Below are 72089 nucleotides of genomic sequence, written 5' to 3'. Positions count from 1 at the left end.
TGACTTGCTTAATGGCCATACCCAGTCTAGAAGGGTATTCTTGGGTCCATGACAGAGCATTGGTTGCTGTGCCATGCTGCAGTTACACCTTCATTGTCTCAAGCTGGCCAGTGATAGCAGAGGCTCACATGTATGATGGTGAAGGCAACTGAGCAGGTAGTTGCTGTTTTATGGGTCATTGCATGTTCTAGCAAATATTTTCCATATTTTTACTGGTGAAGTTTATTGAAGTTGAGCTGCCTGGATTCACTAGTGTTCATGACTGACTTAGATTTGGGAAGAGAAACTTGGTGGCTGGCAAGAAAATTTAAGTCTGGCAAGAACTTTCAGAAATGTGGATGGAAGGGTGACAGGACCAGGTGGCTGGATTGTCTTATTTGACGTAAGAACCAATGTGTTCTTTGTCTCGGGTTGCGTTCCCAGAGAAAACATTGGGAATCTGAGATTTGCACATAGGAAGTTTATGGTGAGGGTGCGGTGGGGCTGCTGTTAGTGTGAGTGAGGGAGACAGAGATAAGCAGAAGGGAAAAATAAACTGCTATCCAGTCACAACAAAGAACACACTCTTCACTGAAGGAGCCCTGGTCCTATATATTGTCCCAATTGAGACAAGGGCAACTTCATTCCCATCCTCCTCCCAGCTCATCTTCAGATGAGGGCTACCTCCAGGACAGTGACCTTGGTGTTTTAGCTGAGAACATTCACTACTCCCAGTAGCTAGAGAATCAAAGGTTGTATTCCTGAGAAGATAGTGCTGGGGGAAGGGAGAGATGGATCTTGCATCACATAACCACATCCAACGCTGTTTTCTATATTGGAACTAACAGATAGGAGATGTTTATTAAAGGTTTATAAAAATAGGCAATCCAGGAGACAAAGGAGACCTCTAGGCAGTTGATGTACTGACCACACGTGAAACCTAACATCATACAGAATCAACAATAATCGTGTTGTCCAGTAAGCTTGCAGCCACCTCAGAAGCAGACCCAGTGCTCCTACTCTTGTGACTCCAACATAATTGCAATTTAGATTTCTTTTTGTACGTGTCTCCCTCTACTAAGCCTCCGTATCAACTGTTTGCTCTTCATCTCTTCGGACTGCTCTTCCTTTTGCATTCATGTCTTCTTCCTAAGAGAGAATCTATTTGGGTCCATGAGTTGCCCTCCAAAATAGATTGCCCCAGGAGGATTGATTTAGGGGCAGGGCTGCCTCAACCTATAAACTGGTTGCCTTTGGTCAAAAAACCAATTTTTGCTTTATTTCAGCTGTGGCCAAATAACTAAGCAAGTCAAGATATATATTCAAGGACCCTCCTAGGGTCAGTCTGCTCAGAAGAAACCAGGACCCTGACAGGTATGACTGCTCAGACTCTGTGACAACAGGGCCACCAACTTCTCTCCTTGAGGGCAAGTTCAAGACAGCAAAGTAGAGACAGGTACATCCTTGCACAAAATTAAGGTGTTGAATTAATAAATGCATTTTAAAGATATTTGTAAAGATTATTAATACAAAATAGGGACTAGATATGGATAAGATACAATGGAAACACTGGAAATATTATTGTGTAACAATAACTACCCCCAAAATCATTTTAAAAGCAATGGACTCTTTTGAAAGGTAGCAGAAGTAGCAAAAGGCTTAACGGTTTAGAATAGCATAGAAATGATCTACCCCTTAAGGAAAACAATAGGACTCTATTCCCGCCTCACTGCTCTTCATTCTATGCTTGTAATCTCTTAGCTGTTAATTTTGTTTGTTACAGATCATAATGCTGTTTCTTCATTTATAGATTTTAGACATCACCTGATTTTTATTATGGTATATGGAGATTGAGTTCTCTTAGCTCTTCATTTGATTGGGGAATTATATTAAATTCAACCATCCGTAAAGAGTTTTGAATTTTAACTTACTATTATCCTTTAACACTTTAATATGAATAAACCCTTCAAATTTTTCCATGTTTGACAGCTAACTAACTGAGAACATTTTGAAAAAAAATTGGTATCTTCACAGAAAAATAAGCCTGGCAGAGAGACACACAGTGAAAAGAGACATGAGAGGAAAATGTGGTGATTTCTACTCCAGCTGATTGTCTTGGTGTTTACCTACCAATCTAAATAATCTGTTATAATCATGCACATAGTTATGAGATCATAACTACCTCTAATGGGGGGCAGGAAATACAGCCTTTTAGCAGGTACCTTGTCACTGTGAATAAAGTATTTGTTCTATTAGAATGAAAGGAGAGAATGTATATTGGATAGTCACTTCCATGTCCATTTAATTAATTTTTTTTTCTATTTTAAAAAATGATGGCACCTGATTTTCTAAAGAAAAATAATGGAAAATATTAAAGAGATTGGGAATGAATAAGATGCTGTTCTGATAAAAAAAAAAAAAAAAGCTCTATTTTTTTGTTAAGAAAAATTTTTTTAGACATTTTTATTGATTTCAAAAAGGAAGGAAGAGAGAGAGACATTGATAGAGAGAGAAAAACATCAATGATGAAAAAGAATCATTGATCAACTGCCTCTTGCACCACCAACACCCCCCCACCACCACCACCACCTGGGGATCAAGCCCGCAACCTGCCAGGAATCAAATCCTGACCTCCTAGTTCAGTGGTTCTCAACCTTCTGGCCCTTTAAATACAGTTCCTCATGTTGTGACCCAACTATAAAATTATTTTCGTTGCTACTTCATAACTGTAATGTTGCTACTGTTATGAATCGTAATGTAAATATCTGATATGCAGGATGGTCTTAGGCAACCCTTGTGAAAGGGTCATTCGACCGCCAAAGGGGTCGCGACCCACAGGTTGAGAACCGCTGTACCTAGTTCATAGACTGACACTCAACCACTGAGCCACACCGACCTGGCAAGAAAAAATTTTTATGTATGCAGAATACTACTTCTAGTAATATACACAACGGTGCTAGAGAACATGACATAAATTGATGGCCCTGAGAGTCCTTCGAGTTAGACAGAGATTGTAGTCTTTATTACAAAGATCATGAAACCAAGGCATGGAAAGACTAAGTGTCTTCCCCAAGGTCATATGGCTATGAGTTCTAATTTATTTTCTAGTTTTCTTACTTCGGCATCGTATGGGAGCCTCGTGGGAAGGAGAATCTTCCATGAAGGGCCTTGATAGTGTTGGAAGAAGTTGGTGTGTGCAAACATGGCACCAATGTCAAAGTCATTTAGCTTCTCCTCAAGCTGTTCTTCCTCTGAACCACTGCACATTTGTCAAATAAGGCTGGAACCTACTATTTGGGACCCCCATTCACTGTAGTGTAACAAAAAATCTTGGCATCAAATCCTGTTGTACAGGTACTGTGTGGATTTTGGATCCTCCATAAGGCACAATATTAATGTGGTAGTTATGCGCATTTGACTATATAGTTAGTAATGCAAAGGTGAGTGGCCTGGCCTCTGTATTTTTATACATAAAGAGAGATCAACAAGATCCGATTATTTAGATTGCAGATTGTCTAATCAATAATAGACATAGTGAATATAAGAGTAAGTAGTTACAGAGTTTATTTTAGAGAAACTGAAAATACTGCGTGCATTTTACATATTCTGGTGTCATGCAATTCCTTCTTTCATTTAGTTATTCATTTGAGTTGTGCTTTTATTAAAGACTTTGTGAGAGGTCTAAAAGAATGGAAAAAATTAGTCATAGTATTGTGCCTTAAGAAAAGTGGGTTATTATAGAACGTTAATTTTAAACTGAAAAATAGTTGACTGTTTTCCTGAGGTAATTATATCATTATAACTATTTAAAAGTAATCATATAGTCAAGCACCCAATTGAAGTTGTATTGTACTAGGTATTGAAAGCACTTTCAGAACACTAAAATGAATGGCAATATTTCAAATATAAGATATCTGTAAATTCACACTGTATATAAAATTGCACGTCAGTAATTTAAAGAAATTCAAATTTCTCTTTCAAACATCAAATACCTGACTTCCTACCACAATAGTAATTTGTGTACACTCTCTCAATGTCTAATACCCATAAAGATACACCAAATACATAGTACCAGAGGTATTGCTGGTGGTCTCTTCTTCCATATTACAGAGGGGTTTTTTGGGGGGAGGGGAGAGCTTGATCTTTATTTTTATGTTTCTTATTTTGGAAAATTTCAAACACCTATGAAAATAGAATAACAATGAGCTCTTGGGTACCCGTCATCTAGATCTAGCAATGATAAATTTATGGCTTATCCTGTTTATCCCTTCCTCACCCCAATTATTTTGAAGTAAATCCTAGACATCATACCACTCATCTGTAAATACGTTTGTATGTGCCTCTGCAAGGTAAAGCATATCCTTTCAAAAACATAACCACTGTGGTAGATTACATATAATCAACCCCACCTTTTTACCCCTCCTTCCATTAATAGGTGCAGCCTAATTCCCTTCACCTTGAACTCAGCCAGAGTGACTTGTTTGACCAGGAGAATGTGGCAGAAGTATCATTCTGGCATCTCCAAGGTTAGGTCCTATGAAGCCTTGAAGCTTCCATCTGGGTCTCTTGAGACACATTCTCTGAGAGCCCTGAGCTGCCAAGTAAAGTCTGACAATCCTAACACAGCCACACTGAAGAGACCACATGTAAGTGCTTTGGTCAAAAGTCTCAACTGAGCCCAGTCTTTCTTTCTTCTCTCCAAAGCAGGAGACATCTTGACCCTCTAGATTTGCCCAACTGCCAACTGTATACCACTGAGTTATCTTAGATGGTGCCACACAGAACAGAAGAATCATACAACTGAGCCTTGCTCAAAATCCTGACCCACAAGATTTTAAGTTTGCCATGTTAAGCCACTAACCTTGGGTTATTTACTATGCTGCAATAGAAAATAAATGAAACGATCACAAAACCATCATCACTCCAAAAATAATTAGCAATAATTCCCTAAAATATCAGAGAGCCAGTGTTTAAATTATAAATAATCTTTATTGTCTCATAATCTCTTTAACATTTTGCTTTGATCTGGATCTATGTCAGGCCCATACATAGCAACTGATTTTTGTATCTCTAAAAATCTTTCAGTCTATGGATTCCTCTTTGGTTCTTGCTTTTTCTCAAATTATTTTAGAAAACTGGATTATTTGTTCTCAGAGTTTCCTACAATCTGGATTTTAGTATTGTTTAATATGTTCAGCTGTCACCTGTGATTTCTGGGAATCTCTAGAGGCTCAATCAGTGTCAGGTTTGATTTGAGGCAACACTACTTAAAGTTTCCGGTATTTATACCTTTTGAGCTTCTTTGTCTGCAGGTTTTACAAAGGGCTCTGTGTGAGTGATTGTTACAGACAGTTTGTAATCTTGGATACATAAAGAACAAACATTTGGCATAAGAATATGGGAATTATTATCAGTATTAGTCCATTACGTTAGATGGCTAGATTGCAAGGTCAGACAGTTACGTTTTTATCTTTTTCTATTATTCAAACTAAAGCAGTTATTCTACAGACTAAGAGACTGTCTAAAAATGACAGAGTTTACAGAACAAGGGACTATCTACACTAATAAAAGAGAAACATGGTAATTGGCGTACGACCGCTACCCTTCCCATTGGCTAATTAGCGAGATATGCAAATTAATCACCAGCCAAGATGGCGGTTAACTGTCAACAAAGATGGCGGTTAATTTGCATATGTAGGCACAATGCAGGGAGGCAAAATGGAAAGCACAGAAGAAGCCCCCTGGCACTGACAGTGATTGGAAACCCAGGGGGGAGCTAAGAGAATCCTGAATCGGAGAATCCTGATCGGAGAATCCTGGCCTTTGCCGCTCTGGCCAGTGATAGCAGGAAGTAGGGGTGGAGCCAGCAATGGGAGCTGGGCAGAGGTGGAGCCAGGGATCTCGGGGTGGCTGCAGCCGCTGCCCGGAGCCCACGATCAGGGAGCGGTTGCAGCTGGGTGGGGGGGCGGCTGCAGCTGGGGGTCCCCGCTGCCCTAATGCCTTGGCCAGAGGCATTAGGCACGGGCAGGGGCGGAGCCCATCAGGGGGCGGCTGCAGCTTGGGGGATCCTCTGCCCGGGCCTAACGACTCCGCCAGAGGCAAAAGGCCCCGGAGGGGCGGCTGCAGCTGGGGTCCCCACTGCCCGGGCCTCATGCCTCAGCCAGAGGCGTAAGGCCTGGGCAGGGGCAGAGCCCACGATCGGGGGGCGGCTGCAGCTGCGGGGGATCCCCTGCCCAGCCTAAAGCCTCGGCCAGAGGAGTTAGTGAGGTGTTAGGCTGGGCAGGGGCAGCTGCAGCTGGGGGTCCCCACTGCCGGGGCCTCACGCCTCAGCCAAAGGAGTAAGGCCCAGGCAGGGGTGGAGCCCACATCACAGGCGGCTGCAACTGGGGGGGTCCCTTGCCCAGGCCTAACGCCTCGGCCAGAGGAGGTGTTAGGCCGGGGCAGGGGCAGCTGCAGCTGGGGGTCCCCGCTGCCCGGGCCCAACGCCTCTGCCAGAAGCGTAAGGCCCGGGTAGGGGTGGAGCCCATGATCTTGGGAGGCTGCAGCTGCGGGGGTCCCCTGCCCAGGCCTAATGCCTTGGCCAGAGGCATTAGGCCTGGGCAGGAGCAGTGCCAGCGATCATGGGGAGCAGGGTCACAGTCGCTGATGGTGGGAGCTTGGGGTCCCCTGCCCAGGCCTAATGCCTTGGCCACAGGCATTAGGCCTGGGAAGGGGTGGAGCAGGAGGTCCCTTGGAGAGCTGTGGGTCCCCTGCCCAGGCCTAATGCCTGGGCGAGAGGCATTAGGGCGGAGCAGTCAATTGCAGGGAGCAGGGGCCGAGTTGATGATGGTGGGGAGCTGGGAGTCTCTTGCCCAGGCCTAATGCCTTGGCCAGAGGTGTTAGGCGTGAGCATGGGCAGAGCCAGCGATCGCAAACAGGGGCGGCGTGGGCGATCGTAGGGAGCTGGGGTTCCCCTGCCCACCCTGATCTGGGACACCCTTCAGGGCAAACCAGCTGGCTCCCACCTGTGCACCAGGCTTCTATCCTATATAATAAAAGGGTAATGTGCACATGCAATTTTTTTCCCCAAATATATTTTATTGATTTTTTACAGAGAGGAAGGGAGAGGGATAGAGAGTTAGAAACATCGATGAGAGCGAAACTTCGATCAGCTGCCTCCTGCACACCCCCTACTGGGGATGTGTACGCAACCAGAGTACATGCCCTTGATGAGAATCGAACCTGAGACCCTTCAGTCCGCAGGCCAATGCTCTATCCACTGAGCCAAACCCGTTAGGGCGGTAATGTGCAAATTGACCCTAACAGCAGAACGACTGGGAATGACTGGTCACTATGACACACACTGACCACCAGGGGGCAGAAGCTCAATGCAGGAGCTGCCCCCTGGTAGTCAGTGCACTCCAACAGGGGGAGCTCTGCTCAGCCACAAGCCAGGCTGAAGGCATCACATTGGCGATGGTGGGAGCCTCTCCTGCCTCCTCAGCAGCTCTGTGGATGTTCAACTGCAGCTTTGGCCCGTTGGCAAGTGGACATCCCCCAAGGGATGTATTACTGCCAGCTTAGGCACAATCCCCCGGTGAGCAGGCCTAAGCCAGCAGGTGGACATCCCCGGAGGGGTCCCAGACTGCGAGAGGGCACAGGATGGGCTGAGGGACCCCCGAGTGCACAAATTTTTGTGCACGGGGCCTCTAGTCTAACAATAACAGAGAATTTCAAACAGCAGTTTTTATACAAGATGAAGGTTACTATGCTTCACCATCACTTGCACCTCACCTTAAAATCAAGAGGTGCCAAAGTAGTTCTGCCTCTAGCAGCAGGCAGGTGAAGAGTTAGGCTCCAGGTTAGAGCCCTGAAGGACGGCTCACAGGCAATGTAAGGCTTTGCCTGGCAGACCTCATGGGGAGGAGCTGTCCTTCCCATGCCAGGCTTAGTACCAGGTGCAACACAGTCTCTGGAGCTACGGTTGAGGACTCATACCCTCCCTGCTCGGACCAGCCATGCTCTTCCACATGTCCTCCTTCCTAGCCTAGGTGCCTCTATTAACAGTCCTCTTTATTGGGGACCTCAGCTGGGGTACTTCCCAGGCACATCCTCTGAGTTCTCTTTCTTGGGGGCCTTGGTTGAGGCATTTTTCTCCACTTGAACTCGGTATTTTTGCACTCTGAGCCTTTCCATTGAGCCTTTTGCTCAGAGTTCCTCTGAAGGGAGATGATTATCCTGTCTGCAGTGCATCTACCTCACCCTTGCCCAGCATTGTTCCATGGGGGGAAATGGAACACTGCAGAGCTGGCCGCCTTCTCTTTTGCCTTTTGCCACATTGTTGCCTTAAGTGAATAAGGCTTAAGTGTTCCTTTCAATTTGACCTCCTTGACACCTGGCAGCTCAGCAGGAGGGCATTGCACATTACATAGAAAAGTGTGTGGTTACTAAAAGGAGCAAAGAACTGGGTCAATAACACAATCTATCAGAGTGGTATTTCATTATTATTCTTTATTAATTAGTATACTTCTATGAAGAGAAATATGCTAGTCTTTCAAAATATTAGATTCTTAGCATTTAGAAATTTTAAGAGATTTTTAAAATTAATTTATGGAGTGCAAACATACTTGGTATTTCAAAATTTATTGCAACTACTATTCTGACTTTGCTCAATCTGTCCCATTTTTTGCTATAGGAGCTCTGTGAAGTTGCTCTGAATCCTTTGACATGAACAAGTAGTCTCCGATAGCTTTCTTTCCTCTGGTGTGACAGGATGCTCCCGACCTGAAACTGGGCATTCAACACTTAATTTTATCACATATATACATACAGATCCAGTGATGGAGTGTCAATGTGATTTTTAACATATCTGAGGTTTATTTTTAGTTGTTGAAAGACTAATTAATTTTGTTAAGAAGAAAACTTAGGTATGAAATATGATTCAAAATTTCAAATTGCTTAATATGGTGTTGTGATAGTTTTCACTGTATTTCTGAAGAAAAGGCAAGCCACAGTGAGGGAGGGCCGACTTCAGAGAGAATAAGGGAGGAAGATCACCACCATGTGTCATGTCAGCCTCATCCCCTCTTCAGTCTGGAACCCGAAGCAACATGACATCTTCTATCGAGAACTGGAATCACCTTTGGCCGTGTCCAAGCCTTAAAGACAGCTGCTACATCTCTCCTGTAGTCAACTATATTTAATTCATCGCTCAGTTTAATTCAATAAGTACTAATTGAGCACTAGCATTATGTAAAAGCAACCAGCTGGGTGCTGTGGGAAATACAGAAGAATAAATGAGAAAAATAAAATATATTCCCTGATCTCTCCTGTAGTCAACTATATTTAATTCATCGCTCAGTTTAATTCAATAAGTACTAATTGAGCACTAGCATTGTGTAAAAGCAACCAGCTGGGTGCTGTGGGAAATACAGAAGAATACAAGAGAAAAATAAAATATATTCCCTGATTATACAGTCAAGCTGGAGAGTCAAGGTTAATGCAGGAAAAACTAGATTATGACCCAGGACAATATGTAATTATGTGTTCAAACAAGTGGTATTAATACTTATTGCTACAGGATTTCAGAGGAAAGAGAGACTAGCTTAGCCTAATGGATTTATGGAGTTGTTTTTGGATCCAAACCCTGAACAATAAGTGTTAGTTCCAGGGGCTGAGAAAGAAGCAGGTGGAGCAGCTACAAAGGTGAGAGTAGAAATGCCACAAAGGACAGTGGGGAAGGTAGCCACCTGCATGGAGGGCTCAGGCTTGAGTGTTGAGCAGATACATTTGGGGCACATGGGCCAGAATCAGTCCCTTGGCAAGTTTGAATGTTTGGCTGAAGAGCTTAGATTTTAGAAATGCACCTGTGCCCTTCACCTCAGCTGCCAGGGTTATTGCTGTTAACCAGTTGCTAGCATTTTGCTTCTGGAAAAAATCCAGACATACAATTTAATTAGGAAAAGAACTATCAGAAATTGAAGTGGTAAAAAAATGCAGAGGCTTAGGTGAATGGCAAGAAAATAAGGTAGTAGCCCTAGATGGTTTGGCTCAGTGGATAGAGCATCGGCCTTTGGACTGAAGGGTCCCAGGTTCGATTTGGATCAAGGGCATGTGCCGGGGTTGTGGGCTTGAGCTCCAGTCGGGGGGAGGGCGGGAGTGCAGGAAGCAGCCAATCAATGATTCTCTCTCATCATTGATGTTTCTATATCTCTCTCCCTCTCCCTTCCTCTCTGAAATCAATAAAAATATATTTTTTAAAAAGGTAGTAAAGTCAAAGGGGGGAGTCTGCCTGTTTATTTAACAAATATTTATTGGATACATATATGTGCCCATCATGTGCCAGGCACTGAGGACAGAGAAAAACATTGTTCATTAAGAACGTATTAATGGCCTGAATAATTGAAGAAGAATCAATACCTTAATGTAGATAATTTAGTAATTTAATCATTAAGAATAGCATTTCAGACCATGTAGTAGTTCTTTGGGGAAGGTATTTTTGTCCCAGATGCCTTTCCTGTCGTCTCCGATGATCCCATGTGTTTGCACACCTACTCTACCAACAATGTGCAATGCAAACCTGGCAAGTGACTGGATCTCCTTTGAACTGTTGATCTCTTTCTCTACCCTCTCATATCCCTAGCCTTTAAGAGCTCCCAGGAGGACAAGGGAGCAGTAAAAGCAAGACATCTGAAAAGCTGAGGAAAATGGCTCTGACTCCATTAGTGCAGGCCAGCCACGCTGGAGCACGCGGCTTCTTTAAGAAAATGTGTCAGGGAGAATCTGTCATGCATTCATTCCATCAATAAGTAGTAATTTCGTCCCTTCTATGCTTTACACCCGGATCTAGATCAGCGATTTTCAACCTTTGTCATCTCATGGCACACATAAACTACTAAAATTCTGCAGCACACACAAATATATATTTTTTGCCAATCTGACCAAAAAATAGGTGTAGTTTTGATTCATTCACACTGGATGGCTATTATTGTGTTGGCTGTTGTCGTTTTTTAATTCAACAATCTAAGGCTGTGGTTCTCAACCTTCCTAATGCCGCGACCCTTTAATACAGTTCCTCATGTTGTGGTGACCCCCAATTTCATTGTTACAAATTGAACATAATTAAAGCATAGTGATTAATCACAAAACAATATGTAATTATATATGTGTTTTCTGATGGTCTTAGGCGACCCCTGTGAAAGGGTCGTTCGACCCCCAAAGGGGTCGCGACCCATAGGTTGAGAACCACTGATCTAAGGCAAAAGAGGTCAGTGCCCCTCACTATATAATCAGGTATTGCATGTTTTAAAAATTCTTGTGGCACATCTGTTGAAAATCACTAATCTAGATGCTGGGATGAAGCAGCAAACAAGACAGAAAAAGTTCCTGAGTTTATGAGGTTGATATTCTGCTGAAAAACAAACAAATAAATATACTGTACTTTTAGTTAGTGGTAAGTGCTATGAAAAAGTTTATAGTCAAGTAGGAGAATAAAAAGTAGTAAGAGTGCGTGTGTATATGGGGTGGTGAATGGTAGGCCCATTTACTGAGATGGTTAAAGGATGGGAGAGGAGGAGGTTTGGCACTCATTAAGTATTCATTAAATGATCCAGTGAATCAAATAATCAATGATGCTGTAAACTTGGGGTGATGGGGATGATAAGTAGTTGACTTATTGGATATTAAGAGATGATTCTAGCCTTAGCCAGTTTGGCTCACTGGATAGAGCGTTGGCCTGGGGACTGAAGAGTCCTGGGTTCGATTTCAGTCAAGGGCATGTACCTTGGTTGCAGGCACATCTCCAGTAGGGGGTGTGCAGGAGGCAGCTGATCAATGCTTCTCTCTCATCGATATTTCTAACTCTCTATCCCACTCCCTTCCTCTCTGTAAAAAATCAATAAAACATATTTAAAAAAAGAGAGATGATTCTATATAATAAAAGGCCAATAATGCAAATTGACCGAATAGTGGAATGACCAGTCACTATAACATGCACTGACCACCAGAGGGCAGACACTCAATGCAGGAGCTGTTCCCTGGTGGTCAGTGCACTCCCACAGGGGGAGTGCCACTCAGCCAGAAACCCTGAGCTGGGCTCACGGCTGGCAAGCGTAGCAGGGGTGGTGGGAGCCTCTCCCGCCTCCATAGCAGTGCTAAGGATGTCTGACTGACAGCTTAGGCCCGCTCCCTAAGCTGGCAGTCGGACATCCCCCAAGGGCTCCTGGACTGTGAGAGGGCACAGGCCGGGCTGAGGGACCCCCCCCCTAAAGTGCATGAATTTCATGCACCCAGCCTCTAATAAGAATATATAATGGTTTGAAATTACTCTAGCTCATGATAGAGTTTATAGAATTTCAGATGTTGTGGGTATAGAGACCTTTGAGTATTTTGAAGTGCCATAGCAGAAAAATTAAACTAGTTGTCTAAAATAATTAGTACTGGGCTGGAGTTCAGAATATTTTCAGGGCTTGAGATGGGACAAAAAAGAATTAGGCATTTCCTCTAAGACAGCGGTTCTCAACCTGTGGGTGGAGACCCCTTTGGCGGTCGAACAACCCTTTCACAGGGGTCGCCTAAGGCCATCCTGCATATCAGATATTTACATTATGATTCATAACAGTAGCGACATTACAGTTATGAAGTAGCAACGAAAATAATTTTATGGTTGGGTCACAACATGAGGAACTGTATTTAAAGGGCCAGAAGGTTGAGAACCACTGCTCTAAGACCTCTGACTTTCACCTTGACCTACCAGTTTAGAAGTTCAAGGGAAAATGGCAAAGTAACATTTTTCTTAACAGTGTAGGAATAAGCAATTGGACACTGTCTCTTCAGCTGAAAAAAAAGTTAGAAAATCTCTCCATTCAAGTTTTATAAGCTTCTATCCAACTGTAGCTTTGGCATGTGTTGCCTAGTAAGAAACACACAACACTTCCTTAGTTGGCTTAATCCATCTCACACATGAACCTTGCTGTAGCCACATAAGTAAGTCATATTTATAGCAGGTGGCAAACATATAATTTTTATTCCAGGAAATGATCTTTCACTTTTGTTTGCTGTATGCATTTAAGCAACTGCCAAGCCAAACTTAATTTTCTGTAAAATATTTTCTCTCAATATATAATTTTAAATCTTTTTCTTTGAAAAATTTAGTTATAGAACAATTGGCAAGAATAGTACAATACCCCCTTTCTCTGGATTCTCTAATAGTTAGCATTCTGTCATATTTGCTTTATTACCCTCTCTTTATAGCTATATATACATAATGCACAAGACACACATATTATTATTAATGCTATTTATGTTATTGAACCATTTACGAGTAAGTTGCAGATACTATAAGTCTTTAGTCTTTCCTGATGTATCTCCTATGAATAGTAACACTGTCTTGCATCACCACAGAATAATGACCAAGTTCAATAAATCTAACGTTGGTACCGTATTGCCATTTAATGTACCGTCTATAGTCAAATTGCACCAGTTGTTCCAATAATAGTCTATATAGTGTTTTCCCTTCTGAACCATTGTGTTGTGTTTAGTTGCCATCTTAAAACATATTTGATGCTCCCCTCTCTTCCTATCTCTACAGTCAGAGCTTTTATATTAAGATATGAGTCTTGACCTTTTCTTAAGCCACTAAATACCAATTATTTAGCACCTGTTAAACGGTTAGCATTATATTTGGTCAGGAGAAGACAAAAAAAGTAGAGATAAAATATCCTACTGAGTCATCTCTTGGGATGACAATGTTTCCATTTGTGAAATGATTAGACTATAAGAAAGGTAGAGAAGGAGGCAGGAAGAGAAGCAGGAAGAGAGGGAGGGAGGCAGGAAGAGAGGGAGGAAGGAAGGAAGGAAGGAAGGAAGGAAGGAAGGAAGGAAGGGAGGAAGGAAAAAAGAAAAGGGGAAACAGAGGAGAGAGTGAAGGAGGGAGGAAAGGGAGAGGGAGCACTAATGAGCACACTGCAGGGTCAGGGTTAGCCTACAACTCTCTGTGTTGGGCCTGTTTCTCCACTGCCTACAAAGTAGGAGTGCAACCTGGTCACCAAAAGTTTTAAAAACTCCCCATGTCATTGCCCTGCTGGTAATCCATTGGTTGGAGCATTGTCCATGCACCAAAATGGTTTCGGATTGGATTCTGGGTCAGGGCACATACCCAGGTGCGGGTTAGATCCCCTGTCAGAGTACATTCGGGATGCATACGGGAGACAGCCAATCAATGTTTCTCTCTCATATCAGTGTTTCTCTCTCCTGTCCTCTCTCTAAAATCAATAAAAGTATATCTTCTGGTGACAATTAAAAATACAAAAAATACTCCCCATGTGAGTCTACATTGGTCTCTAGGTTGATAATCATTGTACTAGAATCTGAAAACATCACAATAAGCAAAACCAGTTGGCTGGACCTACTACTGTTTGCAACTTTGAGCTGTCTAAATTGACCTAAAATACTTCATTCCAAGTTAGGGTTCCCAGAAGATGGAATCCTCCAAGGAGGATTCAGTTTACTATTCAGCAAATCTAGGAGTAACATATTTCCATTCATTAGACTGTGTTATCGCAACCTCGGGACTATTGACATTTGGGCTGGTACTGCTGTTGACACTATTGACATTCTTTGTTAGGGGGCTGTCCTGGGTATTAAAGGTGTTTAGCAGCATCCCTTGCTTCTACTCGCTAGAAACCAGTAGCACCCCCACCCTTGCTACAACCAAAAAAAGTCTCCAGATGTTGCCAAATGTCCTTTTGGGGGAGGGGGTGGGGAGCAGTTAAAATCAGGTCATTCAGAACCACCGCAGCAGACTGAGCTCCTCAGAGATAGGGCCCATTTCTGATTTATCTATTACTGTGTGGCAAGCAGCATACGTGGCACAGAGCAGGTCTGTGATAAAAAGCAAGCTAATGAATCAAAGCCCTAGATTTTTGCTCATGTGCTCTGTGTCCCTATTATGTTCATATGGAATCGTCTCACAGATAGTCCCAGGAATGGAACAAGAAAGGGTTGTGTTGGCTCCACGTAATCTTTATGATGAAACAACATTTCAATCAAAGGTCAAGGCCCTACCCAGGATAAAACACAGACAGATTACTCCAGCACGGTATGCAATTAGTTTTTTTAAAAGTTATTTTTTCATTTATTTAAGGAAAAGGATCATTGGCAGTTTAAGTCTGGCAGGGAAGGTGGTGGGATGAAGGCACCTGACACATCTCACTGAATAGAAAAGGCTTACTGGAATATGGGGAGGGGCTGGGGTATGATCAGCTTGGTCTGTGAGGAACATTGAAGGGTCAGTCACGCTGAACTACGAGAGACTCCCTCTTCACTACAGTGAATGTACATTGGGAAAAACCATCTTTTAATTGCTTTAATTTTGTTAGGCAAGAGCGGCATGGAAAAAGTGTGTGTGTGTAAAATCACATTTAAAATGCTGTCTTCTGGTGTGGGATGTTGGTAGAGGGGGAGGCTGTGGGTGGGGAGCAGGGAATATATGGGAACTCTGTACTTCATCTCAATTTTGCTACGAACCTAAAACTGCTGTTGAAAAAAAAGATACTATTTTAACTTTTGCTAAAACGTTAATGCTAAGCGTAGTGGACTCTAACCATATTTTCAGAATTTCCTATTTCATGTGTCCTTTTCATACTTAATGACCTCAAAACTCGTAGTGGTTCAGTGATAACAGCTGCTCCAAGGAAACATTAATGAGGCAAACTCCCTGGCGGGGGAGAAGCTGAAGTCGAGGTCATTCTGAGACGAGGACTTCCAGAGAGCTTTGTCTGCGTGGTCTTCTCACCAAATTTCTGATTTTGAAGGTCCCTAATTTGTACCTTAATTGAACTGCAGTTCAAATCTATTGTGAGCACAATATAGGGGACTTTGGAAGATGAAGCAGCACTTTAGGTATTTTTAATTTCTCAAGGCACTGCTTTTTAAAATCTACCCTAACAATATCCACAAACGCATTAGCTCACTGCTGAAATATATATATTTTTAGGAGGCAAATCAAGAATGTTTTTAAAAGGATTTATATTCCTCTACTTACCCCAAGGCAGTTTTGGGTTACTAAACCCTAACAGTAGTTGATTTTTTTTTTAATCCTCACCTGAGGATATTTTTCCATTGATTTTTAGAGAGAGTGGAAGAGAGAGGGAAAGAGAGAGAGAGACACATCGATTGGTTGCCTCCCACACTTGCCCCAACCAGGGCTGGGAATCAAGCCTGCAACGGAGGTACATGCTCTTGACCACAGTTGAACCTAGGGCCCTTTAGTCTGCAGACTGATGCTCTATCCGTGGAGCCAAACTGGCTAGGGCTGTATTTCTTGTTTGGTTCCCACATTTCTAAATGCTCAACCAGTTTTATTCATCCAACGTATGTGTGCATGTTCTGAGTACTCTTTTAGGCATGAAAGATATGCAGATGGTCTTCGCTTTAGGGATGATATTTAATACTCTCCCTGTCAATACCACATCCAATTTATCAGCAAGTTCTAGTCTCAAAATCTATCTCAGATCTGTACCTTTCTTTGCATTTTTATGACTCCTTATCAAATCCAAGACATTGTTCTCTCTCTTAGGGTTCCCACAATAGCCTTCTAATTACTCCTTTTCTTCCTTATCCACCCTTCTATTCATTCTTCATATGGCAGTTTGAGTAATTAAAAAAAATTCACCCAGAATATTGTTACTTCCTTGTTTAAAATGGGTCAAAAGCTTTCCATTGCACCAAGAAGGAAATTCAAACTTTTTGCCAAGATGCTCAGGACTCTGCATCTTGTCTGCTGCCTACCTCTCCACTCCTATCTAGTACTTCTTGCCCACCAAGGCTTTAGCCACACCTGGTCTTCTATTTTAAAGCCACCAGTTATTTCCTCCATTGGGCCGCTCTCCCCACAGATGTTTACATTACTGGCTCAATCTCAGTCTTCAGAACAAAAGTCACCTCCTTAGAGAGGCCTCCTCTAACAGATCCATTGAAAACCGGCCTCTCCTAGTTACTATCACATCTCCATGTTTATTTCTCTTAGAGTATTTATCACAATCTGTATTTACTCATTTGTGTATTTGCTTATTTATTGTCTATTCCCCCCTCTAGAAAATAAGGTCCAAAATATAAGGGTTTTGTTTTGTTTATTGCTATATCTCAATACTTGAAGTTAAGGTCATTCTAAGATGGTCCAGTGTTGGTCAGGGCATGTGCAGGAGGCAACCATTTGATATGTCTCCCTCACATTCATGTTTCTCTCTGTCTCTCCCCCACGGCCTCCCTCCCTTCCATGCTCTTTGAAAATCAATGGAAAAAAAAATCCTTGGGTGAGGATTAATAACAACAAAAAAGATGGTCCAGTGTCTTGAAGGGAATATGGAATGTACTAGACAATCAATATTTGCAGAGTCAATAAATTCCCCCACATTGTCTAGCTCTGGTTATACAAAAGAGCATCAATAAATACTTTTTGATCAATTGACATAGAAGGGCCCTTGCTAGGAATCAATGCCTTTGCAGACTTATAATATGTTTTGAGTTATAGTTCTATAACATTTTGTTCTTCAGAGTCACTAGGATTACAGTGTTATAAACTTATGGTGTAAAATATATAGAATAGTAATATAGATATTATAAAGTGTTGCAATACAGGTTGCAAATAGTAAAATGTATATATTACTATTTGCAACCTGTATTGCAACACTTTCTAAAGGATGCCCTAGGCCTCCATCACCCTATTGTCTGTGTCCATGGGTTATGCCTATATGCATATAAGTTCTTTGGTTGATCTCTTCTAAACCACCCACCCACCCCTGCCTTCCCTCTGAGATCCCATAGTCTCTTCCATGCTTCCATGTCTCTGGATCTATTATGTTCAACAGCTTATTTTGTTCATTAGATTCCACACATGAGTGAGATCATGTGATATTTGTCTTTCTCTGACTGGCTTATTTCCCTTAGCATAATATTCTCCAGGTCCCTCCATGCTATCTCAAAGGGTAAGAGATCCTTCTTTTTAATGCTAAACAATAATTTATGGTGTAATTATATCACAGCTTTTTTATCCACTCATCTACTGATGGGCACTTGGACTGTTTCCAGATCTTCGCCATTGTAAATTATGCTGCTATGAACATAGGGGTGCATACATTCTTTCTGATTCATGTTTCGTGTTTTTTAGGATATATTCCTAGAAGTGGGATCACTGGGTCAAATGGCAGTTCCATTTTTAATTTTTTGAGGAAACACCATACTGTTTTCCATAATGGCTGCACCAGTCTGCATTCCCACCAGCAGTGTACTAGGGTTCCCCTTTCTCCACATCTTCGACAGCACTTGTCATTTGTTGATTTGTTGATGACAGCCATTCTGACAGATGTGAGATGGTACCTCATTGTCATTTTAATTTGCATGTCCTTTATGATCAGTGACTTTGAGCATTTTTTCATATGTCTCCTGGCCATCTGTATTGTCTCCTTTGGAGAAGTATCTATTTAGGTCCTTTGCCCATTTTTAAATTAGATTGTTAAATTGTATAAGTTCCTTATATATTTTATTAACCCTTTATCAGATGTATCATTGCCAAATATGTTCTCTCATACAGTGGTCTCCTTTTTCACTTTGTTGATGGTTTCTTTTGCTGTGCAGAAGCTTTTTATTTTGATGTAGTCCCATTTGTTATTTTCTCCTAAGTATCTTTTCCCTAGGAGATGTATCAGCAAACATATTGCTATGAGAGATGTCTAATATTTTACTGCCTATGGTTTCTTCTAGGATTTTTATGTTTTCACAACTTACATTTAAGTCTTTTATCCATTTTAATATTATTTTTGTGTATGGTATAAGTTGGTGGTCTAGTTTCATTTTTTTTGCATGTATCTGTCCAATTTTTCCAACACCATTTATTGAAGAGACTGTCTTGACTCCATTGTATGCTCTTGCCTCCTTTGTCAAATATTACTTGAGCATAATGGCTTAGGTCAATTTTTGGAGTCTCTGTTCTGTTCCATTGATCTTTATACCTATTCTTGTGCAAGTACCAGGCTATTTTTATTACAGTGGCTTTGTAGTATAACTTGATAGCTGGTGTTGTGATCCCTCCAACTTTGTTCTTCTTTCTCCAGATATTTGTGGCTACCCAGTGTCTTTTTTTGTTTCCATATAAATTTTTGGAGTATTTGTTCTAGGTCTGCGAAATATGCCATTGGTAATTTAATAAGGATTGCATTGAATCTATAGATTGCTTTGGGTAGTATGGACATTTTAATGATGCTGATTCTACCAATCCACTGCCTAGCGTCACCTGGTAGGAGTTACAGAGAGATCTGCAGATGGCTGCTATTTGTATAGGGCTTAGAAGTGCCCCAGTGAGGCAGACTGGTGCTAGTACAGGGTTTTTGGGCCTCTTATTGATAGGTATGGGGCACTCTGAAGTCAGCTGCTGCTTGTTTAAAAGATTTTAGGAAAGTCTGAAGCCTGAACCAGGACAGGCCATTCATATGGAAAAGCTGTTACAAACAGCTTTGGTGGGACTGCAAATTGGATGGGGTGGGGCTTCAGGGAATCACCAGGGCGAGTGAACAGTGTGAGCCACGCTTACGGGAACTCAGATGTGGCTGCCAGTCAGCTCTGGGACAGGGGAGGTCTCAGCATAGGAACAATGACACCTGCAAGCACCTATCTGGGAGAAAGCCACCCCCAAGGGTTCTTGCTCTAATGCCAGACAATCAGTTCCTCCCCTAATGTCCCAGGTTCCTTTCAAGCCATCACCACAGAGTTGGAGTTCAGAGGGATCAAGTCCGAGTAAATCCACGCAATGGCCCTTTTAGGGGAACTCCCTGCGATTACAGCAGCTTCTGTGCCACTCAGCCACAATCTGCTGGTTTTTATAGCCCGAAGTTATAGGGACTTCTCTTCCTAGCTCTGGAACCCTGGGCTGGGGGGTCTGGTGTGGGGTGGGTCCCTTTGCTCCCCACAGGAGGCCCCTAGAGCCACATAACCCTCCTGATGAAAACAAAACAAAACACCACACATTGGTGTCAGGCCATCCCATCCATGCCTCTCCTCCATCCATGCTTCTGCCCCTCCTACTAGTCTCCATGTGCTTTCTTCTTTACTTCTCTAGTTGCAGGACTTCCATTCAGGGTATTATCATTTGCATTATTTATAAACATAACAGTAACAGCATATTTATAGATGGGGAATTGAGGCAAAGTAGAGAATAATAATCTTCAAGGTTACATTAACAAATTATGGTCAGATTAAAAATTAGAACCTAGTGCTCCTGTTAGATACTGGGAGTTATTCATTATGCTATTACTAGAGGCCTGGTGCACAGATTCGTGCACCAGTGGGGTCCGTTGGCCTGGCCTGCGCCCTCTCGCAATCCGGGACCCCTCGGGGGATGTTGGATAGCTGGTTTTTGCCTGATCCCTGCAGGCCCGATCCAGACAGGAGGGAGCCTGATCCTGTGTGTTGAGCGTCTGTCCCCTGGTGGTCAGTCCGTGTCATAGCAATCAGTCAACCGGTTGTTTGTTCACTTAGGCTTTTACATATAGAGATTTTTTCAGTTTACATATCATGAATGTAACAAAATAATTTAAACATATTATGAGCCTGACACTTTAAAGACAGTTAATGAAAGAAAGAATAAAAGATGCTGAAATAATTTGATTAATGTCATACAAACAAATTTTCCCTAACTAGTAATTCAAGTAGATGGTTAAGATTTTTCTATTTTACATGATAGATTTCTGAACGATTATAGATACTTCATGCTGATAATTTATTGGATGAACACAAAAAGTCCATTGGTATGGTTTTGTCATTTGAATATGTATTCAATTTCAGAAAACCAAGGTTTAAAAGGTGACTACAGATGTAAGCAAATTTAATTTCTTCCCATCATCTGATAAAGATGTTACAAAAGTTAAGTTACAGAACCTTTTTGTCTCGTTTTTGTTTTCTAAATATAAATCAGTATGCTGGCCAAACCTTATTTCTTGTGGGATAGTCAAAAGATGGTTAAAAAAAAAAAAACTATAGTTAATTACTATCATTTGTGGAGTTCTTACTACAGGCCACGAATTATCTAAGCCTTTCACATTTGTACACATGTAATCCTGATATATGTGTATATATGTGTATGTGTGTGTATATATATATATATATATATAGTGCCTGATATATATGTAATATATATACACACACATACACATATATACACATATATATGTACATATATATTTATATTTATCAGGATTATATATATATCAGGTACTATCATTATGCCCACTTCTCAAATGAGGAAACTGAGGGCCAGGGAGGTGAAGCTGCACAGCCTCTAACTCCAACAGCTGGGACCCAGTTTACACACTAAAGGTTCCAGAAAGCAAAGATCCTCCCAAGCCACTTTGCTTTCAGGAAGGTCGAGAGTTCCGGGCGGAACTTTGTAAAACTATTGACAGCTCTTGCCCTAGTCCGGGTTCAAGGGGCAGCTCGGTCACTCCCCCGGCCCTACGCTCCGCCCAGCCACCCACGCCCGACCGGTCCCCTCTCTCCTTCCACCGCGCCCCGCACCCCGTCTTCCTGACTCTGCTCCTCCTGGGCGTCCCCGCCCGCGTCTACGCGCCCCGCAGTAACCCGCGCCCCTCCGGCAGCGCCCGCCGGCAGCGCCCCGCTCAGCGCTGCGTATCACGTGGGACACACCCCCTAGTCTGCCGCCGCCTCGCCGTGACGTAATCACGCGCCCACGCCGTGGGGCGGGGCGGGGGCGGGGCCGCCTGGGACCGACCGGCTGGGGGTGGGGTCGGCACAGGGTCCAGCTCGGGGCTCCGCGGCCATCGCTGCCTGCGTGGTCCCCTCGCCTCGCCGCTCCGCGCCCTCCCGGGCCCGTGGAGCTGGGCGGCGTCGGCAGCCTCGCTCGGAGGGCACCGCGGCTTCAGGGGCTGGGCCTCCGGCCGGCGCAATGCCGGGCGCCGCGACCGCTCCGTGAGTCTGAGGCCGTGGCCGTGGCGCTGGGCGGCGGCAGGGCCGGGCCGGTCCGCTCATGGTGCCGCCACGACGCCTCCGCTGGGCAGGAAGGCCAGGTAGGCAGGCTGGGCCCCACGACTGCGCCCTGGGCGGCGGCCGATGCGCCGTTAACGGTCCGCCGGGCGGCCCGGGGGGAAGGCTGGCGGGCGGGCGGCGGGCGCGACTCCGGCCGCCGAGGGAGCTGCTCGAGCGCCGCCGCCGAGGGACGTGGACGCTCCCCGGGAGGCGTCACTGCCCCACACTTGTTCCTCCGAAAAAGGAGGCGTGTTCCCCGCAACAGCTGTTTCCTCTCTGCTCCTGTGCGTTGCCATTTCGGTTTAAATGTCTAGATAGAGTGACGGGGTGGCGCAGGAGCCTTTGCCTTTACCACGTGAGCGCCTGGAAACGCGCCCCGGACCCACCACAAACGACTCCCTTTCGCCCGAACCCCGCTCGCGGTCGGGGGGCAGCGACGCCGCGCAGAAGCCGCGCGTGCGGGGCCCTGTCCCGGGGTGGATCCCCGCAGAGGGGACGGGCTCTGTCGGTGCGGTTCACCGACGCCGTTTCCCGGGAGCTCGCTGCTGTGGTCTGTGCGCTGTGCGGAAGGTCGCTTTTTCGTTTTTTTTCTGTGCTCTGTGCCGTGTAATTCTCTGATTACAGTTTGAAGTCTGGAGGGGAGTGTCAGTTAGGTTGGCCACACGTGGGCATTTTCTTTCGTTTGCGCTCATTTAAGGACGGGCACAAAAGGTGCGATGACTCTGACTCTGAGCGCTTCGCCTCCCATCAGGTGCGTTGAGTTCCTCGCCGCCGTTTAGACTCAGGTCTGCCAGGTTTGCAGGCGCCGCTCTGGAGGACCTCGGGAAGGCCTGGAAGAGAAGGTAAACCGAGCCCTGTTAGTGACTGTGTGACGTTCAGACTGCAGAGCGGAACACGTGTCCGCTGTGTCTGCCCTACGAATTTTCTCATTTTTTTTTTAAAGAATCCTCTCTGTTTTCTAAACAGACTGCAAATGGTGTGTGTGTTTATCATGAACCGAATGAGCGCCCAGAGCAGTGGCTTCACGCAGCGCCGGCGAATGGCCCTGGGCATCGTCATTCTCCTCCTCGTGGATGTGATCTGGGTCGCATCCTCAGAACTCACTTCGGTACGTGGCGCTGGCCTTGGAACGATGCTCCATTGTAATGAAGCATCCCTCTTCCTCTGTCGGATCTCTAATCATTACTATCTCTCATGTTCACTGAAAGCAGCGTTTTGAATATGGTTGAATTATTTATGTTTTCTTTGATACTGAATTAGAGTGAAGTTGAAGCTGAAAGAATACTCTTCATTGTTTCATACAAGTTTCTTGTGTCTTTTAGGGGTTGTTTAGAAAGCGAGTATATGCATATTTTCTTAATATTTGAAGGTGTTTCTGTGTGTGTGTGTGTGTGTGTGTGTTTTTCTAAGTTCAATTTATTTCTCTGTAAATGCTACTTTTAGGGGAACAACCATCTAGGATGCAAAGCGATTTGTCACCATTTAGTAGAATGTAAGAATGCTTTTGGATGAATGAGTGAAAGTGATCAGAGTTGTAATGTACAGCTCACGGTTGTGCACATGCATGATTGTTGCATGTACATTTTTATCTGCTGATTTCGTTTAATTTTTTAAAAATATATTTTTATTGATTTTAGGGAGGAAGGGAGAGGGAGAGCTAGAAACATCACTGATGAGAGAGAATCATTGATTAGCTGCCTCCTCCATGCCCCCTACTGGGGATGGAGCCTGCAACCTGGGCCCTTGACTGGAATCCAACCAGGGACCCTTCAGTCCATAGGCCGATGGATGCTCTATCCAGGAGCCAAACCAGCTATGGCTGTATTTTTTTTTTTTGATGACCTATTGGCAGTATCATGGTATTTTGAATTCACAAGCTAGTTTTTCTCTCTACTTGTGTAGTTACTTTGTTCTGTTTGGTTAGTGATCCCTATAAAAAGACAAGCAATTTTATTTTCAGAAATTACTTTATTTAAACTTGCATGTTGCAGTCATAAGGCTAATATACAAAAATAAACTAGCATTTATAAAATGGCCTGAAATGTCAGAAGAAGCCATTTGATACTGCTGGTCATCTCACATCATAGCTAAGTAAATAGTTGCCATTGACAGTGTATCTAATGAATAAATCAACTTTTAGTCTTTTTGGAATTAGGCTCTGGAGTAAAACAGGCCATTTATTTTTAACTCTTCTATACCCCTCACTCTTCTATAACCTTTTTTTAAGATTAATATTGTTTTAAATAAAAAAAAAAACCTCTTTAATGTTGACAGAGAAATAAGCCTATCTTTAACACGTTAAGCGCCAGTCACCAGTGACTGACACTATACTTTCTGTCCGGAAGACAAAACAGGCTGGGCGCTTAACCCAGCTGGGTGTTAAACTTTTATTTTAGTTTTAAGTAGTTTGGTTTCTTTTTTATCAGGCAAGAAAATTTACAGCAAAAGAGCACCTGATTAAATTATAATTTAGCAGTCCATATCTAAGCAAAGTAAAAAACAAACACAAAAAACTTGTCCCTATTTTTTTTTGTGTGTGTCCCTATTTTTTAAAAAGTAAAATCTGTTACTAAGAGGATATTTTATAATTTCATTATCCAAGAGCATATGTAATGTGTCTAATTCTTCGGTACAAATATGCTTATCAAACTTTTGAAATTAAAAATCTTATATGTAAAAAAAGAATCAGCCTGGCTGGTGTGACTCAGTTCAGTGGTTGAGCGTTGACCTATGAACCAGGAGGTCACGGTTCTATTCCCGGTCAGGACACATGCCTGGGTTGTGGCTCGAACCCCAGTGAGGGGCATGCAGGGAGCAGCTGATCAATGATTCTCTCTCATCGTTGATGTTTCTAACTCTCTCTCCTTCTCCCTTCCTCTCTGAAATCAATAAAAAAATATTTTTTAAAAAGAAAATCAATCTTTTTATTATGGAAAACATCTAATATATACAGAGTAGAGAGAAGTATAATGAATTTTCATGTGCCCATCATTTACTTTTAACAATTGTCAAATTTTGCCAATCTTATTAACTTTGATTTCATGTAAAAATTCTTTTATATTCATCTCAAACTGAAAATGACTTAATTTTTAAAAATATAATCACCATGCTATTAACATACCTAACAAAATTAATTACAATTCTTTAAATATGGATATCCAGTCCATATTTAAATTTCTTTGGTTATGTCAAGGACATCTTTTTAGTTTAAGATCTAAACAAAAGATCACACATTTCATTTGTTATAATTCTTAAGTCATTTTTATTCTTTTTCTGTATTCCCTTGCCCCCCTCCCTTTATCATGCCATTGATTTGTTGGAGAAACTGTATCATTTTTCCTGTAGGATGGATTACACTGTCAGTCTGTTTGGGGTGCTTTGGCAGAACCACCATAGGCTGTGTGGCTCAAGCAACAAACGTTTATTTCTCACAGTTATGGAGGCTCAAAAGACCATGGTCAAGATGCAGGCAGATTCTGCCTGGTGTGGAGCTGCTTCCTCATTCTTGGTGGCAGTCTTCTCACTGTGTCCTCACAGGGCAGAGCTCTCTAGATTCTTTTTATGTGGAACTAATCTCATTCATCAGGGCTCTACCCACAGGCCCCACCTCCTAATATCACTATATTGGAGGTTAGTTAGGATTTTAACATGAATTTTGGGGGGACCCAAGCATTTAGTTCATAAATTCTGGATTTGACTGATTGCTTCCTTGGGGTGTCATTTAACTTGCTCCTCTTTTTTATCCTATATAATAAAATCCTAATACGCTAAATGTCCGACTGTTTGTTCAACCAGTCTCTATGACGCGCACTGTCCACCAGGGGGCAAACACTCCGACCCGTAGGTTAGCTTGCTGCTGGGGTCCAGCCAATCAGGACTGGGCAAGACAGGCCGGACTTGCCCTGGAGCCCTCCCACGATCCCTCTCCAGCCCTGATCATGCACTGGTGGGGTCCCTTGGCCTGGACTACGCCCTCTTGCAATTCGGGACCCCTCAGGGATGTCGGAGAGCTGGTTTCAGCCTGATCCCCGCAGGCCAGGCTGAGGGACCCCACCGGTGCACGAATCCATGCACTGGCCCTCTAGTTTCCTATAAAATGGTAGATAGGTGTACAGTCTTGATTTGATTCAGTTTCAGTATTTAGGAAAAAATACCTTGGTGGTAACTGGGCACTTCCTTGCATATCACAACATGAGGCACATAATGGCTGCAAGTCTTAACCATGGGTAATGCCAGTATGAGAACTATAAAGCTCCTTATCAACCTGTAAGTAATAGTTGAATATCCTTATGATTATTGCCCAGATAGGGTATTTCATTAGAAGTGGTAAAGTGATTTTTCTAAGGGTCATTTCTTCTGCATTTATTAGCTGGAATTCTGTATGGAAAACTTTTTCACAACTACTGTTTGGTTATCCTGAAACATGGTTTATAGAAAAAATGTTGGATAAATCTTGATTTTTTTCCTTTATCCATTTTAAAATAATGTTGCCTAGCAACTTCCAGTGGTAACCATTGAGGGTTTTTTGAGTATCTTTATACATTCATGGATTTTTGTATACTTGATGTTTCAAACAGTTGTAGTTACTTCTTTGGACACTTAAAGTTTCCTATCTTTGACCACTAGGAGCCCCTTCATGTTGTCTCTAATACCCTTTTAACATGATCTCTTTAATCTTTAACATCCTATCTGCTTTCTGGCACAAGATACCCCAGGCTCATCTGGTACATTTCCTGCCCTATACATGGATGTAGTCATTTCTTCAATGACACATGGTTCAGATCACTATCTGTATTCTAGAGGTGCCCATTCCTCCAGGGTTTTCATTTTTTCTGGGTCTTTCAGTGCAGATAACTAAAACTTTTTTTAGGAAAGGAAACATCATGAGTCCATACTGATATTTCCAATTTAAACAAAGATTACATATTTTGTATAATTTCCTAATAACTTTAAGTTTCATGCAGTTTTCTTCATACACCATTCCATTTCATTGCCTGTTACTTTGGGATCACTGTTCAGGCAGCGCAAGAATAGTTTCTTTTAGGAAACTTCCATAACCTTTAAAATGGCCTGTCTCCCTTTGCTATTCCCATGGTACCCTCTGTACCCCTGTCATGGTTATTAGCACTTTATGATGTGTGCTCTCCTTTCAGGAAAGCCTGTTTTCTTTAGCTTCTAGCATAAATACTATTGCATAGCAGGTTTTCAGTGAATGTTGAACAGAACTTGTTTTTGCCCAGTTGTTCATGCTTTGTTTGGGTATATTATCCTTTTTTTTTTTTCAAGGCAAATACTGTATAATATTCAGAAATGAATCTAAAACATTTTTATAATCCCTTTAGAGTTTTCTTTTCCAAATGAACTTTTAGAGTTAAAAATCATATAATGGCTTTGTTTTATTGGAGATAAGTAATTAGGTTTAAAGTCATCTCATAGTTTATGTAACTTTTTTCTCTCTAGTATGTTTTTACTCAGTACAATAAACCATTCTTCAGCACCTTTGCAAAAACATCGATGTTTGTTCTGTACCTTTTGGGCTTTATTATTTGGAAGCCATGGAGACAACAATGTACAAGAGGATTTCGAGGAAAGCATGCTGCTTTTGTAAGTTTTCAATTTTAAATGTTTGTTGGAGACAGATACAGTTTTTCAAAGTTTAAAGATGTATTAGTTTCTTGAAGGACAGTCCAATTTTAAGTTGTTCAGTTAAGTGAGTGAACATAGCATATTACAAGAAAAACCTACTTTTGTCCAAAACTTTAAATGTATTCTTTTAATCACCTTCGTATCAGAATATCTTGTGAGAAATCAAAGGTATATAATCACCCTCTTTTCTTTATCTCATGACATCCTCTGAGTTGTTAAACATTTTTGAAGTATCCTAAATCATTTAATGTGGAGATGATGATGAAAGTAAGGAAGAAGAAGACTATCTGGATCTCTGATCTTTTGTAGACTAGATGATTATCATCTAATTGGTTATAACATTGATTGTAAAAGCAAAATTATTCAAGGTTTATTTGTTAAAATGAAAATAGCATATTTCAGGGCATGTTTCAGATGTTTGGCTAATCAAATTATGTTCTTTCAGTGCTGATTCATAGAAATAGAAACTGAAGTTTTGAGAATGAAGAATATAACACTGTCTCAATCCTTTTTTATTCTCTCTCCTTTTCTTTTTAAAATTGTGGTAAAATATACATAACATCAAATTTATAATTTTAACCATTTTTTTCTTTTTCCCTTTTTTGTGGGCTATGTGTGTGTGTATGTGTGTGTATAAAACGAAAGTTCCTATTTGAAACATTTTTATTTTATTTTTAAGATATATTTTTATTGATTTCAGAGAGGAAGGGAGAGAGACATAGAAACATCAGTGATGAGAAAGAATCATTGATTGGCTGCCTCCTGCATGCCCCTTACTGGTGATCGAGCCCGCAGTCTGGGCATGTGTCCGTTACTGGAATTGAACCTGAGACCCTTCAGTTTGCAGGCTGACGCTCTATCCACTGAGCCAAACCAGCTAGGGCAATTTGAAACATTTTTAAAAGTATATAGTTCAGTGGCAGTAAGTATTTTGCTGTGCAAACATCACCACTATCCACTCCAGAACTTTTTCATCATTCCAAACAGAAACACTGTGCCTATTAAACAACTCCCATGTCCCTCCTCCCTTCCTTCTCTGGTTAGTACTGTTTTACTTTCTGTCTCTGTCACTCCTATTCTTTTGTCTGCTATTTTTTGTGTAGGTTAAAATACTATTATATCTTGTCTTATCTAATGAGTACATTCTTGAGAAATACAGTCATTTGATTTTTATCAGGGGCTTTTCAGTAACTTTTTGAGGTTAAGCCTGGAAGTATACACTTATATCTACACAAAAATTTAACTTTTATGAAAAAAAGTGTGTGCATATATATTTTTAAGAGGAATATATAGACATTATAGAAATGTATATATATTATAATATTACATGTAAGAATGTTATATGTATGTGAATTCATGTACATTGTCAAAAATTTAGAAAATATAGACAAAAAATAATAAATTCTACCATTCAAGGAATAATTCTACCATTAAAGGAATGAATTCTACCATTCATTGACAGTATTTTGGCATATATCCTGCAGTTTTTTTTCATGTGTGCATTTGTTTGATTTTTCACAAAAGTGAAATTTACTGTTATGTCCTGTATTATAACTTGTTATCATGAACAACTTTCTATGTAATTTAGTATTACTAGAACATTTTTTAATATTAAAGAGTTTTTGAATGTAGTAGTGATAAATGTTCATTGTTGAAGACAAATTATAGTAACAAGAAGAACAAGAATAATCTATCCACAATCTCACCATTCTAAGGCCACTATATTTGATTTTTTTCTCCAGCTATATATTTATGTAATAATACTTAAAATTATTTATAGCAGAAATAAGTTTAGTCTTATAGTTATACCTAACTTATATCTCTGTTAGCAGTATATGAGATTGAATCCTTACCAAAACCCTAACATTTGCCAACTTGATTAAGTGATCAGTGGCATCTTGTTTAATATGCATGGTTTGGGTTACTCTTTCATATATTTGTTGCACAATAGAATTCTTTATCAGTTGTCTATATATCTTGTCCATTTTTCTACATTGACTTTTTCTTATTGATATACAAGCATTCTTAATAGCATGGACTTTGTATTTGAATCTTGTTCTGTCACTACTGATTGTGTGACCTTGGGCAAGTTATTTAACCTCTAGCAACTAAGCAAGGATAATGTTAGGGTAGCTGTGGGTATGAATAAAAGCCTGCTTTTACACCACTAGCACCATGCTTCTCAGAACGTGGTTCAGCCGCTGAGATCCATTTAGGGAATTCTTGATTAATACTGTTATCATGATAATACGAAGATGTTATTTGTCTTTTTCACTAACCACTCACTCTTTCCTTTCCCTGCTAATCTGAAATATTATAATAGTATTGTGAAAGGAGCATACATTTTGGAGTTAGATTAACTTGGGTTTAATCCTAACTCTTGTTACTTAGATACAATCTCTCAGTCTCATTTTCTTTAAAATGAAGATAATACCAACCTTGCATGGATGAATACTGACCATTAGCTGTTATTATTGTTAATAATAGTTATATTCTTATAGATCTACTCTGGTTTTTCTATTCTTTTAAGCTGTGACTGACACTAGTCCTACTTTATCAAGAGTTTAATTGAATTTTTTGTCCTGTTATCTGTAGTTTGCAGATGCTGAAGGTTATTTTGCTGCTTGCACAACAGATACAACTATGAGTAGCTCTTTGGTAAGTGCTTCTTTTTTTGTCAGGAATGGAGCAGAGGGAGGTGAGCCATAGTGGGAAGGACTGAATAGGTTTGAACACCAAAGCTACATTAGAATATATATAAATATTGGGTGCCCTCCATGATTATTTTAGCTTGGTACTCTCTTTCTTTAGGGACACCTGGAGCCAACAAATAAGCAATTCAACTACTACAGGGGAGAGAGGGGTAGGGAAATAGTTAAGAAGTGAAAATAGTGATGGGCAGCCCTTTGTCCTTTGTTTCTTAAAAGCTTTGTCACTTCGTGTTTATTATTATACTAGAGGCCCGGTGCATGAAATTCACGCACTCGGGCGGGGTGGAGGGTGTGGCCTCAGCCCGGGAGCCCTTGGGGGATGTCCGACTGATGACTTAGGCCTGCTCCCTGTGGGGAGCAGGGGGCAGCTCCTGCGTTGAGCGTTTGCCCCCTGGTGGTCAGTGTGCATCAATTATATAGGATTATTATCACTTAGAAACACATGTATTTGCTTGACACTGAGAATTTTTAAGCAGATTTTTCATTAGTCCCATAAATTTTTTAAGAGTGCTTAATCTGTATTAAGCACTTGTTTTTTACTCTGGAAATATAGTTTACATTCTAGTAGTGAGAGCCTAAGTTTGGAAAGGAGAAGGAGACAGATAATAAGCAGATAAAGTAATGCATTTACTTATATTAGGCATTTATAATCTCATTGGAGAGGTAATATATTAAAATATTTATTTAGACCATCACTAAAACATTTTTTAATGTATTGTTCAAAATGTGGCATTTTGTCTGAGAAGAATTTTAAAGTTGCTCTAAAATTTAATACAAATTTATATGCATTGGCTTGGTTTTTTGTTTGTCCGGCTTCTAGAACTACATTTGTATTCAGGGTAGGTTACCAGGTGCTGTGAAAAGTTTTTGAAGCTTAGGGAAAATGTCATCTCATTTCTCTGGGATCATAAGCATCAACAAAGTATTATCAGTTGTCTCTTTCAGTGTAGAAAGCAGAGCTAAGATGTCAGCCTACTCTTCTAACTACTCTTCTAATTTCTTTAAAAATATATTTTATTGGTTTTTTTACAGAGAGGAAGGGAGAGGGATAGAGAGTTAGAAACATCGATGAGAGAGAAACATCGATCAGCTGCCTCTTGCACACTTCCTACTGGGATGTGCCCACAACCAAGGTACATGCCCTTGACCGGAATCGAACCTGGGACCTTTCAGTCCGCAGGCCGACGCTCTATCCACTGAGCCAAACCGGTTAGGGCGCTTCTAATTTTTGCTATTATCTTTAAGATGGATATGTCAAATCATTCTAGGCCAAATGCTGTAATGAAAAGTTCAATGTAACAAGAGACTACATCTATTTCCAGACTCTATAGTCTCTTCATTTACTGAATATTTTTTATTGGTGGAGTTCTATACCAGGAGTTAAAAGAGAAATCAAAGATATAAAACACAATTTTATGTTAATTTAAGAAACAGCTTGGTTGGAGAATTGTTTTTTAAATGTGGATTATCTGAACAATTTTTGCAAAAACAGTTGAATTTAAAACAACTTAAAAATATCGATCTTTAGAACATGTTAGACAAACCTGGCTTAATTCTGTTGTCTACCACTGGGTTATTATATCTCAGCTTCTAGAAAAGTTATTTAAAATACCATTTTATAAGGTTGTTTCAAGGGCTAATGAGAAATGTATGATTAACTGCTCTGGACTTGGTACCTGGTACATAGCAAGAACTGGTAAGTGGTAGTTTTTTTTTTCTTATCTGTTAATGCTAACAAAGTTTTCAGGAATTTTTGGTTTTAGTTGAATCTTAAGTAATAAGAGAAAACAACTTGGCAAATATATATACATATTATATAGGTGATTATCTGTTCACTGTCTACCTTCCCCTTTGGACTATATGATCACTGAGGACACTTCGTTCACTCTTATATTCTCAAGAAGTAGGACAGCACCTGACATAGTGGGACTCAACATGTATTTATTAAAATAATGAATGAAAAGGAATGGGAGGTAATCTGTTAATTGAGAGATGGGTATGCTTTTATGACATTTAAATGTTAAGTATTATAAGATACCAATGCGGTATTATTACACTTACAAACTTGAAACTGGTTCTTTTCTGTCATTATACCTATGTGCATCATTTGAGTTTCTTTTTTAAGTCTTGAAAATGCATTTTGGAAAAATTATGCTGTAAAAACATGGTGGTGAACAGCCATGGTTTGAGTGGTATCTGTGCCTACAAACCATCCACTTAAATTTTATCCACTATATCAGCTATTACATATTTGTTTATGTTTGTTTCTGTTTCTGGTATGTTCCAGAGTGAACCTCTGTATGTTCCTGTGAAATTTCATGATCTTCCCAGTGAAAAACCTGAGAACACAAATATTGATACTGAAAAAAGTAAGCAAAACTTAGAATTTCATATCTTAGATATGGGTGGAAATCTTAGCTTCATTCAAGCCATCCCAAAACTTAGTGATTTTTGAGATCACTTGGCAGTTGTCTGTTCACGTGGTATTGGCTTTGCCTGTAGTCTTCCAGAAGTATGACTGGAGTTTTTATTAATTCAACTGTAAATAATTTCCAAATACCAGAAGTCTCTGTGCTTTATATATATACTTCTTTTCTTAATGAACAATATTCCCTTCAACCATGCCATCAAAAAAACTTGATAGCCAATTATAGGAATTTTGCTGGTTCTGTGAATTTAGTAAAGAATGCCAGCTTCAACATAAGGCACAGTATTTATCCATAATGTTCTTTTGCAACGAATGGACCTATAGAGGAATATTCTGTATTCTTGAATGGAAACTAATTCTCATAAATTGATTATCTATGAGGGAAAATCCAAAGTTTTACTATAAATGCTAAAATAATAATCTAATAAAAGAGAAACATGCAAATTGACTGTACCTCCGCTATGCCCCAAGCCACGCCCACCAGCCAATCAGAGTGACTATATGCAAATTAACCCAACCAAGATGGCAGCCGACAGCCACAGAGCTGGAGCAAGCAGGAGGCTTGGTTGCCCCGGTGATGGAGGAAGCCAAGCTTCCTGCCTGCTCTGGCCGGCTGTGGCCTCCGTTCAAGGCAACAAAGTTTCAATTATAGAAGATAAATAAATCCCAGATACCTGCTTCCAGCCAGCCTCCACTGGGAGCTTGGGTGGCTGGGGGCTGTGGTCAGCCCGCAAACAGCCATCAGCCCCTCACCCAGGCTGGCCAGGCACTCCAGCGGGGACCCCCACCCTGAAGGGGCTGTGGCCAGCCTGCAAACAGCCATCAACCCCTCACCCAAGCTGGCCACACCCTCACTGGGTGAGGGTCCCCGCTGGGTGGCTTGGCCAGCCTGAAAACAGCCATCAGCCACTCACCCAGGCTGGTCAGGCACCCCTGGGGGGACCCCTACCCTGAAGGGGCTGTGGCCAGCCTGCAAACAGCCATCAGCCCCTCACCCAGGCTGGCCAGGCACTCCAGCGGGTCTCCCACCCTGAAGCGGGTGTGGCCAGTCTGAAAACGGTCCTCAGCCCCTCACCCAGGCTAGCCAGGCACCCCAGCGGGACCCTCACCCTGATCCGGGACACCCTTCAGGGCAAACCAGCCGGCCCCCACCCATGCATCAGGCCTCTATCCTATATAATAAAAGGGTAATATGCAAATTGACCCTAACAGCAGAATGACTGGGAATGACTGGTCACTATGACACACACTGACCACCAGGGGGCAGACGCTCAATGCAGGAACTGCCCCCTGGGGGTCAGTGCGCTCTCACAGGGGGAGCTCTGCTCAGCCACAAGCCAGGCTGATGGTTGCCAGTACAGCGGTGGTGGTGGGAGCCTCTCCGGCCTCCTCAGCAGTGCTAAGGATGTCCGACTGCAGCTGGCTAGTGGACATCCCTTGAGGGCTCCCAGGCTGCCAGAGGGATGTCTGACTGCCAGCTTAGGCCCAATCCCCCGGGGAGCGGGCCCAAGCTAGCAGGTGGTCATCACCCGAGGGATCCCAGACTGTGAGAGGGCACAGGCCGGGCTGAGGGACCCCCCCCCCTCCCCCCCGAGTGCACAAATTTTTGTGAAACGGGCCTCTAATCATACTATAATCCTGAACTAGGCAGTTGTGTATATATACAGTTGCAGAAATCTTGTTTGAATATTGGTCGTACCTTAAACCTTTAAAACATTTTTATAGATGTAAACGTTTTTTCTGTTTACTTTTTTGAATGAGCAAAGCTGCCTCAGGTAATGATATAACTGGTTTTTCTTTGACTGTTCAAGTCTGATCATTAAATAATATGCTTTTATTAGTAAATTAAAATGTGACTTGTTGGATGTGAGGAAGAACGTTTAATGATTTGTACTATACTTTTTCTTTTAAGCTCCCAAAAAGTCTCGTGTAAGGTTCAGTAATATCATGGAGATTCGACAGCTTCCATCAAGCCATGCATTGGAAGCTAAGTTGTCTCGCATGTCATATCCTACTGTGAAAGAACAAGAATCCTTACTCAAAACTGTGGGGAAACTTACTGCAACTCAAGTAGCAAAAATTAGCTTTTTTTTTTGCTTTGTGGTATGTCTTCTCTTTATTATACTTTTATTATATGTTTGGACCTTGCATTTTAAGACAGTATACATACCAACTATACTATCGAAGTGTAAAATTTATAGGTTGCTTAATCATGGCTTTAAACTCTGCTGCCTAGCATCATTGAGGAATTAAAGTATTGAACTTAAATGCTTGTCACACCTCAAAGAATTTAATACTTTAACACTACAATTACTCATATATTCAGAATTGCCATTGCCTCATGGTCAGAATAATGAATAGAGTTAATTTACACTATGCTATGTACATGGGCTAGTAAATATCCAGCTAAGAGTTTACTGTATATATTGATCTCTTCAAATAGGGGTTTAACAAGTTTTTATTAAATTCATGTAAATATGGCCAAATTTATTGGGATGACATCTATATATATAAAAGCCTAAGTGACCCTTACGACTGAATGACAGAACGATCAGTCGACCAGTTGCTATGACATGCCCTGACCACCACGGGGCAGATGCTCAACACAGGAGCTGCTCTCTGGTGGTCCGTGCGCTCCCACAGCCAACCTCCTGTGGTGGACCAACCTCCTGCGATCCCTTCCTCCCAGCCGGCTGGCCCCGATCGCCCCTATAGGGACTGGGCAAGATGACCCCGATCAGCCCCATTCGCCGGCTAGGCTGAGGGACCCCACCTGTGCACGAATTCATGCACCAGGCCTCTAGTTGGTTAATAAGATCATAGAGGTTTCAAGTGTACATTTCTATGATACATGACCTGTATATTGCATTGTGTGCCCACCACCCACAGTCAAATCATCTTCTGTCACCAATACTTGTTATTACCTGTCTTGTTGATAATAACCATTCTAAAAGGTGTGAGGTAGTATCTTATTGTAGTTTTGGTTTGCATTTCCCCAATAGCTAGTGAAGTTGAACATCTTTTCATATATCTTCTGGACTTTTGTATGTCTTCTTGGGGGAGGTGTCTGTGTCTGTTCATGTCTTCTGCCCATTTTTTTTATTGGATTGTTTGTTTGGTGTTGAGTTGTATGAGTGCTTTATATATGCATTTTGGATATCAATCCCTTGTCGGAGCTGTTGTTTGCAAATATCACCTCCCATTTGGTTGGTTGCATTTTTGTTTTGTTGCTTCTAAGTTACTGAATTTGGTGGCACATAGTCTTTTATAGTATTCTAGTGTGTTCCTTTGTATATTTGTGATGTCTGTGGTAACTTCTTTTTTATTTCTGAATTTGTTTATATGAGTTCTCTTTTTTTCTTAGTGAACAGAGCCAGGGGCTTGTTAATTTTAATAATATTTTTTTAAAGAATCAGCTCTTTGTTGTATTAATTTTTCATATAGTCTTTTGTTCTCTATTTCATTCAATTTTCCAATTTTTATTTCTTTTCTTCTACTGACTTTGGGTTGTTTTTGTTCTTTTTCTAGTTCTTTAAGATAAAATTTAGGTTGTTTAATTGGGATTTCTTATTTTTTTGAGATAGGCATGTAATGATATAAACTTCCCTCTTATTACTGCTTTTGTATCCTAGAAGTTTTGATATGTTGTATTGACATTCTCAGTTGTCTCTATATATCTTCTGATCTCACCTTTTATTTATTTTTAATAGTGACCCAATCATTTTATTTTAAAATGACCCAATCATTTTTAATAGTTTGTTGTTTAATTTCCACATATTTGTGGGGGTTTTTACATTTTTTGCAGTTGATTTTTTTTTTTTAATCTTAAGGATATGTTTTTACTGACTTTAGAGAGAAAGGAAGGGAGAGAGAAAAATATCTATCGCATCCCAACCAGGGATCAAACCCACAACCTAGTTATGTGCCCAGACTGGGAATCAAACCTGCAACCCTTTGGTGTATTGGACGATGCTTCAACCAACTGAGCCACCCCAGAAAGGGCTGCAGTTGATTTCTAACGTCAAAGCATTGTGGTCAGAGAATATGCTTAATATGTTATCTGTCTTGAATTTGTTGAGGTTAGTTTTGTGACCCAACATATGGTCTATCCTTGAGGATGTTCTATGTGCATTGGAGAAAAATGTATAATCTGATGTTCTGGGATGAGAGGTTCTGTAAATGTCAATTATGTCCATTTCGTCTAATGTGTCGTTTAAGTCTGATATGTCTTTCTTGATTTTCTGTTTGAATGTTCTACCTAGAGCTGTCAATGGAATATTAAGGTTCCCATCCATGATTATGTTTTTGTTTGTTTCTTTTTAGTTCTGTTAGTAGTTGCTTTATATATTTTGGTGCTCCCTGATTGGGTTCATATGTAGTAAGAAGTGTTACGTTCTCTTGATGTACTATCTCCTTTATCATATAAAATGTCCATCTTTGTATCTTATTACTTTTCTTATCTTGAAATCTGTTTTTGTCAGATAGAAGTGTGGCTATACCTGTTCTTCTGTGGATGCTATTTGCTTGGAGAATCATTTTCCACCCTTTTACTTTGAGTAAAAGTAACTTTGTCTTTGCAACTTGGATATGTCTTCTGAAGGTACCATGTGGTTGGGTTTTACTTTGTGATCCAATCTCCTACTCAGTATCTCTTTTTGGTGAATTCAGTCCATTTAAATTTAGGGTAATTATTGATGTACTAGTGGCCCTGTGCACGGATTCATGCACATTGAAAGGGAAATAATTAGAAGGAATATTTTAATATTGCTATTTGCCCTTTCTCTCTCAGAGCCTGGGAGCTGGGCAGTGGCCCCGTCCCCTGCACCTCTGCTGGTCGCTGTCTTCGGGGCAATAGATAGGGCGATCAGGCCCCTGCTCATACCCGCCTTGGCCTGGTGCCACCTGCTCACCTACTCCACCATCCCGCCGCAGTCCTGCTCTTGTCGGTGCCCATTGGGGCCAGCAGCACCTCCATTGCTGCCTGCTGCCAGTGCTGACATCTGCCATGTTCTGTGCCTCCCCCTGGTGGTCAGCATACATCATAGCGAGTGGTCAAACTCCTGATCTCCTTGTGACTAGGACCTAGTCAAACTCCCGGTTGAACCATTGCCCAAGGGAATAATTTGCATATTAGGCTTTTATTATATAGGATGAGGATCCCCTATAGCCATTTTATCTTTTGTTTTCTGGTAGCTCTGTGCCCCCATTGGTTCTTTTTCTTTGTGTTTCTGTCTATTCTTTTTGTTTGGTGTTATTCCATACTTCTTTCCTCTTTCTTTAAGCTATAGGTCTCAGTTTTTGTGTGTGTTGTGTGTGTGGTTATCATTAAGTTTATGATCTTTCACTGCTGCCCTTTTATGTTTTTGTTGTCCCAGAATATCCCTGTATATGCTGCAAGTTTGTTGGTGATCTTTCTCATAGTTTTGTGACTTTTTGTTCTTTGTTTCAGGTAGAATAAGACCCTTGAGTATTTCCTGCATTGCAGGTCTTCTGGTGATAAATTTTCTTAACTTCTGTATGTCTGAAGAAGTCTTTATTTCTCCTTTATAGCTAAAGGATAACTTTGTTGGATATATTATTTTTGGTTGGTAATTTCTTTCTTTCAGTAGTTTGAATTTTGGTTCCACTTTCTTCTAGCTTACAGAGTTTCTGCTGACAAGTCCAATGCTAACCTAATGGGCTTTCCTTTATAGGTTACTTTCTTACTTTCCCTGGCTGCCTTGAGAATTCTTTCATTGTCATTAATTCTTGACAATTTTAATATGATGTGTCTAATATGATAATCCTTTTTGGATTGAAGTAATTAGGTGTTCGGTTTGCTTCTTGGATTGGAGGATCTAGTTCTTTTCATAGGTTTGGTAAGTTCTCATCAACTATTTGTTAGAATAGCCTCTCTATTCTTTTCTCCCTCTCTTCTTCTTGTGGTATGCCTGTTCTCATATTGTTCTTTCTGATGGAATCAGAGAGTTCTAATAGAGTTCTTTCATTTTTTTTATGCTCAAGTCTCTTCTTCCCTCTGCATTATTTCTAGATTTCTATCTTCAATATCACTAATCCTTTCCTCCAGCTGCTGTTTCCTATGTTCGCTAGTTCATCCTCAGTCTCTTTTATCCAGTTCTCTACCTCCAGAATTTGTTTGGTTCTTTTCAACAGTTTCAATCTCTTTAGTAAAGTACTGCTTTGTTTGTTGATTTGTTTTCTGAGCTCATTAAATTGCCTGTCTATATTTTCTTGAATCTTGTTTTATTTATTTATATTACTTGTTAAATATTTTTATTGATTTCAGAGAGGCAGGGCGAGGGAGAGAGAGATAGAAACATCAGTGATGAGAGAGAATCACCGATCAGCCGCCTCCTGCATACCCCCCACTGGGGATCGAGCCTGCAACCTGAATTGAACCCGGGACCCTTCAGTCCACAGTCTGATGCTCCATCCACTGAGCTAAACTCTGTTGAGTTTTCTCAGAACTGCCATTTAGAGTTCTTGAATGTTGTTTAGATCACATATTTCCATGTTTTTAAGTTTGTTTTCTGGATATTTTTTATTTTCTTTCTGAGCTGTCTCGCTACCTTGGTTATTCATGGTATTTGATGGATTCCTTCTCTGTCTATGCATCAGTATATGAGTGGCATTTATCTAGAACAGGGGTGGGCAAACTTTTTGACTCGAGGGCCACAATGGGTTCTTAAACTGGACCGGAGGGCCGGAACAAAAGCATGGATGGAGTGTTTGTGTGAACTAATATAAATTCAAAGTAAACATCATTACATAAAAGGGTACGGTCTTTTTTTTTTTTTTTAGTTTTATTCATTTCAAACGGGCCAGATCCGGCCCGTGGGCTGTAGTTTGCCCACGGCTGATCTAGAAGGTTAATATGAAGAGATCTTTCTGTTATTTTGCAGTAGGCAGTGATGAATCAGAAGCTTTTTAGCTCTCTTGCACTTCTCTGGCTATTCAAATCTCCATGGGGTGGTGGTCCCTGAGTATGTGGTTTCCTTCCCTGTGATAGTGTTTCCAGGTTCCAGTGGACCAACCCCACAGGGGAATGTGGTAGACAATGGGGCTCCAAATCCGTGAAATCCCAATGCTATCCCCCACAGTCAGATGCTGCGTCAATGTAGCAATGATGTGTGGGTGTTAGGGTGGGCTGGGTTAACCTGGCTGGCTTCTTTGTTGTTTTGTCCTCCAGGTAATAGCATCCTTGGACCTCCATGGGGTCCTCCCTGTGCCCTGACCCCAGGACTGGTCACATAGTGTACATTTTGCTCAGGGAAAAAAAGTGAATCTGTAGTACCAGTTCTCGGCTTTGTAGATAATGTGCTCTGCAACCTGCACAAGATGCTGTGTTATTGCCCAGGTCTCTGGGCTCAGCCACTGCTCGTACTGCCCACTCCTGCAAGAATGCCCACTAAATCTCTTTGCTTCTTCCAGCTGATGGTCTTGCCAGCCACAACCTGATTCCTCCCCTCTCTAAGCTGAGCCCCATCATGAGCTCAGACTGTAGGGCTATGTCCCTGGCTTGTCTCAGCTTTTCTTTCTTCTTGCCTCCCGGGTTCGCTCCCACTTGCCCACCTTTAGATCTTTCAATGTGTAGATCTCTAAGGTGTGTTTGTACACTGAGGAGGGAATCCTTTGTTGAGTTATAGCTGTTCAAACTGTTGAAACTTCAAGGGAAAAGGCCAAGGGGATCTCTCATGCTGCCATTCCTCTCAATTTCAATTTCTTAACATTTCAATTTAGATTAGACATAGTTTAGTTGCTCAGTAGCCAAATGTGGCTATTGGGTAATACAGCGATTTTCTACCTTTTTCATCTCATGTTGCACATAAACTAATTACTAAAATTCTGTGGCATACCAAAAAATATATTTTTTGCCTATCTGAACAAAAATGTAGGTATAATTTTGATTCATTCACACCAGGCAGTTATTGTTGTGTTGGCTGTTGTCATTTGTTTTAAATTTTTATTTGACAATATAAGGGAAAAGAGGTCAGTACCTCTGACTAAATAGTCAGGTATTGTACGTTTTAAAAATTCCTACAGGACACCAGTTGAAAATCACTAGGCTAATGTATTGGACAGTGCAGCTCAAAAGGAGTTAAAGATTACTGTATTTGCCAGTCCTCCTTTAATATCTTTTGTCTCATTATGACTTATGGTGTTTTAATTCTTTTTCTGTAAAATAAAACTTAGGTCATATAGACTTTACCAAGAATACCTTTTATGGTATTCTGTGGCTTGGAGTTTTGAGAGAGAGGTGGAGAATGGGAAAGTCTTTCTGGGATTGTTTTTCTGATAAGTTGTGATAATCTTTGAATGCCTGCCATCTAAGTGTTCTGTTTTTATTTCTTCATCTTGCATTAGCAGAGACTAGTGAGATTGTTTGGAAAATGAGCACAATATTTAAAGTATTAAAGTGATAAGGAAAGTGGGTCAAGAAAGCTAATTATCACCCAATGAGCATTATCCTTGCAGAAAATCTCCAAAAGATAATGAAGGGCATAATCTTTTGCCCTTTTTCTAGCACTTCAACTACAAGTAAATTGTGGCTTCTGTTATCATATAAGTTTGATATTGCCCATCTCACCAATTGCTACTTCATTTTTTATTTAGATAGTCAAGTGAAATTATCTAGTTAGGTATTGTGTGTTTTAAAATTATTGTGGCATACTGGTTTAAAGTCTCTGATCTAGGCAGGTCAGAGGACTGCAGAGGGAATCAGAATAACTTCGCCATAGTTTTATCCTGGCTTTAGCCTTTTGGTACAGTTTACACTGAAATGGAGACTACTACACTCTCAGCTATCTGCTTGCTACCTTTTAGCAGTGCTCTGGAAGCATGTGTCTGTCTATGCTAGAAATGAAATGTAACTGCTAATAATTATACTGCTCACAGAAGTTCCGAGACACATTAGGAGATGTCCCTCCAGTCAGTGTTTAACAGTGATGCCAAAAACGGACAAATAGTTAATTATCTTTGACTGAACAATCTGCTTCTTAGTGTATATGTTAGTGACACTCATGTATATATGCCTCAGTAGTTATACACTAGAATGTTCATAGCAGCATTGTTTGAAATAGTCAAAAAGTGTCCATTAACAGGAAAATGGATGAGTTGTGGTAATATGCATCAGAATATCTGATGGCAGTGAGAATAAATGAACTTTCGATACACACACATACCAGGCTTCATCAAAAGAGGTTTCATTTCTTATTCTCTAAATGAAAGTAGGCACAGGGTTGGGAATATAAGAATATCTTAGCCTAGATGAGTAAAAGGGAAGAAAGAAGAAAAAAAAAATTCTCAGAGCTGGAAAACTTCCTTTATTATATCTAAAGTTGTGAGAACTCTGTATTGTGTTTTCAAACTGAGAATCAGAAAAACAATCACAATTAGCTAATACATTCACCATTTTCTTGGACATTTTTAAATTTCCGAACTGAATATAGCATTTTATCTAGGAATCTAGCTAGCTAGTTTCATCCATCTCCATAGGCATCATCTTGTTCATTTCTCAGCATGCTATGCTTGTTTGTACATATTTTAATGTTTGAGAATTTTCCCCAACTTAAATTTGATTTATATAAACTTAATAGAGTGCTAGCAGTGCTTGGATAAAGAAAATTTTAAAGTTGATTTGATATTAAATTTTATCCTCATTTTTAAAAAAGACCTGAACAATAATTTTTAACCAACTGTTATTAATTTTTGAAGGGAAATTATTTTAGGTCTGATTATACTTGTCCTCTTTTCGGGCCTGTGATTTTTCAATACAAACCAGATTTTAAAACCTCTCATGTTCATGTTTAGGGGGAGAAAAAAAAGGGGGGCAATCATATTGTAATGGCAAGTATAAACACGCCATTCATTAGGTTTCACTTTGTTTTCTATTTCTTTAGTGGTTTTTGGCAAATTTGTCATATCAAGAAGCACTTTCAGACACACAAGTTGCCATTGTTAACATTTTGTCCTCAACTTCTGGTAAGAAATGTATCTTTAAAATCTGCATTATGAATCAAGATATATTTCTAATATATATGTAATATGTGTATTATACACACATTTTTATCTTGTTATAAGTTATGTCATTTGTTCTCATTACATTAGTGTATTGTAACTATTTCTTAATCTTTATAGTTTTATGCCATAGCCTTGTGCTATTTATATTTCTAACAAATACTTTACAGTATTTTGTATACCGATATGCTGGCTCTTTGTATTCTAGTTGCCCTATCTTTCACATATTCTTTCCAAAGATCTTTTTCTAGATCCTTTGGCTAAATGTAATTGCTTATCTTAGAACTATAATTTGCCCTATGAAAGGTGTTTTTATTTTTAAAATTGAATCACCTTCCAAATCTAGAAGATAACAAGTGTTTTGAAGCTGTAAAAATAACTTTAACATACAAGTTTGATTATGATGATGTCAGAATATTATTCTGAATGCTCAGTTTAACTCTTTTGTTAGTTTTTAAAAAAGGACTATATTTGATCTGTATTGTTGAAATAAACATGGCTTAGTTTAAAGGCTGGTTTTTTGTGTATTAGTTTGGTTGTAGTCAATCCTCACCCAAGGGTATTTTTCCATTGATTTTTTAGAGAGTGTGTAAGGGAGAAGGAGAGACAGACAGAGAGAAACATTGATTGGTTGTCTCCCACATGCGCCCCGACCAGGACTGGAGATCAAGTCTGCAACTGAGGTACATGCCCTTGACTGGAATCGAACCTGGGACCCTTCAGTCCGCAGGCCAATGCTCTATCTACTGAGCCAAATTGGCTAGGCCTAAAGTCTGTTTTTGTATATGAACATTTCAGCGTAGGTAACTGCAGTCTTATTTTTAGTTCTTTTTTTTTTTTTTTTTTCTTTTTTGAAGAGAGGAAGGGAGAGGGAGAGAGAGGTAGAAACATCAATGATGAGAGAATCATTGATTGGTTGCCTCCTGCATGCTCCACACTGGGGATTGATCCCTGACCGGGAATTGAACTGTGACCTCCTAGTTCATAGGTCAAGACTCAACCACTGAGCCATGCCGACCAGGCTTATGCTTAGTTATTTAAAAAATGACAAAAATTAGTTTAAAAATTATTAAATTGATAGTAAATAATTTTGACAGAATTTAAGCCAATGTGTCTTTTTTCATCTTTTTCTCTCCATAGGACTTTTTACCTTAATCCTTGCTGCAGTATTTCCAAGTAACAGTGGAGATAGATTTACTCTTTCTAAATTATTAGCTGTAATTTTAAGGTAAGAATGTAGTGTAATAGCTTATTTATTCTGTTTAAAAATATGATGTATAAAATTTTTCTGGTTGTGAGAGAGGACACTTTATGTTACAGTGTACTGTATAAGCAAAGAAAGATGAGGATAGTAGAAAGTTTTAAATGGAAATTATGCTACTCAGCTGTGTGTCTTATCCTAGACTAGTTTTCTAAACCTCCCTGGGGAGGGTAACCTGAGGGAAGGACCTAAGGCAGGGGTAGGCAACCTTTTTGTGAGTGCGTGCCAAAACCAGCAAAATCTCTGACTCAAAATTCTTCTGCATGCCAACCCTAATTTTTTTGAGAACATGTTACACCTACTTGGTATCTCTTAAGGTGTATGTATGTGAAGAACCTTGAAGAAATAATAAAATTCATTCGAGCGACAAAAACACAGTATATGATGATGAAAAATACATTTATTTTTTAATGTATACATGTACACTGATAGTCCAACAGAAAACTTTATGACTCTGTTTGATATTATCAGGGGCACTTTTGCTGCTGCATCACTGATGACAGAGATTTTACATCAGGTTTATATTTCATGACCTTCAGAGATATGCACGAGCTACTACTTTCATCCCTCAGGCTACTCCTATTATGAGACTTAACAAAATTCATCACTGAGAACAAAGATTCACAAGCGTATGTGGATGAAACCAAAACACTGGTCGGATCTAGGAAGGCAGGGAGAGTTAAAGCAGAGGCATAGAAATTACTCTTCCCCTTGCTCGTCAATCCATATCTATGGTCTTTAAGATAACTTGTTATGTAAAATTATTTATCTAAGATGCACCTACACTGAATTTATCTGAAAAATAAAAAAGTCGATATTAAGAAAAAAATTGTAAATGGAAGATTATAAGAGAGGGTTTCACGTGCCAGCAAAAGTTACTGGTGTGCCATGTTTGGCACTTGTGCCAGGGGTTGCCCACCCTTGACCTAAGGCATGTTGGTTGCCATTCATGTGACTGCGAACTAAGTATTGTACTGATGTTCACATTTAAGTTAATGTGACAACTTAATGCTTATAATCTTCAAAATTTCCATTTTCTTAAAACAAGTTCCCCCTTTTATTTGGGTTTTGGTCTTTATTTCTCCCACTTCTAGAAATCTAACATGCAATCTTCTCTGATTGCCTCAGCCTCAATCTTTCATTTATTTTTTTATTTGGCATTTTTATATTATTGGGTAGCATCAATATTGTCAATAACTGTGTTTCAACCTTTTATTTTTATTTAACTTTGTGTATTTTTGTCTTGTCTTCTCTATGAGGTTGTAAGCCCTTGAAGGTTAAAACCTTTGTGCCACCAAAGGCCTAGATAGGGCTTTGCTCACCGACAGTACTCAAAAAAGATGTGTTGATTTGATTAAGCTATTGTTTTTGTGAGAGAAAATGAAAAATCAGAGAAAGTAGCAGAATGATTTAATGGAGAGATTGGTATTAGCTATCAGAGTTAGGTTTGAATCACAGCTCTGCTCTGTGTCCCTGGGCACTTCCCTTAGACTCTAGAAGAACTTCCTAGATCTCAGCTATGTGATTTTGGTCAATACTTCCTTTCTTTGTGCTTAGTTTTCTCATGTGTAAAATGGGAATGGTAATAACAATAACGCCTTCCTATAAGGTAATACTGTACATTTTGTGTGGATTAAATTAGCTAATACTATAGCTCTTATACTAGATATTGCCCTGACTGCTGGCTCATTTGGTTGGAGCATTGTCCCGTAGACCAAAAGGTTGTGAGTTCAGTTCCTGGTCAGGGCACATGTCTAGGTTGCAGGTTTGGTCCCTGGGAGGCAGTCCATCTATGTTTCCTTCTCACGTCAATGTTTCTCTCTCTCAAATCAATAAATATATCCTCGGGTAAGAATTTAAAAAATTATTTGATATTAATTAAATCACAAATTATTTGACAGTTTTACCCCAAAATTAGTCTTGATCATTTATAAAAATTTTCAACTTTATGCTTAGTCCTTTTAAGGGATTTATTATTTTGCTCATCAGTAACAACTGTTATTCTCATAGCATTGGAGGTGTTGTGCTGGTAAACCTGTCGGGGTCTGAAAAATCTGCTGGAAGAAATACGATAGGTAAGTTTCTGTTAAAGTATACGAGAAAATTTTGTGCATAGCATCATCATGCCCACACAGAGTATGGGAACTAACCGGGGCTTTTTAAAAAAAACTTTTTTTTAGAGAGAATGTTAAAAACATTCAAAAATATTTCATAGGATTCTCATGTAGCCTGCATCCAGATTCTCTGTTAACTACATTCATAGATAGCTACAAAATATAGTTCTAAAAATCAGGAGTTAACATTGATTAGAATTATATTATCTAGTCTGTATAGTCCTTTTCCAGCTTCACCATTTTTTCACTAATGTTCTTTTTCTGATCCAGGATCACTTGTTGCATTTACTTGTCATGTCTCTTTTGTATCCTTCAATCTGGAACTACCCCTCAGTCTTCTTTTTGTCTTTCGTAACCTTAACACTTTTGAAGGTTACTGTCCTTTGGTTTTGTAGAATGTCCCTCAATTTGCATTTGTTTGATATTTCCATATGGTTAAATTTATGTTGTACCTTTTTGGAAAGAATACCATGGAAGCGGTATTATGTTCTGATCAGGGTATTATATCAGAAGACACATGCTGTTGATGTGATTAATGATGTTAATCTTAAGGTGGTGTCTGCCAGTTTTTTCCCTTGCTTTTGATCCATTATTTAGATTTACAAAACAAAGTTAATCAGAACCCAGCCTAATGGTTCTCCTCTGGGTACTGTAGATATTTGAAGTTTATTGAATAGAGTAATATTTCTAAACTATTTCTGGATACTATCCAGTGAGTTGTGTCTTGAATTGTACCTTTTTCCCATCCAAAATAGTTTTGTAGGAGAAACAATATATGTATTTGTTGTGTGTGTGAGATTTTGTTGACAGGCTTTCCCATTGCTATTTAAAAAAGTTGAAAATAAGCAGATTTAATAAAACATTGGACTTTTGGATAATTGATTAAAGTATTGAATATGGTCACTTGGCAGATAGCATATTATTTAGCTATTTTTAAAGTTTTACTTGCATGTTTTGAGAATGAGTTACTACATTAAAGTGGATCAATATTTATTATGTATATACAGTGAGCCCTGCATTATGGTAGGTATTTTGGGACAGTAAAAAGTATAAATTAAGTGTTTGCAGTTTTCAAGGAATTCTTGATTGTAATCAGCAGCTAAGATTTGCAAAGTGGCCGAAACCGTTTTGGCTCAGTGGATAGAGCGTCGGCCTGCAGACTGAAAGGTCCCAGGTTCGATTCCGGTCAAGGGCATGTACCTGGGTTGCGGGCACATCCCCGGTAGGAGATGTGCAGGAGGCAGCTGATCGATGTTTCTCTCTCATCGATGTTTCTAACTCTCTATCTCTCTCCCTTCCTCTCTGTAAAAAATCAATAAAATATATTTTAAAAAAAAGATTTGCAAAGTGAAGCCACTAGAGAATAAAATTATATCACATTTAACTACAGTAAGCATTAAATTGCCCTAAGTAGAAGACAGGTAGGATGGAAATTCACCAGAGGAGAGAGGATGCTTTGTGGCAGAGATAGGACTTTAACAGGGCCTTAAAGATGGTAGTGGAATATATATTAAAAATGACCTATGTGCCCTACCCAGTTTGGTTCAGGGGATAGAGCATTGGCCTGTGGACTGAAGGGTTGTGGATTCGATTCTGGTCAAAGGCACATATCTTGGTTGCAGGCTCGAATCCCAGTTCTAGTCGGGGTGCGTGCAGGAGGCAACCGATCAATGTGTCTCTCTCACATCAATGTTTCTCTCTGTCACTCCCCCCTCCCTTCCACTCTCCTAAAAAGCAATGGAAAAATAAAAGTGACAAGTGATAGGGGAAGAAGCATTGCTAAAGTTGGACCATGTTAGGTGGCAAAATTGTTTATGGAGGGGAAATAGAAAGTGTGCATTTCAAAATTTAAAAACAAAGTGTTTCTTATATGAATTTCAGTATTATAATATGTGTGTTTGGTTAGATCATTGAGGTGAATGTTTTGCATTTATTTGTTTACACTTTAAACTCTTTCCTATACTCCTGGAGGATAAAGATAGGGTGGGCTGTACTTTATCTTTTCACATTTGCACACTCATTTCTTGAAATAGGATCCAACACATTGTTAGATTTTAAATAAGTGTGTGTTGAATGAGTTAATGAACAAATGCTTTAAATCATTATGTGGATCTTTACAGGTTCCATTTGGTCTCTTGCTGGAGCCATGCTCTATGCTGTCTATATTGTTATGATTAAGAGAAAAGTAGACAGAGAAGATAAGTTGGATATTCCGATGTTCTTTGGTAAGAATATGTTTAATTTGTGAGGCAATTTACTCTGAATTATCACTTTAGGGAAGAATAGGAAGGTATGTAGGCCAAATTCTGGGGGGTCTGGAGGTCTATCAGATTTTAAAGATTATGAAGTCCAATTTCAATGTTTTTCTCTTACCTTGTCCTGCATAGTTGTGTACCTATGGGGGATTGCTCCTTTCCTCAAAGTGAGGTAAAGAAAAAAATTCCTTTTAACGCCTTTAAAAAAAATAGTCATAGTAAACATTCATTGAGTATGTACCAAGTAACAAGCATTATTCTAAGCCCCTATCCATATTAGCTCTTTAATTCTCTGAACAACCCTATGAGAATATTACCCCCCTCTGACAGGTTTTGCATTAATGTCTTCAGCCTATGAATCAGATAGTTTTCTCATTGATATGACAGAATCATCTCTCTATATAAAAGCCTAATATGCTAAGTGTCGACCATTCAACTGGTCGCTATGATGAGCACTGACCAGCAGGGGGCAGATGCTCCGATTGGTAGGTTAGCTTGCTCCTGGGGTCCGGCCGATCAGGACTGGGCGAGACGGGGCCAGACACCCTGGAGCCCTCTCACGGTCCCTCCCTGGCCGGCCAACCACCCTCGGGTATTGGGCAAGATGGCCCAGATTGGCCCCACCCTTGCATGAATTCACCAGGCCTCTAGTGCTATTATAAGCAAGTGAGAGTATACTTGTTGTATTATACATATTGCCATTTTTGAGTTATTGGAAGCATAGGATTGGGGAAACTGGCCCCAAAAGATATGTATAATACTGTTCTGGTCTCTGTACTTATTTTCATTAAAAATTGTGGGCCATTTAAGGTTTTTCTATTTGCATTTTATCTTTAAGAGTCGGACTCTTTTATGACATATATTTTTCAAATTACCCAATGATAGTTTCTGGCGTCTGCTTTTAATTTTGGGAAATAAAATACCTGATATGATTTATAAATTATCTTTTGTCAAAAATCAGCTCAGTAAAAACTTGTGTTACCTGTAGACTATCTGTGGATATCTTTCAAAAGATACCATAAAACCCAATAGATAAAAAAGCCTGGTGATGAGGGTTCAAAGTACAGCTTACAGGGAATCAGGAGACCTGGAATATATAGCTGTTTTAACTTCATTTATCTCATGCTTATCTGAAAAATGAGGAAATTGGACTGATGGGTAGCTTCCAAGCTGATTTACAAAGGATCTTGGGAAGGTTGGTAGGCTGTAGAGTTGTATGTGAGGTCTGTTTCAGCTGGAACAGCATTGCTTTGTTAGGCTTATTGCATTATCATTTAAGTTGTAGAACAGATGTTGATGCTAAAAGCAGTTTGAATATCTTTACCTAAAGATTGACAAAAAATAAAAGGCTTGAGAAGCCACCAAACTGAGTGATCACTCAAGTTCCTTTTAAGTATAGAATTCAATAAATATACATTAAATATGAAGATCATTTTAGTCATCTTATTTTAGAGCTATAGAAAATTCTATCTGTAATGGCGTAAAATGCTATTTTTTTTTAAGATTGGCAGTTTTCAAGAAACATTGCTTAATTTAATAGAATACGCATAGTTGGTCTTCTTCATGTGATGTGATACGGAAAATATTGATTTGACCTGAGTTTTAGAATAGATGGGCTTATAAAAGAAGTTATGGGTGGAATGTGGAGGGTGCCTTAGGGAAGTGAGAGCATGGCAGGGAACAGTGAGTAGATCTTTGTGATTGTGCTGAAGCCTTCACTTTAGGTAGAACGGTAAGGTATGTAGGCCAAATTCTTGAGGGTCTGGAGAATAGAGGAAATGATTTGTAGGTCCAGATATTGTTAATTAATGTGGGATTTCATAGACTTGATAGTTCAGGGACCAGAAAATAGATTTGGTTCTTGATAATTCCAAATTTTGGAATTTTAATGACAACTTTTTAATGTTATGCAAGCCTCTTGGATCACTAGTCCCTTCTGTATGTGTATCGTTTTATTTTATTTTTTATCACTAGATGTCTTAAATTGAGTTTCCTAGATGCAAAGTAGGAGACAGGGCTTTAGTGTGGGTTATTTATTGAGGGGGTCCTCTGCAGGAAGAACTGGCAAGGGAGTGAGAGAAGCAGAATGGAGAAGCAGATGTGGGAGGCAGCGGGTAATGTCTAGGCACTCCTTGGAGATGTCCTGGCCTTGAGCCCTTAGGATTTCAGCCACAGGGGTCGGCCTTGTGAGTGAGTGCAGTCATTGGCTGCAAAGGGTGTGGTGTAGGCAGGGATGGGAATTTCCTGGGAAAAGCAGACTTGTTTAATGTCCAAGACAGTTCTGTAGAGAAGACAGAAAGAAGACTGTAAGATTTTAGCATCGGGTGCTCCAGTCTTGTTTCTATTTAACTGGGCAGCCTAAGTTCTAGTTTATTGTTTAGCAGCCAATCTAAAATATGTATCTACTGTAATTTAACTTTTTAAATGAAAGCTCTTATTGTTACCTTATGGATTTCATAGTGGATCCTTGATGCTAAACTGTATAGAAAGTGCAATAAAAATTATAATAATTTTTCTTTGTAGTCATCACTATATACTATTTGCATGTATATAGTCATATGTAAACTTTAATTTTTATAATAATAATAGCTAGCCTTTATTAACTGTTTACTCTTTGCTAGGTACTGTTCTATATTTTATGTTTTATCTAATCTTTCCAATAACCTAAGTAAATATTGCTTTACACTTACAGACTAGAAAACAGGCTTAAAAGAGGTTCTTCTCTTGCCTCAGGTTTACACCACTAGTGAATAATAGAGTTGGGATCAAAACCCAGGGCAATCAGACTCTGCTCATACTCTAACCATTGAGCATTGCAGCCTTCCTTATAAGTAGTCTGTGCTCATACATTGAATAGGTATTTGCATACATGTGTTATCTCACCAACTAGCTAATGAGCTTTGGGAAGACAGGAACCAAGAATTTTATCCTTTTTTGGACCCTTCTTCCATTATTCCTAGTATAGCACAGGAGCTTTAAATATAACTATGAGTTGAATTAGAGAACAAACCGTGCATTTCCTTATACTTAATTTAGGGTAAATATACAAACACACACCAGTTATTCTTTTAACTTCCAAAATAATACAGGGTATGGCAAAGGTAGGTTTACATTTGCTTGTATGGAAACCAATAAGTAGTACTACAAGAATAAGCTCTGTTTTGCATACTCCTGACTGAAAACCTACTTTTGCCTCACGCTGTAATTATTAGTAGCTAAAGTTAACCCTTCTTTTTGAATTGTTTTAAGTGGTATATTCTGTAGAAGTTGGTCCATGCACTGTGGGCATTTGAACCTTGAAGACTCAGTGGTCACCAGTTGCTTGATACAGTTTTTCCTGGTGTTGAGTTATCCACAGGACTGGCTTAAAAACAAAGAAACAAGTTCCAGTTAAGGAAATCTATTGGAGCCCTTTGTATAAGATCAGTTTTATAAGTATAGAGTTATAAGTTTGGAAAATTTAAATAAATCAGAGAAACTAACATTTGTCTCTTTACACATGTTTAGGTTTTGTAGGACTGTTTAATCTGCTGCTCTTATGGCCAGGTTTCTTTTTACTTCATTATACTGGATTTGAGGACTTTGAATTTCCCAATAAAGTAGTATTAATGTGCATTATCATTAATGGCCTTATTGGAACAGTTCTCTCAGAGTTCCTGTGGTTGTGGTATGTACTGTTTATTACCTCTGATTTATTAGTTATCAGTTTATGGACTTTTGGATAGTTTAAGCATTTATGTTTTTTTTGGTCTTCTGATGGCCCTTGCTGTGCACCTTCTCACCTCACACTTAACAATTTAATACAGTAACTCCATTATAGCGGGAGCTTTGTGTTTTGTTATTTTTTAAATTTCTAATTATCCATCATATAGAGTAATGTTTTGCACATAAAAGGAGCTCAGTAAATATTGAATGAACGAATATGAATGACCTAAATTTGTAGTGTTTTTTTGAGGTAGTGTTATACAAATGAAAAGTGGCATCTAATGTTCATCCTAACTTACAAGATGTATTTCCTACATATTAATGACATGAGTTCTTAGTGAGACTCTGAGGATTTTGCTTGTCTAAGAGCCTTTGCTTATTTTAGAGACTTTGTCTCTTTTGTTTTGTTTATTCTCAGGAATTTTCATGTGGGTGAGTCACATATGTAAGCCCTAAACTCTGACTAGACATGTTAACATACTTTGAAATGTTATAATATCAAATATGTTGATATTTAATAATAATCCTAAAATAGTTGGAAGACAATATCATGTATGGAGTTTAAGAAACCTTTCAAATATAGAGCTTGATACTTAGTCCTACTTCCACCTAATAAGAACTGAAAAAGAAACACAAATTGTACTTAAACTACTAAATGAATTTTTATTGTATGGCATTTAAGATTGCTGACTAGATTCCCTTGAAAAAGGCTGCGACAAAAATAGCCTTTAGTAAGAAGTCTTTCTTTATGCTCTGCCTATACTTCTTCCTCTTCCCTAGATAAGGGAATAGCTCTTACTTTCTTGATATCCTCAGCACTCACTCTCTTTCATGTAGTACTTAAAGATTTGCTTTGTATTGTAGTAATTTATGTACCCATCTTAAATTTCTTTGCTAATCTAAAACTCTTATCTCAGAATCCACTTATTTATTTTTCCATCTTTTTTTATATGCATTTTATATGCTCACTTTTTTTAACCTAAAATAGTTACATACTTTATCTTATACATTAAAATATATCATATCACTCTTGTTATCTTATCACTTCTTTTGTTCTATCATTTCTCTTGTCTCTCTTCACTCTTAGTTCTGAGCAGATAGAACTATTTACTGGTTGTGTTTTGATTTAACTTAGTAGGATCATAAAGAATTCTTGATCTTCAGCCATTTTTGACTGCAGTTTCATATGGTTCAAACTAATGAACCATATGCTTTAAATAATTATGTATTCATTGTATTTTTAATACAAGTTCATATTTTCTGGTTTCGTAAGTTTAGTTTAAATTGGGAAATTCCAAAGCAGAGCATTTTTACATATCTGAAAGAAATAATTAAGTTTTTCTTTGGATATGAGACTAAATAAAGGTTTAGTTTGGTCCTTATTTCTTGATTATTACATTGAGACTCATAGTAAACATGGACTGTGCCACCTATCGATATTAAAATGCTCATTCGTTATTGAACTCTTTTAGATAATAAACATATGCAAAAGATTTTCATTATGTTTAGCAGAATTTAATGTAGGCTTTGGGGACAATAAAATATGAGTTGTGATATGTAATCTTTCCATTAAGGGAGATTTTATAGTTTGCTTTCTTGGAAAATTTTATATTTAAAGAAATAATAAATAGCATGTTTTACAATATTCTTTTTTATTTAACTTTTAAAAATTAAAAGAGTGTACAAAAGCGTTCACAATCAAAAAGGAAATCTCCCTTCTACCCCAAATACCTATTCCTTTTTCTCAAAGGCAACCACTATTAACATCTAAACCTTCTATAATATTTTCTATACTTACAAAATTATGTTTTATTCTCTTAATTTTCCCCTCAATTTGTTTTATCTTCAACACACAAATGGGAGCATACTGTGGATATTGTTCTATACTTTACTTTTTTTCACAAATTGTCTTTCAATCTTCACATAACAGCACTTAGGTTCATTTTTTTAAAGGCTGTATTTTAAAATACTTTATTCCAATCCATTTTGTTATGTAATGGAAAGAACATGTTTTACCAGTTCCTCATGGAGAGACATTTTCAGTTTGCAGTCTTTTGCTTTTGAATAATACAGCATTGAATATTCTTATATGTATCTTTGCATATATATGTTAGCATTCTATAGGATAAATGCCTCTAAGTGGAAAAGACTGAGGCAAACATATAGACTTTAAATTTTGATACAGAATTGCAAAATCATTCTTCATAGAGGGAACACAATTTCTATCCCCTACTGTGTATTTGTGAGTGTTTATTATTGAATAGTTAAACTGGACACTGAAATTCATACATTATGATTAAAGCTATATTTATCCTTACCTAGGATGAGGATGGATTTTTCAGGATCTCAAGGTTTATTTTTCAGATACACCTCTATATTCAAATGTTTATGAGTACTTACAGTAAAAACTCAGTAGCAGTAAAGTAAATAAGTAATGAAACAAACATATCCCTAAATTCTAGGTGTTGGTAACTCAAAATAACCATAGCAAGCCTATCAGACTTTTTATGATTGTACTTAGCATTATAAATCTCTAAGAACATATGCTACATAAAAAATATATACATTTAATCCCTAAACCCTCATTTCATAGAGCAGCTTATGAGTAGTCGAAACCACTAGTACTTGAGTTCTCTTTATTGCAGCAGTAAGAACGAATTGTCCAGCCTCTGTTGAATATTTCAAATGACACTTTTAAGAGATAGCCTCTTTTATAACAAGACAGCATTATAAATTCTAACCTATACGAGCTAGAACTTGCTTGCCTGTAACTTCCATGGGTCTATAGTCCTAATGATATACATTATTATGGTTTTATCTTGGCCTATAATTCATTATTTTCTTATATACCCAAATTTTTAGTTGTTATAAATGGCTCGCCTTTTTGGTATAATGGTTTCTTTTTTTCTTCAACTAAACAAAATTATATGCAAATTGATCTTTTAAAATTTGATACCAATATTAATAGTTTAAGGTAAAAATAAAATAATTGATAGTTCAAGGTGAAAATAATACAGGTTTTGGTTAGGACAATTGCTAGACAAGTGGGAAACAACAAGGAAATAGTCCTTTAAAAATATTCAGTTTTTTTTCTTTTTAATGCTGAACCAAACCAGAAGAGCAGTACACATCTAAAGACTTAGTTCTCATGAGGGTGAGATATTTTTTGTTTGATGACAGACGCACATGTTGGCTTATCACTTTCTTAAAGTCTGTGTTGTAAGGTATTACAGTTTTAATAAAGCTGCCTGCTTTGTTAGCTAAGTATCATTATCACAACTCTTTTTAAAATATATATATATTTTTATTGATTGCAGTGAGGAACAGAGAGGGAGAGAGGGATAGAAACATCAATGATGAAAGAGAATCATTGATTGTCTGCCTCCTGCACATCCCCCACTGGGGATTGAGCCCACAACCCAGGCATGTGCCCTGACCAGTAATTGAACTGTGACCGTAGGTCAATGCTCAACCACTGAGCCACACCAGTCGGACTATCACAACTCTTTTGACAGTTTTGTAAAAAATGTTAAGGAAATTTAAGTTATGCATTTAAACTTGAACAATGTCTGTAAGCAGATCTTGAAAATAGCATAAAATACCTCAAAATATTTATACTTACATATTTGGATTTTTAATATTTGAAGATAAACCTTAGGAATTATCTTAGTAACTCTGTTATTTATTATGTCTCAGTCCATCCTGAGCTTTCATTTTTGCTTTTGATCTCTCACATCTATATTTTAGGGTAGGTAGACATTGATCATTGTTTTTCTTTGGTCCTTTTACTTTTTTAATATGGAAATGTATGTTTTGTTTTTTCCTTTTTAGGGGCTGCTTTCTTACCTCATCATTGATAGGCACACTTGCACTAAGCCTTACAATACCTCTGTCTATAATAGCTGACATGTGTATGCAAAAGGTAAGACAAGCTATTTATTAGATATTTTATGTAAATTATTAAACACAGAGCTAATGAAGGTTTAGGGATGTGACTGAATTATAAGGGATACAACCATGAAAAATACTTGATGCCTTCTCTCCCAAGGTGTTTTACTACATAGAGATGTAAAAAGTACCCAAAGAGCCCAAGCCGGTTTGGCTCAGTGGATAGAGAATTGACCTCCTGGGTTTGATTCCATTGAAGGGCATGTACTTCAGTTGCAGGCTCCTCCCCTACCAGGGCCCTGATCTGGGCTCCTGTAGGAGGCAACCAGTCACTCTTTTTCTCTCATATCAATGTTTCTCAGTGTCTTTCCCTCTTCCACTTTCTTAAAAAAAAAAAAAAAAAATTAATGTAAAAATATCCTCAGGTGAGAATTAAAAAAAAAAATGCTGAAAGAAATGGATAATATCTTGAATTTTTAGCTTTTCAATTTTTTATCTTAAGAGTAGTATCTTTATATGTAGCTTTCCATCTAAGAGTAGATATATTCCATATGCTCTTTGTTAAGTCATCATTTAAGTAGTAGTGTTTTGATTTCTAAGATAAAATCCTTAACACTGATAATACTACTGTAAATCTGTGAGGTATATGAGCAGTGTTGCTTCTTAGCAAATGTTCATTTCTTTCTGAACTCAGCAGGGCAGGGGCCTCCTCCCTCTTCTATGAAGTCCTGGTCTGGATACGGGAATCTTGTGATAAATATTGGCAGTATTGCAGAAAAGAGAATCTGCGTCTCTCCCAACAGCCTGAAGGGAGGAGTTTCTTTAGTGCTCCTAAGGGTTAACAAGGAGAAAAGAGATGTGCCATTGGCTAATGCTAAAAGATGTAATGTAGCATGGACCACTCAGTTCAGTATTTGTAAGCTTTTAAGTAACAAAATGGTGTGTGTGCGTGGGTGTGGGTGTGTGTGGGTGTGTGTGGGAGGGGGGAGGGTTGGCGGGGAGGGTGTTGTTTTAATATAATTGGAAGAGGAAATACTTGAAAGCCCAAAGGCATAATGTGAAGAATTTAAAATCAGATTTTGAAAGCTAATTTTCTTTAGATCTTTTTGCACTTTTTAGGATAAAGTCAAAATACTCTTAATGATATCTATCATCTTTATTTAAAAAAAAAATTATACTGATATTTACCATGGTTTTGTGGTTTAGTAAATTCTTACTTGTCCTGGTTAAAAATGGAAATCTCCTTAATTGAGAATTAATTATCTTACATAGCATGCATTTTCAAAGAATGTCAAAATTATAAAATATATATAACTAGAGGCCCGGTGCACAAAAATTTGTGCACTCGGGGGGGAAGGGAGGGTCCCTCAGCCCAGCCTGTGCCCTCCCGCAGTCTGGGACCCCTCAGGAGATAACGACCTGCTGGCTTAGGCCTGCTCCCGGGTGGCAGAGGGCAGGCCCAATCCCTAGGTGCAGCCCCTGGTCGGGCTCAGAGCAGGGCTGATTGGGGAGTTGGGGCGCCGCCCCCTGTCATACACAGAGCAGGGCGGATCGGGAGGTTGTGATGCCACCCTCAGTCACGCTCAGGGTAGGGCTGATTGGGGGGTTGGGGCACCGCCCCCATCACACTCAAGGCAGGGTCAATGGGGAGGTTGCGGCACCACCCCCTGTGATGCACAGAGCAGGGCAAATCAGGGGGTTGGGGCGCTGCCCCTGTCACTCACAGAGCAGGGCCAATCAGGGGGTTGGGGCACTGCCCCCCCCCGCCCCCCCCGTCACGCACAGAGCAGGGCCCATCAGGGGGTTGGGGAGCTCCCCCCTCTCATGCACAGAGCAGGGCCTATCAGGGGGTTGGGGAGCTCCCCCGTCACGCACAGAGTAGGGCCGATAGGGGAGTTAGGGCACCGCCCCCTGTCACCCACAGAGCAGGGCCCATCAGGGGGTTGGGGTGCCACCACTGTCACACTCAGGGCAGGGCCGATGGGGAGGTTATGGCTCTACCCTGTCACAGACAGAGCAGGGCCCGTGGAGGGGGGGCGGGGAGGTTGGGGCGCCACCCCCTGTCACACACAGAGCAGGGCCGATCAGGGGGTTGGGATGCCACACCCTGTCACTGTCACACACAGAGCCACAGGGCGATCAGGGGGTTTGGGTGCTGCACCCTGTCATGCTGATCTGGTGCCAGGAGACCTCTCGGCTCCGCTGATCCCAATGCTGGGATGCATATTACCCTTTTACTATATAGGATAGAGGCCTGGGGGCCGGCTGGTTTGCCCTGAAGGGTGTCCTGGATCAGGGTGGGGGTCCCCACTGGGGTGCCTGGCCAGCCTGGATGAGGGGATGATGGCTGCTTGCAGCTGGTCACACACCCTTCAGGGTGGGGGTCCCCACTGGGGTGCCTGGCCAGTCTGGGTGAGGGGCTGAGGGCTGCTTTCAGGCTGGCGGTTTTTACTGAAGCTCCCAACCGCTCCTTTTTTTCTTTTTTTTTTTTTTTTTCTTCTGGGCCAGCTTTAGCTCTGCTCTAGCTCTGAGGCTTCCGCTGCTGGTTTGTTTGCCGTTCTGTAATCGAAACAATGTATAACTTCAGCTCTGAGATCCCGGGCCTATATTTGTTAGAATGTTTCAAACTGCCAGCTCAGAGGCCGGCAGCAACAGGCAGGGAACGTTGGAGTCTGCAGTTACTGAAGAAAGCAAGCCTCATGTTTGCTTCCAGCTGCCTGGCTGCTGGCCGCCATCTTGGCTGACAGTTAATTTGCATAAGGATATGCTGATTAGCCAATGGGAAGGGTAGCGGTCGTACGCCAATTACCATTTTTCTCTTTTATTAGTGTAGATACTAAAGTCACACATATTAGATTCTCTTTATAGATTTAAATAATATCCAGGTCCTTTACATCTCAGGGTCATAATCTTGAATATGAACCAAAATTGTTACAGTGAAATTGGGGGTAAGGATTTTGGTAGACCACTGTGCAATTGAACTTTAATGTTCCGATATTTTGAAAACATCAGCTTTTGTACATTTGAAAATTAAAATTGAAGGTTAATTTTAGGGAATTTAAAAAAAAGAAATGTCACAGGGGATCTCATTTTATTAAACGATTTTATAATTTGTTTAACCAAATACTTTAAGATGATGGTAAAACAAGAGAAAATGTGCGTGTGTGTGTGTGTGTGTGTGTGTGTGTGTGTGTGTACACGTACGTGTATATATACTAGAGCAGCGGTTCTCAACCTGTGGGTCTCGACCCCTTTGGGGGTTGAACGACCCTTTCACAGGGGTTGCCTAAATACATCCTGCATATCAGATATTTACATTACAATTCATAACAGTAGTAAAATTACAGTTATGAAGTAGCAACGAAAATAATTTTATGGTTGGGGGTCACCACAACATGAGGAACTATATTAAAGGGTTGCGGTATTAGGAAGGTTGAGAATCACTGTACTAGAGGCCTGGTGCATGAAATTCATGCACTGGGGGGGGGGGTCGGGGGGTCCCTCAGCCTGGCCTGCCGCCCTCTCACAGTCTGAGACCCCTTGGGGGATGTTCACCTACCAGCTTAGGTCCAACCCTCCCCACCCCCAACAGAACTGTAATAACATCACAACTAGACCATAACATACTTTTTAAAAATTTGAGCTGACAGTCAGACATTCCTCTCACAGTCCAGGACTCCTCACTCCTTACCGACCCCTGCAGCGGAGGTGGGAGAGGCTCCTGCCACGACCTCTGTACTCACCAGCTGTGAGTCCAGCTTCTAGCTGAGCAGCGTTCCCCCTGTGGGAGTGCACCGACCACCAGGGGGCAGCTCCCTCATTGTCTGTCCCCTGGTGGTCATTGTGTATCATAGCAACTGGTCATTCTGGTTGTTTGGCCATAACGGTCACTTAGGCTTTTATTATACAGATATGTCATTGATTAGAAAAACATATCCAAGTGGTCTTTTCTGGATTGTCTTCACATATATTATTAGGCAACCATTTAAATGAATAGGCTGAGTCTTTGGTGGGAATTGAAGGTTGAGAGATGCCTTCTGGAAAAAGTCTCAGGGTAGGCCCCAGAGTTATACTAGAAAAGCATGATGGGAGAAATGTACGTGCATGGGAATTTTTGATTCTATTAGCCTGTCATGTTTATATATACTTTCTGAAATTTTAGCATTTATTAACAATATTTGTGCTTAAAAATATTATTTGAACTTATTTATAATTGACATGTTATATAATAGGAACTATATCTGATTACTAGTATACTTAGATTTATTTTCAGATATATTTAGGAATTATATATTTTTTATATGGGCAATTTTCTTTGTTAATAGGTGTCTTCATATTTAAAAATTATCTTCTTAGCTTCTTAGAAATCCAGTAGTAAGTTTTATAGTGTGTGACAACATGCACCTGCACTGTTAAAAGTGAACTTTCCTTTAAAAGTCATTTAGGGTTTTACCTACCTTTATAAAGTTTGCTTTAATTCAGTTATAGGGTTTTTAGTTGAATATTCATGAAATCATTCTATGAACTAGATCTACATTTTAGCTCTCATTATTCATAAGTTTTTCTGGTCGTGAGTCATTTAAGTGCATTGTGGCTTTTCTAGATTAGAAAATGTTCTGAGATTTTGTTATACCAATAATTTGATAACAGCATGAAGGCTTTTTATTTTCTCTGACTGATCTTCCCTGGCATTCTTAGGCTGACTCAGCCTGTGGGTTGTACCATGCACTCAGGATGTGCATGTTAAATTGTCAGTTATTGTTCATGTGTTATACATTGTGAGTCCCTCATAAAAAACATCATTCTCACAAAACCCCTTTTGCTCTAATGGTGGTATGAAGTGAAATAGTATATGTTTCCCACCAGAGGGAGTTCTTAGTTGAATCTAGGTGGTAAAGGTAAACTGAAAGAGAAGAATGATTTTTTTTTTGTAACTTTATGGCATCTCATTATTTTTAGATTTCTTGACAACCCTCATAAAATGATGGGTTGGAGAGTCTGACTTGATGGCTGAGGGCTCTGCACCACTGAGGCTTAGCTTGCTGCTCGTCTTCTCTGGCTCACATTTCTCACATTCCTATTTGTAGTCTTTATTTTACTTTTGAAATGTTTTTGTTACTAGATGATCAAGCTCATTTTAAGCATCAGGATTAAAATTTGTTGCCAATTGTTAATAAAAGGTTTACAGAAGTTGAAGAGTTTAATCTGTTTTTAATACTGTCTTAAGAACTGTAACAACACAACATATCACAACTAGACCATAACATACTTCTTTAAAATTTGAGTTTTTAAGATGACTTCAGAAACTGAAGGGCAGGATCAACTTGAGATAAATAGTAATCAGTGAAGGGGAAATGGGCAACGTGATCTGTAAGACAAAAGCTTAGAGTTTCATAATTCTGTTCTCAGCCATACTGTGCCTAATAAGTAAAAAGCATGCCTTTCTGGCTTTCCTTTAGGCTGTTTCCCAAGTGAGAAATATTTTTGTTGGTAATTTAAGCAAGTGGTTAAGATGTTGAAGTCCTGAATCCTTTTTAATAATAATATACTTACGAATGTATTGTCAGTACTTAGTATTACTAGTATTTTCTTGGCTTGTTAACTTATTCCCGTAACTTTTCATAAATGGGAAACTTACATTAAAGGGGAAAATCGTCTTCATAATAATGATTGTGTTTTTTTTCTACCTTTTATTTTTAGGTGCAGTTTTCTTGGTTATTTTTTGCAGGCGCAATTCCTGTATTTTTTTCATTTTTTATTGTAACTCTCCTATGCCATTATAATAATTGGGATCCTGTGATGGTGGGAATCAGAAGAATTTTTGCCTTTATATGCAGAAAACATCGAATTCAGAGGTAGATTCAGCTACAATATAATTTTTAAACAAATAATGTTTGCTAAGTAAAATGGGAATCATATCATGCTGGCCTAAATTTTAGAGATTTTGTGAATTATTGAAAGATTATAATTATATATGTACTATGCCAGGCAAAATTAAAATAATTTGTTCAGATCCTTAGGTTATAAGATAGTTTCTTCACAACTACTTTTAAAAAATGTTTTGATTTACAGGTAAAACTAAAGTTCTTACTGTTTTGCTATAACACATTTAAGTGTAGAGAACTCTTACTGGTTTTAATAAAATATGATAACATTGCCTCAAGATTTTTTCTATTTTTTTAAACAGAGAAAGCTTTCAAATTCTATTATAGGAAGAACTTGAGACAAGTTGTTGAGAAATTTTGCCCTAGTCTTAGTTCTGACCACACAGCTTCAGCCATCCGTATGGATCATTTTTAAGGGTTCCTTTTAGCTCTAAAGCTTTCCTTAACTGTTGCCTTTTTTTAAAGGGTTTCAGAAGACAGTGAACAGTGTGAGAGTCTTATTCCTATGCACAGTGTTGCTCAGGAGGATGGAGCTAGCTAGCTGTTGTCAGTTGTCCAGGTTTGTATGTTAGCTGGCCTTAGTGTTGACTAATTCTAATTCTTGTATTGCTTATATACAAAATTGAATTTCCGTAATTAGTTGTTTGAGAGGCTATACAACCAAGAGGCTAATGGAGTCAAACTGCCTGGGTTTCATTTCCAGCTTCACCATGTAATAGCTCTGTGACCTTAAACAAGGTTCCTAACCTCTCTGTGCCTCAGTTTTCTTATTTGTGGAAATGGGGTTATAATAGAAATTCCCTCATTATTAAGGGAGTATTAAACATAAGTTTAAACTTCATAAGTTTAAAGTACATACAATATTAGTGTCTGACTCAAACTAAGTGATTCCAAGTTTTAACTATTACTTTTATTCGTATCCACCATCATCATTTTACTTATGATCTACTTTAGAAATATGTTTTTTCTCTAAGTATAACATTCAGAAAAAATGCAATACTTGGATATGTATTCAGTCTTTTCGTTATGCATGTGTTACTATAACTGGCCCAGTATATATCCTGATTCTCTGACTGCTTTTTCATTTAACGATGTTTGAAGAACATTTCCCCAGTTTTTAAAAATTTTAAGAAATATTATCTTTTATATTTCTTATATGAATGAAAAAGTACATTACATTTTGAATGAATGTTTAAAATACATCTGACATATGTCTTTGTCAGGTACAAAAGTGATTATTTATTTAGAATGAGAGATCATAATAAGTTACTGAAATTCTGGGCATGCAGGCTCTTTTTTTCTGAGATAACTTTAGGCAGCTGAGATTGAAATGTGTCCTAATTGCAACTGGGAGTTCCCCTCCTCACATAGAACATCGAGAAACTCTTGTCAACTTGTAATCACACGGACCTTGAAATTTAAGTAAATTCCTCATGGTAAATTCATATACAAACTAATTGTCTTGGTTTTGTGTTTTTCTGTGATTGGTCATTTTCCTTTTGTTATGATGGTTATACATGCCCGTAGTTCAAAAGGGTTCGAGTTCTGCATGACATCTTATACAAAGGAGCTCTCCCTGCTCTGCACTATCTATCCTGTGTTCACTCTTTTCCCATCTCAGGAATCACTTTAAACTCTTAGTGGAGTCTTTGGTATTTTCCTCCCTGGCGCTCTAAAGTACCATGCCTGTACTTCTGTTTCTTGCTTTCTTGGTTTTAGGCATAATCAGTCGATTTTCCCACTCTGGTAAATGAGGATGGTTTACTTTCAAGTGCCTCCTTCCTCTGTTCTCACCCTACTCGCCTATTTGCCAACCCTGTATCACTCCTTCCTTCTTATCAACCCAGTATCAATAATGCATAATTTTGTGTAGATCTATAGTCAACTTTTACATTGTTATCACTATGCAAATGTTGTTTTTATCTGAGCCATATAGGATTGTGCTTTGGCATTTCCCCAATCCAGAGACCCTCTGTTACTACTTTTTCTTTTAGGAATAAGCCTCTTCTGGGAGGCACCAACTGTGAAAAATAAAAGGAGGGCATCTGGTTTTCTAACTGCTTTTTCTATAAAATTTGCACCAGTCTGCTTGTTTTTAGTCGTGTCTTCATTTTAGAGAGATAGCTGGTCAATTTCTCTACTGCTAGCTAAGAGTTAGCCACTATTTTCTTGTCTCTGCTCTTCTCTTTGTCCATATGGTTTATTCCTTTTAAAAAATCCCTTTATTGTCTTTTTACTGAGATTTTTAGGGACAGAGTGGAACTAATATGTGTTTATTTGCTATCTTTAAATTAAAAAAATACACATAGTTATTCTTTAAAGCTTTTTATTGCTATGACATACATTTTCCCTCCCTAGTATGCTGTGCATTATCCCTGTACTCACACTTAAGTTTCAATATTTATGGAAGTAAGATCTGGATAAAGGGGAGATAGTGAAGACAAAAGAAAATGGGCTACAATAAAGCAATAAAGTAGGACAGGTTGGGCAGGAGTCTGTCCCAATGCGGGTAATGGTGGAATACACCATGATTAAACTTATTACATGACCTTTAAGTAGTGTTGGGTGTCAGCCTTTGACACTGCTATAGAGCTCAATTACTTGTGTTCCCAGGACTCACCTCAAGTTCATATATCCATTTATATATACTAGATATATTGTGTTTGATGTGTATTTCAATGTTAAGAAATTTGCTTTTTAAAATATAAACTATAGAAAATTAAAGCTATGGTAGCTGTTATCTAATGATTTTGTGTTTGCTTTTATTTTCAGCTTGACAAATGGAACATTATATAGCGAAGAGACAATCTCTGGCAAGGTTTTGGAGAAAAATGTTTCAGTGCCTAGTCTGAAAAATAACATTTTCAGTTCTTTGGAACTCTAAAATATATTTTCCTCATATTGGTGTTCTTCATTTTCATAATGAAGTTCTTTGCTGTATAGCTGTGTACACATCACTACAGTTATAGGAAGTTTCAGTCCACAGTCTGTCTAAAGGACTACCTGCCTTACACATCTCAAGGAATTCAGCTGATGAAATAATCTGAACTAATCAAGGGATAAAATCCTAATGTTTGGAGATTTTATCTTCACCTATTATTTGTTAAATGCTGGACTGTATTATGAAAATGTTTTCAAGAAATTGTTTAGTATGTAGATCAGTGTTTGTATAGGTAAAATGCTAAATTAAGCTGCCTATAATAGGTACAGATTATATTTCTGAGTTTTGTAGAATATTGCAAATTAACACAAAAATGTTTAATTTATGTGACAAGTATATTTACACAAATTTGGTTAGACTTCAGAAAGAATATTTGAGAAAAGATCTGGTTCACTTACACTACATATACTGTGTTATCCTTTCATAGCATTAGGTGCCTTGTATTTTAAATCTGTGACAAACCATGACAAATTTTTAAAGGGGAAATATTGTAAAATGAAGAATCATGTATTTCTAAAGCCTGTATTGCTGTAAATTTAATTGATAAAGCTCTGCTTAATTTAGAGTTTTGAAGAAATATTCTCTCTTCAATTAAGACATTTTCATAATGGAATGACTTAAATTGAAGTGATAAAAGAGTATTATGAAAATAAAGTGTTTATATATATGTGTGTATTATAGATCTATCAGTTGGTTTCTGATTTTTTTTTTCACATAAAAATGTGCCACATTACTATGGAACTGGATGCCTCTTCTTTATATAATTCTAGGTTTTTAAAAAAATAATTTTTTAATGGATAAAGTACCAAAGAAGGAAGGCAAGAAGAAATTCTTATTAAATTACATTTAAAATGAATCTACCAAGTTTAAATTAATTATAAAATACTCCTAATTTTAACTCCTATACTTAGGTCTTATATATCCATATTGTGCAACTGTTCCTGGATTCTCGTCACTGTAGACATTGGGAATGAACGTATGTCTCAGGATTCATCCAGGCTTTTCAAGTTCATTACTCTGCAAAATTTCTTATCAATATTTTAAAAATTCCCTTTGTTATGTTTAGCTTCAGTTTGTGTTATTCACATTCTTTTTAAAAAATCTTTATTGTTGAACATACTACATATGTCCCCTTTTTTCCCAATTGACCCCTTTAGCCTGCCCTGCTCCATGCCTCTCCCCCCCCCCCCCCCCCCAGGCCTTCACCACCCTATTATCTGTATCCATGGGTTATGCATATATGCGTACAAGTTCTTTGGTTGGTCACTCCCACCCACCCACCTTCCCACACCTTCCCTCTGAGATTTCTCAGTCTGTTCCATGCTTCCATGTCTCTGGATCCACTCTCTTCTTAAAAGTGCTTTAGTGTTACCATGAGTCTGTAATGAAGTTTAACCCTCTTTCTGCCTGTTCTGAGAACTCATATTAATTTAAGATTGTGTATGATATCACATTTTAAAAACAGATGACTGCTTTCCTATTTGGTACCACCAATAATTCTTTTTTTTTTAAATATATTTTATTGATTTTTTACAGAGAGGAAGGGAGAGAGATAGAGAGTTAGAAACATCGATGAGAGAGAAACATCGATCAGCTGCCTCCTGCACATCTCCTACTGGGGATGTGCCCGCAACCCAGGTACATGCCCTTGACCAGAATCAAACCTGGGACCTTTCAGTCCGTAGGCCGACGCTCTATCCACTGAGCCAAACCGGTTTCGGCAATAATTCTTGTTAAGCTAAAAGTAATACTGATTTTGTTAGCTTTACACAAGGTTAAGGCATGTAAAGAGTGGGGACTTCTAAGGAATTTTCTCCTCAAAAGAACTTACTGAAGTAACATTTCAATCACTCAAAGACTAATTTTGGTTGAAGTTTATTATCTAGCCACCTCTGCTTTTTGTTTTTGCTGTTTTGACAGTTCACCAATACCTTCAGCAGTTTAGAGGGTAAGTAGTTGAAACTGGAAGTGACATTTAAATTTTAATTTATTTAGGTAGGAAAAGAGGTTGAACTTAGAACTTTTGGTTCTTCATGTGGCCTATGTTCACGTCTTACAGATCGTGTGTTTTCACTCAGGATTCGGGGAGTATTAAGCCTTCTTTAACGTGCTGGATAGATCTTGAGGAGGACTTCTTGTAGGCAGCTGCTCAGCTGTTTTATTGTCGAAGAACAACTGTAGAAGGAAGCACCATTAAATTGCTTAACTGAAGTAAGAATTACTGCTGTTTGCTTGCCCACCTATTGTTTTTCCTCTCACGTTTTATTTAATCTGACTGATTTTGTATTTGGTTACTGTACCTAGAGTGAGCAGCACTGAGGATGACTTCCTGCACCTTTGTAGTTAAGGGTTCATCTTCTCGAGATAAAGTTGTGATGGAGTACTTGCACTCTGTGATTCCCCAGAAATGTAGGCATCAAGCCCTAGGATCATAGCAGCCACCTGGCAGGCCTCTGGAAATGCTGGGGAGATTGCATCCTCTTTGAGCAGTGTTGGCTCGTGTTTATGTTTTTCTGAATCTAAAGATACAAAGAGATTCTAATACCTTGTTGCAGTCTTCTTTTCTTCCCATACATAATTTAAATCTCATTATTGTATAATGCTTCGAATTATGCCCTTGACTGAAGGAAGTTTGCTGTTTTCTCAAAGACTTTCTGTTACCGAACATTAGAATCTCTACTAAAACAAAACTGAAAGAAAAGGCAGCCTTGGAATTTCTTAGATGAATGCTTTTTGGAGCTTAGAAAGGCTATTTAGATGTATGTATGCACCCATTTTTATTCTTTTAAGTAAATTTTGATTTTTTTAAAAAAAATTGAAATATTGGCTTCTATCAGCCTGACTTAATTATAGAGTAAACCAATTTCCCCTCTGAAAGCTGATAAATAAAGTTCATTGTTGCTATAGATGTGAACTTACGGGTTAAATGTGGATATTCTCAAAGGTGTGAGGCTTGTTTCAGGAAGAATGTTAATGTTCCCTTTGCAATCAGTCATGCAGAGCCCAGTTTGGGGTTGCAGAATATGACTTCAGTGGAAGCCAAGGTTTTTCATAATGCACTGTGGTCAGGTCTAGCACAAATTCTCTGTGTGCTGGTTGAAGAAACACAATTTAAAGGCAATAAACTAGGAATTAGAAATGTTTTTTTTTTTAATAATCATACCAGCAAATAAATAAAATGTTATTTTAAGTATTTCCAGTTGTAATCCTGTTTCATTTCTCTCTGCTTTTGAGATATTCTTTATTACTAAATACTATTTTAGGAAAAATTCACAGAAATAACATGAATATTATCTGTGATATCTGCAGATTTGACTTATATAGCTAACATATTGTGTGCTGGATTTTTAACAATGACATGACATATATGAGCATTTCAGTTTACAGAATTTGAAGTTCTATTGTAATGTTTAAGTATCCAAACTTCCATTTAGATAACTGAGGTACCTTTTTAGAGTTACAATAGTTAGACCCACATTTCCTTCTTTTTATGGTATTAGCCTCATGCATCTGTACAAAAATTTATAATACAGTGTTTCATAGTTTTTGTACTGAGATATTTCCTATATTAACATTTTATAGTATATTCTTAATCTCCTTTGGCTAGTGAATTAAAGCTGAATTTGTCTAATATCAGCATACTGTGATTTGTATCTCTCTATATAAAAGCCTAAGCGACCATTAGGACCAAACAACTGGACAACCAGCCGGTAGCTATGATGCGCACTGACCACCAGGGGGAAGACACTTAATGCAGGAGCTGCACCTGGTGGTCAGTGCGCTCCCACAGCCAACCTCCTGCAGCTGGCCAACTTCCCAATCGGGGCAGCCAGCCAACCTCCCGCAGTCCCTCCCCCACAGCTGACTGGCCCCAATCGGCCCCCATCGCTGGCCAGGCCAAGGGACCCCACCTGCATGAATTCATGTACCAGGCCTCTAGTGTTTACATAAAATGAGAGGGCATTGTTCTGACCAAGTTGCAGCATTAAAACTTTATCTGATGGGTCTATGTTGAGTAATCAGCCCTGTGTGCAAACACTCAGGGAAGGAATAGTATAGAAATCATTTTATATAAAAGCTCCAGTACCAGACCCAGAAGGCCAGAGGTAAGGGAAAGATGAAATATTTATGATAAATTAAGGAAACAGTCTTAGATATAGTCTCCTTGGTGTGGATAATTTAATGCAGATTTTTACCTCAAGTTTGTTACTAAATCTGATAATTTTATTCCTCCATCTGTTTAATAAAAAAATATTTCAGACCCTGGAGTATTTAAAATTTAAACATGAAATTTATTTTAATTTCTGCTAATGTTACTAATTCTGTTATAATTTGGGGTCAAAACAACCCCATTTTTGGAGGCAATTTGAAACTGCTTATTCATATACTATGTAATCCCGGAAATTTATACTATGAAGAACCTAATGTAAAATATGCATGATATATTTTAATGCATTGTTTGTGTAAAATAATTTGCATATTCTATTATAGTATTTCCTAATCTCAGTAAAAACACACAAGCCAAGATCCATCTTTGTACAAGCCAGTATTTGATTTCTAGTTTTCTTTATTAAAACATTTCCACTCATTCTTTCATGCCTCGATGTCTAAGATGTATCTCAGGTATCTGATAAGTTAGATCTTCCTGTGAACAACATGGTCAGCTTTGAGAGACCAAACATGCTCAGTGAGTTGCATCTTCCACATGTTAAAGTCTAAAGCCAACGTAAAAGCTGAAGTTCTGGAATAATGTATTCTTGGGGAGGTTTCCTGGAGGAGATCCATATTCCATTTTGTGATAAGGCCACTCCGATGAGTTTTTCTCTAAGTTGGAATAGCTCACTCTTTTACTGAGTATTGTAGCAGTCAGGGTTCTACCAAGAAAAGAAAAACTACTTGAGGATTTTAAACAGGGAATTTAAAACAATTGATTGCTCAGCGTTAAAAGAGCGGAGAGGACAGGCAAAAGACTGAGGTCACTCAGAAATTAGTAACAGCAGGAAGCCAATACTATCCCGATGCTAATTGGACAAAGGAAGGAAGTGGGGCAAAGCTCAAGGCCAGGGTCACGCAAAGGAAGCCGAACGGTAGCAGAGGAGAGCAGGGTCTTAGAAGTGAGGCAGCTGATGGCAAAGCAATACTCTGGCTTCTCTTCCTTCTGTCATTGACTCCGGTTGGCAGCACCTGACTGGAAGCCAGAGGCCCCAGGAGCATGGGAAGTGTGGCCTGTAGGTGTCAGGGAGCCAGAGTCCACAGGCCCAGACCTGGCCCAGCACTGAGGAGCTGGCTTGCACTGGGAGGCCAGGTTGTGTAGAGAATGCATATCCTTAAGGAATAGAATCAACAGATGAAGATGACAGTACAAGAAATACTCTGGAAGCAAGATTGGCTTTGTCTCAAGTCCACTCCAGAAAGAGGATTTGGAGGAAATGCCTGCCCTGGACTTCCATTTCTCGTTCACATCCCTCCTCTACTACTTCCCACTCCCTCCTTTCCTTGTTCCTTCTCTCCAAACAGGGCTAGTGGGAAATGTGAGAAACAGTATTGCTTTTTAAAAATCAAACATGAAAATAGAACATGAAAAGAATGTGTAATGCCTGACAGGAAGAGCTAAAGCATTCAGGATAATACAGTCTTGGAAGTGTTGGGAAAGAGGAAGCAATTTCTTAAATGACTCATGAAAGATAGAAAATAAAACCTTAAGGAATTAGTGTTCTCAAAACTTTACTCTATTTAGAACTTCATCTACCTAATTACTTAGAAAAGTCGCTTAATCTTATGTCATCCCTCACCTTTAGAGAAAAAAAGTGTAAACCAGTTCACAAATTATAAGATCACTGTTTTACCACTGGAAGCATCTCTACAGACTAGTGACAGAATTAGGGTGACCATGTGTCCCAGTTTATTAAGGACAGTCCCAGTTTACATCTGCTTCCTAGTATAATTATTAATAGTGCCTCCTTTCACTCAAAACTGTCATAGTTTAGATAAAAAGTTATATGACCATCTGACCACCCTAGTATACCTGTTTCTGACAGCTCGGCCTGACAAATTTCACCCTTTCTGGACTCCAATCGCTTGTTCTTTGCACTAGACCCATATGCTTGCTTAAAGGACAATTTCTGGCCAACAGGCTGGGGGCTCTTGCTCAGGATGCTGAGTCTTACTTAGTATTCATTTTCCCCCTGAAGTGGAATGCTAGTGTTCTTCATGGAGGTTAAGTGAGGAACCAGATTATTCATACCAATTAGCCACTAGATTGTTGACCCAAATTTTCCTTCCTAAGGCCATAAACCAGTTATTAGCAAGAAATAAGAATTAACAAATACATATTTTTATTTTTCAGCTCTATTGAGGTATAATTGAAGAAATAAATTGTAACATTTAAATTGTACAATGTGGTGATTTGATATTTGTATTCATTGTGAAAGGATTCTCACCATCAAATGAATTAACATGACCATCACCTCACACACTAACCCTTTCTGTGTGTGAGAACTTTTAAGATCTACTCTCATCAAATTTCAATTATATAATAAAGTATTATCAACTATACTCACCATGCTATACTTTAGATCCTTAGAACTTATTCATTTTATAAATGAAAGTCTGTACCTCTTACCAATTTCTACTTATTTCCCCCATTTCCCAGCCCTTAATTCTCTATTTCTATGAGTTTGACTTTATTTTTATTTCCCACATATAAGTGAGAGCATACAGTAATTGTCTTTCTTCTGTCTGGTTTATTTCACTTAGCATAATGCTCTTTAGGTTCATCTATGGCACAAATGGCAGGACTGCCTTCCTTTTTAAGTGTGAATACACACACACACACACACACACATCTTCATTCATCCATCAGCAGACATTTAAGTTGCTTTCATACATTGGCTATTGCAAATAATGTTGCAATGAATATGGGAGTACAGATATCTCTTTGAAGTAGTGATTTTATTTCTCTAGATATATATCCAGAAGTGACATTGCTGATTTATATGGTAATTATACAGTATGTTTAATTTCTTGAGAAACCTCCTTACTGTTTTTCATAGTGGCTATATCAGTTTACATTCCCACCAAAGGTCTTCTCTACACATACTCACCAGCTTTTATCTTTAAAATATATATATATTTTTATTGATTTCAGAGAGGAAGGGAGAGGGAGAGAGAAACATCAATGATGAGAGAGAATCACTGATCGGCTGCCTCCTGCATGCCCCACACTGGGGATTGAGCCCAAAACCCAGG

At 39.2% G+C, this 72089-nt stretch overlaps 1 protein-coding gene across 5 annotated transcripts; it reads left to right on the top strand.

The window, feature by feature from the left end:
• The first annotated feature begins 21746 nt into the window (after positions 1-21746).
• On the top strand, positions 21747-65574 carry SLC35F5 (solute carrier family 35 member F5). Of its 5 annotated transcripts, XM_070423106.1 has the most exons (16): positions 21751-22031; positions 22742-22832; positions 22957-23098; positions 27451-27594; positions 30232-30294; positions 32635-32716; positions 34688-34878; positions 42675-42756; positions 43933-44020; positions 46064-46128; positions 48288-48392; positions 51930-52089; positions 55959-56049; positions 61716-61870; positions 62366-62459; positions 64673-64758. In XM_070423106.1, the coding sequence occupies exons 1-15, from the start codon at positions 21992-21994 to the stop codon at positions 62439-62441; spliced, it is 1575 nt and encodes a 524-aa protein (XP_070279207.1). In that variant the 5' UTR covers positions 21751-21991; the 3' UTR covers positions 62442-62459; positions 64673-64758. The 5 variants fall into 5 exon arrangements, 2 of the variants coding, with proteins under 2 accessions (XP_070279206.1, XP_070279207.1); XM_070423105.1 differs by lacking the exon at positions 62366-62459 and having other exon boundaries at positions 21749-22031; positions 64673-65574; XR_011472439.1 differs by lacking the exons at positions 48288-48392; positions 51930-52089; positions 55959-56049; positions 62366-62459 and having other exon boundaries at positions 21747-22031; positions 64673-64760.
• The last annotated feature ends 6515 nt before the right edge of the window (positions 65575-72089 follow it).

Source organism: Myotis yumanensis, unplaced genomic scaffold (genome assembly GCF_028538775.1).
Source record: "Myotis yumanensis isolate MYYU_CA2020_CCGP unplaced genomic scaffold, mMyoYum1.0.hap1 SCAF_8, whole genome shotgun sequence".
Lineage (NCBI taxonomy): Eukaryota > Metazoa > Chordata > Mammalia > Chiroptera > Vespertilionidae > Myotis > Myotis yumanensis.
The sequence above is the reverse complement of the archived record's forward strand: the minus strand, read 5'-3'. Positions and strand labels throughout refer to the sequence as shown.

Excerpts from the sequence above, each read along its gene's own strand:
- SLC35F5 (XM_070423105.1), top strand. The coding sequence starts at position 21,992 with ATGGTGCCGCCACGACGCCTCCGCTGGGCAGGAAGGCCAG. Across the intron at positions 22,833-22,956 it reads GGGAAGGCCTGGAAGAGAAG|ACTGCAAATGGTGTGTGTGT; the intron begins GTAAACCGAGCC and ends TTTTCTAAACAG. Across the intron at positions 46,129-48,287 it reads TGCTGGAAGAAATACGATAG|GTTCCATTTGGTCTCTTGCT; the intron begins GTAAGTTTCTGT and ends GGATCTTTACAG.